Source organism: Ostrinia nubilalis, chromosome 3 (assembly GCF_963855985.1).
Source record: "Ostrinia nubilalis chromosome 3, ilOstNubi1.1, whole genome shotgun sequence".
NCBI lineage: Eukaryota > Metazoa > Arthropoda > Insecta > Lepidoptera > Crambidae > Ostrinia > Ostrinia nubilalis.
Genome location: NC_087090.1, coordinates 11,351,453 through 11,407,532, shown reverse-complemented (window position 1 = coordinate 11,407,532; position 56,080 = coordinate 11,351,453). Strand labels below are relative to the sequence as shown.

Genomic DNA, 56,080 nt, shown 5'->3' with positions numbered 1-56,080 from the left:
ATGTGCCACAAACCTAGCATTTAAAGTCTCGCATAACGCATAATATTGTATTTAATGCACGTTGAACTTTCTTCTCTCACTCTCTCTCATTTTAATTAAATTGTTATTTAATTTGAAATCTACCTAATCAATTTAATTTCAAAAACCACTTACAATAGTGTTAAAAATCTAGATTTATTATAGATTCAGTAAAATAATAATATTTTATGTAATAATATCAAATAAATGTAATTTTAAATATAGTTCCATATTTTACTGAATTTTACTAAATCAATATCAACTAAACACACTCTAGTCAAGTGTAAGTGGTGTAGTAGAAACTAATCGAGTATAGTTTGGAGATGACTTTTTTTACTAAGCTCCTCCAAACTATACACGATCAGCTACGCAAAAATCGTGTATAGTTTGGAGTCACAGATTTACAAACAGGCACTACAAAATATACACGAGCAGTTTCCTATGGGTGCGTTCTGGCCATGTATAGAACGGAAAGACGCGTCTTCGGCGAAGTATTGCGCGCGCAGATTTTGACAGCGCGAAATACCTACTTTAGCAGAAATACCAAGCCTTAAATGTCAATGGGAGACAGTCAAAAGTGTGCTTTCTATGATGGTACAGTGTTTCCAAATTAAGAAATCGATTTCTTACTCTTATTTTATTGAATCAAAAAATAAAGTGTCGGTCATTGGTTCTTGTCGGTCATTGGTGCCATTATACAATAATCTTTTTACTTTTATTTTGGGAAGTTAGGTATTGTTGGGTCATTCCACAAAAATATGTCAACTCTTAGTCCGCGCCACATTTCACATGAAATATTTGTTAATATTTTATTCCAAGATTGTTAAATAACAGCAATGTGCTTTATTCATCACCCATTTATATTTTTTTAAACTATTTTTAAAACATCCTAAATTCCTTTTGAATGACCCAAAACGTCATTCCCTAGCATAGAGTTAACTCTATGTTCCCTAGGCATGTCCGTACTCCAAAAGTTTGTGTTTTGGGACCCACATTTATAAAAACATCAACTTTATCCTTTGTTTTAATTAACGAATAATCTATTTAAATGTATATTACACCAAATTCTATTAATATTTTGCGGTTTCAATAAACAATAATTTGATTTTCTTTAGTTGAAAAAGAGTCTACAGTTTTTAGCGTCATTCCCTCGCCACGCACTGATTTTATAATTTTGCGCTTTAATATGTATTTAGAGTGAATGACATTTAGTTGAGTTTAAAGTACGATACGAAGTTATCCTCAGACCATACTGGCTTTGCGGTAGCCGTTTTTTTAATTAGTGCAAATGTGCCAGATGTTACCGAAACATGTGTTAATCCAGTCACTTCGTCAGTCCCTAGTTGAGTAGCTTTATTGATTATAATAGGAAATTGTATATAATTTAATAGTATTTACGTGTAGTTTTTTGGCTATTTTCGGCACATCGTATTAAGCATCTAATATAAAGTTAATCTGCATTTGTGTTAAATTTTACTCCAAATCGTCAGTCCCTAGAGCGTCAGGCCCTAGCTTTAAACGGCACTTGGGACTAAATTACTAGTTAGGGATGATGTTTTTTATATAGTGATAATAACAAAACAACTACATTATGTGTAAAGGCACGTCACCCTGATGTGAAGGATCAGTACCTCTATCATTATCGGGGGTCTCCATTGCCAATAGTGTCAAATAGTGGGTAGATTGGCGTGGGTAATCGGGCGAGGAAAATTAAACGAACTTTCACCATTAAGTCCAAGCTATTTTAATAATCACCGAGATATTACTTCTATTACATTGCCGATATTAGAATTAATCGAAAATCACAGACACTCCACCGAACACGTAGCGTAGTTGCGCGATGCAAATCGATGTAACCGCTATGAAGGCTGCGCTCGACTGCGGGCGCGCGCCAGCGCTCGGTGTTGCGTCAGAGCGGGACGACTACCCCGCTCTAAAATAATCGATGCGCCGTCACGGCCAGACTGACATTCGCACGTCCTCGTGCGATCTCATATGCCAGTCACTCTCCTCCTCCCGTTAATCTGCAGGGACAAAATGAATAACTGGTAAATCCCACCCACGCTCGTCCATCACTGACATAATTTATGAAGACGGTGAATTAAGCACACACACACACACACACCAACATAATGGACCGGACAACTGAGCGCAAGCGTCCCTTCGACCAGCCTCCATCTGATATGGCGACATGGACCGGACAACCCCTCAGCGTCCCTTCGACCATTTGCCAAACCATAAACTCCATAACGCCTCTCACAGGCCAACTCAGCCTCTCACAGGCCAACTCAGCCTCTCACAGGCCAACCCAGCCTCTCACAGGCTACAGCAGACTGATTAGGAACATCGACCAATATAAGCCAGTCCCCAAACCAATCCCTTGATCCCAATGTAGTCAGGCTTTTAGGACATCGACCATCATAAGCCAGTCCCTTAACCTATTACGACAAAGGTACTCCCAGTCTCTCACACACAATATTACACACACGGACAATGAAAAAATAACACTCACATAAAGTTAGGGCTCGTCTAATTCAGAGGCAGAGAGGGTTCCGGAAGTAGCGGAACAAGTACGCGAGCCATCAACAGACACGGTTTCACTATCATCATCGGACGAAACCCTCTCCATCTCATTTTGACCCTGGCCCGCCGTCTCGGCCACTTCGTCACAGTCAGTTAGAGAAGTAGCTATTTCAAGTAAGCCATCGTAGCCTCTGGGTACCGCACGTAGATTTTCGTGTGCATACTTATACGTTCTATTAGACCCGTCAATATTCCGCAGCTCATACCGGTCATGATCTAGCACGCGAGTAATTACAAACGGACCCCTAAATTTCCTATGCAGTTTCGTCTGGTTGCGTTCACTGGATTTTATGAAGACGTACTCACCAGTAGAAAATGGTTTTACCACTGCGCGGCCTCGGTTAAATCGTTCTATTTCAGAAGACGCGGCCTTACTAATGTTTTGCGCTGCAATGTTTCTAGCTTCCTCTAAATCTATACGCTGTTCTGGTTCTACTTGGTGGGCTATACGGGATATGCCTAAAGACTGCGCGCGTATACCGAACATCAATTCTGTTGGAGTGTAACCTGTGACTCGAGATCGCGTACTGTTTAATGCTAGCTGGACATCAGGAAGTTCGTCTCGCCATGTTTTGTTGGGGTCATTTTCTATAATAGTGAGAAGGCTCTTTAAAGTGCGCATCACTCGCTCCACTTGACCATTGGCCCTACTGGAACCCGTAGCGATAAAATGTAGTTCGATGTTGTGGTCAGAACAGAACTGCTTAAAGTCGGCGCTGATGTAACACCGACCCTGATCGGCAATTATCCGCTTGGGGGCTCCAAAAAGACAAACGGCTTTCTTTAGGGCTTTAACTGCACTAGCAGCATCGAGAGAGGAAGTATACTCTAAGAGAACGTACTTAGTGAAGGAATCGATTATAACAGAAGAGTATTCTTTCCTATCGCTTTTTCCACTTAGTTTGCCTGTGATATCTATATGGATGGTGTGCCAAGGCGTAGCAGCTTTAGGGATGGGATGCAGCCTGACCTGTTGGGCTCCTGAGCAACCTTTGGAAGCCTTACACACAATACATGAACTTACAAACATGCGAACTTGTTTCGCCATTTGTGGGAACCAATACTGTTCGTACAGTTTATCTAGGGTCTTTTCTGCGCCTAAGTGCATGATTTCTGTATGCACGTGGTTGATCAAAGTCCATGTAAGAGACCTGGGGACAATTGGAAGCCAAAAAGTGCTTTTGTTGCGTTCTACTTTCCTGTATAGTATACCCTGCCTAATGTCATATGTATGAGCTACTGCTTCGGGGAGTTCCCTATTAGTATGCTTTGAAATAAGGTCTTGGATTTCACTATCACGTTTCTGCTCTACTGCCAACCAGCCTTGGTGCAACTCAACGAAATGGACATCTTTAATTTTCTTTACCGTGTCATGTGTCTTATCTAACTCTGACTGTCCGGGTGGAGATTCTGATTGAGGAAGATTTCTAGACAAAAAGTCTGCGTGTTCCATGCTGGTACCCTGTTTGTGGACTATGTCAAAGTCATAGGCCTGCAGAAAGGCCCACCAACGATGGACACGCGGGGTAAGGTCTGTTTTGGACTTGGACGCTTTGAGAGAATTGCAGTCCGTAAAGACTGTGAAATGCTGTCCATATAAATAGTGGCGGAAGTTTTCTACCGCTCGAACGACCGCCAGGGTTTCTAGTTCGTACGAATGATATCTAGATTCCGTGTCGGTCGTTCGACGGCTGAAATACGACACAACATGAGGTACATTGTCTTTACGCTGTATAAGTATTGCCCCGTATCCTTCAGAACTCGCGTCTGTGTGGAGCTCGATAGGAGCATCACGGTCAAATATTGTGAGCACAGGCTCAGACGTCAGTATTTTAACAATTTTCTTATGGATGTCATCATGGGCTTCAGTCCATTTTATTGGAACCTTTAATTTTGTCAGCGGGTAAAGAGGTCCTACAACACGAGTATAGTTTGGTACAAACCGCCTAAAATAGGAGGCAAGGCCCAAAAATTGCCTAACCTGTGTGGCCGTCTTTGGGGTCGGTGCATTTGCCAAGGCTTGAATCTTCTTAGGGTTTGGAGCTACTTCACCAGATTTTATAACATAGCCAAGATAATCGATTTGACCCTTCATGAATTTACATTTCTTAATATTGAAAGAAAATCCGGCTTCCGATAACGCTAAGAGTGTTTTGTCAAGGCGTTCTAGGCCCTGGGTGACGTCACTTGAATAGCAGAGCACGTCATCCATATACGCTAAGGCTACTTTATCTTTTAGGGGACCTAGGGCCTTATTTATGCACCGCTGATATACAGAAGCTGAGTTACGTAACCCGAAGGGCATGGCCAGATACTCATACTGACCTTCAGGTGTCACGAAGGCTGTTCGGGCTATGCTATCGCTATCGCTGTCAACTAAAATTTGGTGGTACCCGGATGCCATGTCCAGGGAAGAAAAATAATGAGCACCATGAAGACGATCTATTTGTTCGTCAATCCTGGGCAGGGGAAAGTGTTCTGGACGTGTGTTTGCGTTAAGTTCTCTATAATCCACGCACATTCTGTCCGTTCCGTCCTTTTTTTTTACTAGGAGGATTGGGCTGGCGAACGGGGAGTTACTCTCGCGGATGACACCTGCTTTTAAAAGAGATTCTATTTTGTCCTTAACAATTTCCTTTTCCGTAGGTGCTAATCTGTAGGGGCGCCTTTGAACAATTTTATTAGGGTCAATGGGATCTATGCGCAAAGTACCAGTCGTCACACGTCGTGTAGGTATGCCATCGATAAAGAAGTCACTATATTTTTTTAATATGTTGATAAGAGCGGTTTTATCGTCGCCCTCTAAATCGGTGTCTATCATGGAAAAGTCAAAACTGTCAGATTTATCGGTCAAGTTAACTTTCTTGCTCAAGGAAAACTCTATTTTATCGCTATTGATTTGTACACGGACATCGTTTTCTAGCAAATCTCTGCCTATAATAACGGGTTCTGTTATACTACCATCGGGAACAATATGGAAAAGTAAAGGTACCGTAATTCCTTGAATAGTGACGGGGCTAAAGACCTGCGACACACATTTCACGTCCTCTTTACCGATACCGGTAAGACAAACCAAATTGTTATGCAAAGTACCCGGAAACTTCTCAGCAAAGCTACTAGTCACTAACGAGCAAGCGGAACCACTATCAAAAAGAAAGGAGACGGGCTCACCAGATGATGTAGTTAAGGTGCTCCTGGATGCTCTGCGCTCGCAGACGTGGACCTCCTTGGTTGGCGCTGGCGCTCCTCCTCCTCCTCTTCTGTCTGGACACGTCGATGCGAGGTGCCCTGGTTGGCCACACACGAAGCAGGTGAGTGAACGCGACGTTTCCGGTGTCTTCGATGATAGGTCCGAAGTCTTGGTCGCTGCCGGTATATTATCACGTCTTCTACGGCAGTCTAGCGCCTTATGTCCTTGAGCGCCACAACGGTGACACGTTCCGGTAAAGCGTGGTTCCATAAAACGAGCTCTCTTAGTTTCGATGTCTTGGGTCATGTCGTTGATGTCATGTCGACGTTTCAGTGAAATCCCATTAAGAATACGAAAAAGTTGGGCTCTCGTTGATACATTGTGCGAGTGCAGCTCTCTTCGAATGGCGGGATCCTTCTGGCTTAGTACGGCGGCTACAAACCCAGTCTGTATGTCTTCGGCCATTTCGGTACGTGGTATGCGTTCTATGAGACTCCAGAGCCGCATAGCTGCTTCACACGCTGTCTCCTTGGGTCCAACTTGAAATCGAAGTATATCATCGAAGTAGTCTTGAGCCAACATGGGTTTCGCAAATTTGGCTAGCAGCAATTCTTTTATCTGAGGCCATGATAGCTGCGAAGCCTGTAGCTTTGTTAAGCATGAAGCAGCTCGCCCCTTCAAAGCGTGTGTAAGTACCAGCAATAGCTCTGCGCCTTCTAATTTTCTATTGTCAATTATTATCTCGGTCACTCTGCACCAACCTTCTATATCCGCTTCACTGTCGTCAGGGTTGAACTGGATCAGCTGGGTACTGGCACTGGTTGAACGTTCCGGTTGCGGCGTCGACAATAATCTTGATAACAAGGTCTCCATATGAAGCACAAAGTTCGGTGTCGTTGTCTCTCGGCCACGGACATTTTCCTCAGATGTTTGCCCTTCGCATCCCACTTCTGATAAAGGCACGTCACCCTGATGTGAAGGATCAGTACCTCTATCATTATCGGGGGTCTCCATTGCCAATAGTGTCAAATAGTGGGTAGATTGGCGTGGGTAATCGGGCGAGGAAAATTAAACGAACTTTCACCATTAAGTCCAAGCTATTTTAATAATCACCGAGATATTACTTCTATTACATTGCCGATATTAGAATTAATCGAAAATCACAGACACTCCACCGAACACGTAGCGTAGTTGCGCGATGCAAATCGATGTAACCGCTATGAAGGCTGCGCTCGACTGCGGGCGCGCGCCAGCGCTCGGTGTTGCGTCAGAGCGGGACGACTACCCCGCTCTAAAATAATCGATGCGCCGTCATGTGTATTAACGTAAATGCGCCTATTACCGCCAGTTTAAGCTCACTTCGGATAAACGTTAGAAAATTAGATATAAGACGTGGTGATAGAAAAGACACTTTAAGTTATTTATGACAATGATGAATTAATCTTTGAATTTAAGTAGTAACAATGAGTATACAATCACACAATAATTAATAAATAGCAATTTAATCTGAAAAAGCAGTTGTTTCTATTACCGACCTATAGACGAGGTGTGTTTCTATTAACGTTTTTTCTGTTTCTATTACCGACCGCTAAGAATATTGCTCTTCAATTGGGTATATTCCAAGAGGCACGGGTTCGATTCCCACTCAAGAGGCTCGGGAACCACTTGATTTTTTAAAAGTTAAATTTGTTTTGCTTTTAGTTTTAGTTAAATTTGTTTTTGTTTTTTTCAAGTTCATTTTTTTATATTATTAAAAGAGAAAAGGCACGCTTCTCGAAAATAAATAAATAATCAAGCAGAAATAGTAGAATAATAAATTCCTCTATTATACTTGATTACGCGGTACCCGGTGTTCTAGTGAGTAGTGGGGGTCATTATTTAAAAAACTGTATTTGAGTTTTAATAAAATTTAATTTTCATCTAACATTTTATTTTTATTTTTAATTTGACTATAATTTTTAATTAGTTTTTGATTGATTTTAATTGTGTGTAATTGTGTATTTTAATTTAAACTATGAACAATTGGACACTGTATAATTATTTTAAATGATTTTTTTATTATTCAAAAGATCTTAAAAAGTTACATAGTAGTTGTGATAACGCATGATTGGTTTGGTGTCATGTCATAAATGTTAGTTATATACAAAATACAGGCTTATAAGTCTTCGCAGGTGGCGTTATAGTTATGAGGCGGTAATAGAATTAAGTATGAATATTACTTTATTCTATTACCGACCGTAAAAAAAAACAGTAACCAGCTAAAATATCTACTTTAATGAAGACGTGATCAGTGAAGTATCATTTTTATTAGGTTTTATTTTAAATCAAATAGGTACTAATTAGAATTTAACAGGCTTTTATAAAATCTATTGTCATACATTATTAGAGATATTCTTTAATTTTCATTGCAGTTTTATGCCAAACCTATGACAATTAACGTATGGCGTTAATTGATTTAATTATGTGAAATATTCTTATGAATCGATCAAGATAACTAAATGGAGGTTAAATGCGTAATTAAAGATATAAATACCAAAATAAAAAACGTTATCAAAATTCTAACAACGCCATGGGTCGTTATTAGGAACCAAATTATTAAAAGTGTTTCTATTACCGCCCTTATATAAAATTGTATTTAATCCACAAAAATACAGCGAGAGGGCTATATTGAGGGTTTACTAAGGAAACTAAAGTACGTATTAATATTGTTATGCAAAAACATGTTGGTATACTCATTTTAAATGTGTTAAAATCGCTAATTAATAACAAGGTGCACCTTAAGTAGCTGGGAGCGCGTCAGTATGAAAAGTGCGTCCGTTGCGGGCGCGTCCCATTTAATGTCAAATAACTCCGTTTACTGGTTATTTACGAACACAAACTTTAATCGTTTTGATAGTCAATAAACATATCTAGATATTTTTTAGGTAACGTGTTTTCTGGAACCTGTTATTATGTCTTTTATGAAAGAAAGAAAAATAGGGCGGTAATAGAATACAAATTTTGGGGGGTCGTTAATAGGCGCACTTACGTTAACTTATCTATAAATGTTAAGGTTAAAAGTTTTATACTTTATTAGAAGTCATATAGGAGTAATGTAGTATGAAAAAAATGAAAATTATAATTTCTCCTAAAATAAAGCATAAAGTGACTGGCCCTTTTAGACATAACATAATTAATTAATAAACAATAATTTACACTAATAAAGTATTCAAAAGCATCTTAAAAAAGTTACGGACAAAATGACGTCGAAAATATACAGATTTTTATGGAATGACCCTGTTATTTATACGTGTACCTACATGAAACATGAATTATTACATAATTTACAATTTATCACATTTACCGTAACATTACAATCGTATCCATTATGCTATGGTAGTTAGGTATAATACCTAAATAAATAATCTATTTTTATCCTTCATTTATTATTTATTTATTGACATCGGTATAATCATTATTTAGTGGTGATAATTAGGTACTTCACTAGAAGGAGTGTAGATACTCGCAGGTACCCATTAAAAATAGTAATATACGCCTACCTCACAAACGGACACATCTTACTTAATAATCAAATGTCGTACCTTCTAATCGGTGCCGTATCTATATTAAAATTATTGATTTTAATATAATTTCTTACATATTCTCTGTCACTTTCTGTTAGCAAAGTCCAACTTTCTAACTCAACCAAAATTTCTAGATTGATACAACTATGAATAATTCTATCAACAGATGTCATCGTTAAATAATCTGACTGCATTATGCGCAGTTCTTTTAAATACAAAAGTGGATTTATATTGAGGATTTTAAGTACGAAGTCATCTGTAAACTGTATAGCTGTCCCAATATGTATAAATTCAATGTTCAAACAATTCGTTAAAATAAATAATAAATGTTCTTCAGTACACGTAGCCACGCATGTAATGCGTTTTAAATTTCTGAATGGCAGGATGTCTAACTTTTTGGTATAGAGTGAGGTATGCTGAATCAAAGTGCAGTTGTAAAGCGTTAGAGTTTCAAGAAGGGGGCACATTTGACTAATGTACATTAATGCGTTAAGATCAATTTGATCTACATGTTCGAGGTGCAAATTGCTAATGTTGCATCCTTTCACTTGAAGAACTTGTTTTATTTGATCAGCATAAAAGTCGCATGATAGCAGTTTTAGTTCTCGTAGATCTTTTAAACCAATCAGAACCATGAGGTCGCTCTGTAACGTATTGTGGTAAACCGTCATACTCTTGATCTCTGGACACATTTGTACGGCTAATTGTAAATGACTTCCAGACGCATATCGACTGACGTACATTCTTAACTTAAATGTCTTGCTTGGGTCAATATAGCTTTGTATGTATTCGAGGACTTTACCAATGTTGTCACATCGGCCAATATCTTCTAAGTTGTGGCAATTCAAAAGCAAATTTGCAAACCCTTCTAATGACACTAATGTTCTATATAACTGAACACTCTTTAAAAGCTTAAGTTTAACAATGATGTCTATACTACTATTCGTTATACTGCCGGAACTAGACAAATCCAACTTTTCCATCAATTTGCAGTTGTCTACCACACATTTTAATATGTTATCTGTACAATCATAATTAATAACTAAATATTTGAGACAGTGTAATTCTTTCAGAGATTGAATGATAGATCCCTCCAAATCGGCTGTTTTCCATCCTCCAGATAATGATCCTAAGTTCAGATAAACAAGTCCTGTGAGTAAATGCAGTTTGGTATAGAACACAGAGCGCAACTTTATTGGTATTCTATCTATTGAGAGAAACGTTAAGTATTTTGTAAAAATAACTTCAGCCATTTTTACAACCATATTCATTTTACTTGCGAATTTCTCCATAGCACTACGAAATCCAAATGACTTTTTAATATTTTCCATGAGTTCCGACAGCGCCCTAATGGCTTCTTTTGCTAGGACGTCGTGAAGCATCCACGGTACATTGTATTCCAAAATAGATCGTAATCGGTCCACCGTTTTGCTTAATGCCTCGTAAGCTGCACCCGGGTCTCTGTGCGACAGTGCAAGAAATGGTTTCATTTGTAACTCAGCTTGACATGCCACCCAGTCGCCCAGGCTGTTTATAGCCAGATTTTCTAATGTTGGTGGCTGCTTGTATCGTGACATAATATTATAATAATCCTCCTGAAAATGAAAAAAAACTCGAAAAGTAAAATGAAATCCTACCTGAAGTCAAAATAATGAAAATTAATACGTTGTGGGTAGATAAATAGGTACGAGTTGTTATGTGATTAGTTATTTTAACAACAAACTTGGGAACAGAAAATCTAACTAACATATCTATTCTAAAAACAGATTTGTGAGAGGTACTTATTTGCTGCTGCAGATAACCTCATAAAAGCCCGTCGCATTGCACAAGCTTTCATTTAAGTACCTACGAGTATTGTTAAACCGTTAACAATAAAACTTACCTTGGTGTTCGTAATAATTTTGTCGTGTTTACCTAGGATAACACAAGTAATTTAAAACGCAAATATACTTTCTTCCTATTTACACCCATAGACACGAGTAGGTACACTAAGGAACAGACGTTTTTATTTTTAGAATATTTCTCACTACAGAGTGAGTGAGATGTGTATCATGACGTGTACTATTTTTATCATTGAGCATTCAATGCCACAACACAGGGTAGGTAGGTATATAAACAATTTCTAATGTTTTCTACTACTTACATAATTACAGTCATAATAAGAAATAGGTAGGTAGATTAGGTGTGTAGGTACTAATTCATTCGCGTTTCATCTCTAGTCCAAACTCCAGTAACGCTCCATTTTTATTTTAGCTGATGTGCAATTCGGTATCGGTTTATCGTTGAACTTTAGTTCACGCGCAAACCAAGGCGAAACAACGGATTTTAGCACTTTCCATTAAAAGTCCGAACACCTTATTTTTTACTAAAAACAGCAAAAAATGCTCGTGAGGCGTTTGACTTGCGTTTGAGAAAAAGTAGCTTTAGTTCTAACTTTCTATCAGAGCCCCGATTACGGTAACTTTTAACGTCAACAATCCAGACACGCTTCTCGATTCTGCGATACGATTGGTCAAAACAGCTGACGTACGCTGTTGAACGACCAATCGTATCGCAGAATCGAGAAGCGTGTCTGGATTGTTGACGTTAAAAATTACCGTAATCGGGGCTCAGTTTTTACACAAAGACGCAGAATTGCATTTCGTTTACGTTACAGTATCGTTGGAACTTTGAACTACATTTATAGCTGTCAAAGCGACACCGCGATACGGATATGACGTGCAGACAGCAGATTTTTGTTTGAAAAATCTGCTATAGATGACCCACGCTGAACTGTCCCGCCAAACTCAATGACAGGGGGGCGCTACCATCGTTCAACTTTATGGTTTCCAACATGGCAAAAATCGGAACCAGCGATTCGGTATTGACGGTGGCGCCCCGCTGTCAATGTCATCGATAGGACAGTTCAGTATTTTGGAACTATACTACTAATCGACTAGATCGTCGGTCCACCTAGTGGGAGGCCTGCCCACGCTACGTCTTCCAGCTCGTGGTCGCCACTCAAGAACTTTCCTGCCCCAGCGGCCATCAGCTCTTCGAGCTATGTGCCCCGCCCACTGACACTCGCGGGAAGTACCTGGATGCAAGCGGCGCAGGACCGGTCTTTGTGGAAATCCTTGGGGGAGGCCTTTGTCCAGCAGTGGACGTCTTTCGGCTGAAACGAACGAACGAACGAACTAATCGACTAGAGTCGAAAATATTTATTTAGCGCAATCGGGGCGCTGTCCCACAAGTAGTAGGTGCGGTGGACCCAGTATATAAAATCCTATGTATTTTTCAAAAACTTAAATAAAAGTGAAAACTACTTTATTAGAAGGATATTAATATGATATAAACAAAGATAAAATAATAAACCAAATAGTCATATTTATTGCCTTTTTCTAAAATAATAACTTATTTAAAAAATTGAAGGTTTTTTGGCAAAATGAAGGTTATTTTTGAAAATTTTTGTAATTAATTATTTAAAAAAATACCTTGTTTATTTTCGTAAACTACTATGATTTGCCTATTAGGGTCATTCCACAAAAATATGTCAACTCTTAGTCCGCGTCACATTTCACATGAAATATTTGTTAATATTTTATTCCAAAATTGTTAAATAATAGCTCGCAATGTGCTTTATTCATCACCCATTTATATTTTTTGAAACTATTTTTAAAACATCTTAAATTCCTTTTGAATGACCCAAAACGTCATTCCCTAGGCATGTCCGTACTCCAAAAGTTTGTGTTTTGGGACCCACATTTATAAAAACATCAACTTTATCCTTTGTTTTAATTAACGAATAATCTATTTAAATGTATATTACACCAAATTCTATTAATATTTTGCGGTTTCAATAAACAATAATTTGATTTTCTTTAGTTGAAAAAGAGTCTACAGTTTTTAGCGTCATTCCCTCGCCACGCACTGATTTTATAATTTTGCGCTTTAATATGTATTTAGAGTGAATGATATTTAGTTGAGTTTAAAGTACGATACGAAGTTATCCTCAGACCATACTGGCTTTGCGGTAGCCGTTTTTTGAATAAGTGCAAACGTGCCAGTTGTTGCGGAAACATGTGTTAATCCAGTCACTTCGTCAGTCCCTAGTTGAGTAGCTTTATTGATTATAATAGGAAATTGTATATAATTTAATAGTATTTACGTGTGGTTTTTTGGATATTTTCGGCACATCGTATTAAGCATCTTATAATATAAAGTTAATCTGCATTTGTGTTAAGTTTTACTCCAAATCGTCAGTCCCTAGAGCGTCAGGCCCTAGCTTTAAACGGCACTTGGGACTAAATTACTAGTTAGGGAATGATGTTTTTTATATAGTGATAATAACAAAACAACTACATTATGTGTATTAACTTATCTATAAATGTTAAGGTTATAAGTTTTATACTTTATTAGAAGTCATATTGGAGTAATGTAGTATGAAAAAATTTAAAATTATAATTTCTCCTAAAATAAAGCATAAAGTGACTGGCCCTTTTAGACATAACATAATTAATTAATAAACAATAATTTACACTAATAAAGTATTCAAAAGCATCTTAAAAAAGTTACGGACAAAATGACGTCGAAAATATACAGATTATTATGGAATGACCCATTAACAATTAATGAGAAATTTGTATAGAACATTTAAAAAATCACTTTGTTTACCGGGTCCAGTGGACTCAAAAACACATTTTTCGTCTGTAGCAATCACATGCAGTGGGCTATTTGACGATTATGACCGCTATTGGCTGTGCTACAATGTCGTGGAAAGGTACTAAGAGCGACAACATCGCAAACATCAAACTTTAAAAGTTATTACACAAATATTGAAGAACTGGGTCCTTTAGACCCATTAGCGAGTCCTTAAGTGTTAAAAAACTTGTTGGACAACAAAGCTATAGTTTAGGTTAGACTTGCGACTTTACACAGCGTGAAGGCGAGTGAGCGAGCGAGCGCAGCGAGCGAAGCGAACGTGCCGCGCCGCGGCAGCGGCCGCCGAGCGATAAGTCTAGAATCGCGTACATAAATAGTTGATTTCCAATAAAAACTACCCAAAAAACGCAACTTAACCTCAAAATTTCATTTTCAGTTTTTTCAGAAACTAAGTTTCTGATCTCCCCCATTCACAAGGGAGTTCCCTTACCCCCCTCTCTCCCTCCACCTCATCCCTACAACCCTTAATAATGCGATAGGAGAATAAACATTTTACCTTTAATAGTATGCCAAAAGACGATTCTGACTAAGAACTTTCTGCGATGTGATGGTTCTGCTATTTAATTATTCGGGATATTAAAGTTATGCCTAAAGATGATTCTGCCTTACAAAATTATTAGTTTTAAATGTATACCAAATGAGTGTATGCCTAACGAATTTCTGCGTAAAGAAGATTATGCCATCAGTTGTTATGCATAGTAAAATTATGATTAAAAAAGTTCTGCGAAAAAAGGTAGAACCGTATCGGCGCACTCACATATAAACCGCGCTCGGTGCGTTTCTATGAAGCTTGGATTAATAAAGCCTATGAAGATAACCTGCTCATTTGTATAAATACTTTGGTAAAACCAAAGTATTTATACAAATGAGCAGGTTATCTTCATAGGTAAGGTATGTAAGAATACTTAACAAAAACAAGTTTTCAAACTGTGTCCATTTATTTATTTCTCTCAATTACATGGGCAATGATAATATACATAAAAGTAGTAAACCGAGCTGATCAAAAGCTTTGAAATTGGTTCCGATTCAAAATTGTTAATTAATGACAAAATTTTAAATAAAATCAATTTATTTTCTTTTCATTCCCGATCTAAGTAGTAGACGTTTCCTATATTACTAACATACATAATTAACAATTTAGAAATCGAGCTCAATAAGTAGCTTATTAATATTATTATCCGGATAACCTTGATCACATTAAGTTATGCTTTTATCACAGCCATTTAAAAAAATGAATTTATTTTATCGATATAATGTAAAGCACCTTTATTGCATCAGTTTTTATATATTTTTAGCAGACGGTTTAAACACTGTCACTGAAGTTAAAATAAAATACCAGTCACCGAATATTTTCCCATTTACCAAGGTACCTACACAAAACTACGAATGGTAGGTACAACTTATTTTTGGGTCATTCCACAAAAATATGTCAACTCTTAGTCCGCGCCACATTTCACATGGAATATTTGTTAATATTTTATTCCAAAATGGTTAAATAACAGCTCGCAATGTGTTTTATTCATCACCTATTTATATTTTTTTAAACTATTTTTCAAACATCTTAAATTCCTTTTAAATGACCCAAATCGTCATTCCCTAGGCATGTCCGTACTCCAAAAGTTTGTATTTTGGAACCCATATTAACAGAAACATCAACTTCATCCTTTGTTTTAAGTAACGAATAACACCAAATTCTATTAATATTTTGCAGTTTCAATAAACAATAATTTGATTTTCTTTAGTTAAAAAAGAGTCCACAGTTTTTAGCGTCATTCCCTCGCCACGCACTGATTTTATATATTTGCGCTTTTATATGTATTTAGAGTGAATGACATTTAGTTGAGTTTAAAGTACGATACGAAGTTATACTCAGACCATACTGGCTTTGCGGCAGCCGTTTTTTGAATTAGTGCAAACGTGCCAGTTGTTGCGGAAACATGTGTTGATCCAGTCACTTCGTCAGTCCCTAGTTGAGTACCTTTATTGATTACAATAGGAAATTGTATATAATTTAATGGTATTTACGTGTGGTTTTTCGGCTATTTTCGGCACATCGTATTAAGCATCTTATATTATAAAGTTAATCTGCATTTGTGTTAAGTTTTACTCCAAATCGTCAGTCCCTAGACCGTCAGGCTCTAGCTTTAAACGGCGCTAGGGACTAAGTTACTAGTTAGGGAATGACATTTTTTATATAGCGATAATAACAAAACAACTATATGAAGTATTTAACTTATCTATAAATGTTAAGGTTATAAGTTTTATACTTTATTAAAAGTCATATAGTTAGGAGTAATGTAGTATGAAAAAATTAAAAATTATAATTTCTCCTAAAATAAAGCATAAAGTGACTGGCCCTTTTAGACATAACATAATTAATAAATAAACTATAATTTACACTAATAAAGTATTCAAAAGCATCTTAAAAAAGTTTGGGACAAAATGACGTCGAAAATATACAGATTTTCATGGAATGACCCTTTTATCTTTTAGTGTTCTTATAGACTTTTAATAAAGTATAAAACTTGTTAGCGACGTCGACCAAGGAAATACGCTAACTTATTAATTAGAATTGATTAGCAACGTTAACAGTCAGAAAATGTTGTAAAATAATCAATTAGAGTCGATTAGGTATAAATAACATTCCATCTCTTTCTCACATTATCTCTCATCTCGCTTGCACATCAAATACTCTTCCACACACTTCTGGAATATTCGAGAGAAAAAGAAACAGGACGGCAATATCGGACCTCTCGCTTCGAACATTCCAGAACTATGGTCCAGAACATGAGAGACAGAGACAGGAATATCGGGAGAGAAAGGGATGGATATAGCCCGGGGCCCTATAAATACGGAGCGAGGCGCTCCGGGAGACAAGTTTATTTTATGTTGTGTTCAGATGTTATGTTCAGTTCAGAGAACAAGTGCTCCAAGCAACAAGTGATCTGAAGAAGCAAGAACTGAGAAAAGGAAGCGAATAATAAACGCGAGAAGTCTCAGCAAGTGAAATAGTGGTTTTATTCCTGCAAGTAGCACCTACTACGCCTGACATAGTAAGGGCAAGCTCTCAACGGCAGTCATCATCGTCCGGTCAGCGCTCTCGAACACACACAAACGCATACAGTCCACTGCAGTCCACCACAAAACTTATAACCTTAACATTTATAGATAAGTTAATATACTTAATGTAGATGTTTTGTCATAATCACTATATAAAAAACGTCACTCCCTAACTAGTAACTTAGTCCCTAGCGCCGTTTAAAGCTAGGGCCTGACGGTCTAGGGACTGACGATTTGGAGTAAAACTTAACAAAAATGCAGATTAACTTTATATTATAAGATGCTTAATACGATGAGCCGAAAATAGCCGAAAAACCACACGTAAATACTATTAAATTATATACAATTTCCTATTGTAATCAATAAAGCTACTCAACTAGGAACTGACGAAGTGACTGAATCAACACATGTTTCCGCAACAACTGGCACGTTTGCACTAATTCAAAAAACGGCTACCGCAAAGCCAGTATGGTCTGAGGATAACTTCGTATCGTAGTTTAAACTCAACTAATAAAATGTCATTCACTCTAAATACATAATAAAGCGCAAAATTATAAAATCAGTGGGTGGCGAGGGAATGACGCTAAAAGCTGTGGACTCTTTTTCTGTAAATACGGGTTCCAAAACACAAACTTTTGGAGTACGGACACGCCTAGGGAATGACGTTTTGGGTCATTTAAAAGGAATTTAAGATGTTTTAAAAATAGTTTTAAAAATATAAAAATGGGTGATGAATAAAACACATTGCGAGCTGTTATTTTAACGATTTTGGAATAAAATATTAACAAATATTCCATGTGAAATGTGGCGCGGACTAAGAGTTGACATATTTTTGTGGAATGACCCATACACGAGAGGCTCATAGCCGACTGCAGTGGCAATGGCACTGAATGGCAGCTGTCAACTCGTCGACGGCAGCCGTCGCCACGTCGACGTCTGCCGACGCCAGGTGGCGTTAACTGCAGTTGTAGCTGTCTCTTTGTACAGGATGCGACAAGCTACAAGTGCAGTTAACGCCACCTGTCAGCGGCAGTCGTCGACGTGGCGACGGCTGCCATCGACAGCTGCCGCCAAAAGGTGGCAAAAGCTGCCGTTGCCACTGCCGGTCGGCTATGAGCCGCTCGTGTTTAAGAAGCCTTACTCGTTATAGAAGATTGTTTCGATCGTCGGAAAGAAACCTGAATGGTAGTAAATAAATGATATCTGGTAAATAAAGTTACCTAATGGTTAATCAACCATACACATTATTTAGTCGAATAAACACAAATTTTAGAAAAAATAAAAATTCTGAACATAACGCTTCCCTTTCCCATCGAGTGTCCCAAAATTAGCAAGTTACACTTACACCAAAGGTAAGCAGTGTTGCCACCTCGGATTTTATTAAATCGCTAGATTAAAAGCAAAATTCGACCAGATTCCAGATTTGGACCTAAAAAAACCACCATATTCCGCTAACATATTCAGTGCCGGATTATGACTAAGTGCTTCCTTGATGATGCCGTAAGCAAGACCTACCCCCGATTAAAAACTGGTTCCTACTGACCGTGAAAGTGCTTCACGAGCTCTATCAAACAGTATCAATAATATCTTGCTTGCAGATCTATCCGAAAATTAAATGTTTTCAGCTTCTTTATACATTTACTAGCTGTGCCCGCGACTTCGTACGCGTGAAAACCCGTTTTCGCAACATTTTTCATTATTGCTCGGCTCCTATTGATCGTAGCGTGATGTTGTATAGCCTATAGCCTTCCTCGATAAATGGGCTATCTAACACTGAAATAATTTTTCAAATCGGACCAGTAGTTCCGGAGATTTGCGCGTTCAAGTAAACAAACAAACTCTTCAGCTTTATAATATTAGTAGGTATAGATACAGGCCAGTGTGTGCCACCGGCAGTGTCAGTGTGACGTGCTAATTTTGGAACATCATTACATTTTGTGTGCTTACCATGAGTTTACGTTAGGTATGCTCGCTAGCGAGTACGTCAAAAAATTATTTGAATTTTAGTTCTTGAAATTAGCCGCTAGGGGCCTAGGCGCAGTATAGATGGCCGATAGTTGCACAGATGAGACTGGATAGTTGGGCCCGATTTTAATTTGTATGAAGAATCGGCCGATACCAAAATTACCAAATCGGTGTAAACAGGGTGTTGGCGGAAGGTTAGACAAACTTCGTAGGTGTATACGCGAGAAAAAATTGAAGCAGTTTTTAGGTCAAATTTCAGAAAAAAATAAATAAAAACAAAAATATCAATGAAAAAAATGTAGCCCACTTAGAGACAAATGGGCGAACTTGTATTCTTAAAATGACCTTACACCCACGAAGTTTGTCTAACCTTCCACCAAACACCCTGTATATTACCGAAAGTCATGTCTCGAAAGCTAGTGAAGAATTTTCTTCCAGATATTTATAAGTAATTTGTAAAACAAATATTAATCTAAATACCTAATTATTGCATTACTTGGTTATTTTTATTTTCCCATAGAAAGTGAGTGATCGTGTGAATTCACGTTGCATGACCTATAGTCCGATTTTTAATTCGACGGAATTCTGACAGCTGTCATTTTTTGACAATTCAGATGTAATAAGCCTTTTTTGCTTTGAATTATTAATAAATATAGCCTGACCAGGAACATAAAAACCCTGGCATAGAGGCGCGTCAATTGCATTTGATAGTGCAACACTGAGTACAGTCGTACCTGTGTTAAATTAATAGGCTAACTTTATGTATCAGGATTCAGGATTACGGGCTAATTTGATATTTTCATAAATTAACGAAAAAATATTATTATAGGTAACCTGGTTTAAATAAATTAAATGAAACCATCAATCGAGCTAGTAGGATTTATTTTATTATTCATCAATAATCAAATTCAGAACTTGAATATTCAACTGCAATGTTTGCTCATGAACGCTTCAAACTCGGTACTTCTTTCCCAATTCCATAAAATTCAACACTTAGAAAGTGACAAAAAACTTTAAAATAGGTAGTTGAAACAAACCACAGCTAATTTTCATAGTGGACTGTACTATACGGTAAACATGTCAGTCAATTTGACAACCTTTGTTGGAAACATTATTCAATGAAAATATTGTCCGAACCCTTGGTATTTCTCTTCGACAAATACTTTAACACATTGTGAACCAGTTTTCTTTCACGACTATAAAAAGATTTTAGCAATTTCATTCACAAAATTAATTGCGCACATTTAAAATAAAGTTTGTTTACACTTTGACAGCAATAGACTGACATGCAAGGTGACATGTCAATGAAGTTTTCAGTTACTGTTGCCATTAAAAGAAATTAGTACCATTAGTTTTCCGCAACATGGCGAGGGTTTTTATGTTCCTGGTCAGGCTATAATATGAAATGAAATTTCATCAAGTACAACTTACAAGAATGAACTATTGTTTGTTGTGTCAATTCAATGTACACTAATTATTATGTACATTTTAGAGTTTAAATAGAAAAAAACGTGTTTTTAACACAGTAAAACAACATATTATCATTTACGAAAATATGTATTGATCATCAATCATCATTATCGTCGTCATAATCAACTTGGATTATAAAATTGGCATCTTGTTAAATTGGTTATTTTATGAACCTAAGATTTTATTGACAAAAGGATTTTCATAAAAAAGGTTTGTAACCCATGGATTATTGGCCAGGGAGTCCAGTAATAGAAAAATAATTTCCCAATTTTTTTTGTAACTTCAAAAATATGATAATAAAAATTCAAATAACCATTTTGAAATGATCAGTACATTTTTAAGCCTTAGTTTTTCAAGTGAAACCTTAAATTTAACAAAGGATTATTTTTCAATTTGTGAAAATGCTCTCCATTCATAATGGGAATGTTTCAATGTTGACAACACTTCTGAAATGTCAAAATTCCGTCGAATTAAAAATCAGAGTTTAAGTAATTATTATTCTAACTTAGTCTGTCAGCAAAATAGAGAAGGTACGTATTTTTAGACTGAGTTGCACCACTTTAATCGTAACTAGGTATAACCTTAATCGGTGTTTTTGTATGGAATTTGTCAGTTTTGACGTTTGTAAAAGTAAGATGATAACAACCCAGCCAAAATTTGGTAATATGTATTACCATGTGGACAGGATGTTTCATAATTATTATGGTACAGCGTTGGTCTTATTTGAAGAACTTAAAGATTGATAACCTTTGACAGTCTTCTGATGTTACGAGTAAGGACCTATCCCCAGTAAGTATTATGTGCAAATTTTTAGAAAAGCAAACGCATTAACTTAAGGATTATTATCTAACTAGGTAGGTACCACCTTGAAATTGCAATGGAAATAACAAAAATAAATCAAGCCTGGTTATAGGCTGTTTAGTGATAATATCATACGTAATCTCAAATACTGACGTCAAGTAAGTTACCATATTATAAAACCTTGTATCCACTTGAGCAGACTCAAGCCAGGCAGATTGAAGGCAGACTGTAGCTGCTCAACGGGATACGAGGCATTAGAGCGCGCGCAAAAACCGACAACATCTGGCTCGGTCCGCGGTGACAGTCTCTGCCTCGCGCCTCGTGGCAAGTCGTGCCTCTGGTTGAGGCAGGGTCTCCGTTTGAGCGGCCGCTCTACTTAAAATAGAGATTCGTCATCCAACCGTATCCATGATTGCGTCTCTTACCCAATTGAATCTTATAGGTTTCTCAAAAAGCCAATCGCATACCTATAGATCTTTCTGCGATAACTTTAGTTTTATCCATCCTGTCTCCATCAGGTTGGCGGTCAACCCGGTTACCAGAGACCATTTATGTAAGACCTGCTACCTTGAACGTCATTAGCCTCGCCTACGCAACTAAAATTCAAATTTCAATCCCTGCTTATTTGCAGGTTCTAAGAGTTTCACGTCATAAAATCAATAAAGAACTAGAACTTGATCCCGTACAAAATAAAATAAAAGTTTCATCTGTTTTACAATTAATTGTAACTTCAAACTAAATTATCCAAATACCTGCTGTAGGACTTACTAGACATCAGATGTAAGACTCGCTATTATTAGGCCAGTAGAATTAGATTTTAAATCGGAAATAATTCCTACAAAAGATTTTATTGCTTTAATGGCTTTATTGGTTGCCCATTATGACTCTCCTAGGTTTTCGACTTCGACGGAGTTGTGCTTAAGTGGTGGGGGGGTATTTTCACGCGTACGAAGTTGATTTTGCGGCGTCGAACCTTGGACCAGGTATACGGCTAAGCAATGCAGTCTTAAAGGAGGGTACAAGGAAGAGGCAGCCATAGTAGATAACACATAGTCGTACAGGAGAGTGCAAGTAAGAGGTGCAGCAACCGTAGTTAAGGAACGGCTGGGCCGAACAAGGAGCCTATCCTTGTTCGGCCCAGCCGCATCCAGCTCGTAAGCCTTGATAGGGTTACACTGGTTGAAGCGGCCCCTTTCAAGACTTGGAAGCCTGCGGGTAACGAGCCATTGGACGTGGAGAGGGTCATTAATTATACTTACATTTTCTACTTTGTCGAAGATAAGCACGAGAACGGTTTGTCCGAGACATGAATTTCATCAAATCCTGCAGGATTTAAGTGCCCTTCAATCGTCATGAAGACTAGTTTTCGATAGGGTAAGTCCTTTACGCGGTATATATGTATAACCGGAAAACCCAAAAAACGCTCCTTTCGGGGCCCCCACCACTAAGCACAACTCCGTCGAAGTCGAAAACCTAGGAAAGTCTTAGCGGGCAACCAATGAAGCCATTAAAGCAATAAAATCTTTTGTTGGAATTATTTCCGATTTGATCAATTTTTGTGTTTAATTCTGGCCTATATTTCGTTCTAAAGATCTATAAAAGGTACAGTAATTTGTGTAAACCCTAAGAAATATAATATTATCATTATTATTGTAATATGCACCTGTAGATAATATGAAAATAACGTGTTATAACGGGTATATTAATTACACAATAATATTCACTTACTTACATATTAACTGTATAAAATCCATGTAGGTAGTAACTTAGATTCTACCTATTTCTAATAGTGACCATTAATTTTATTTATTTGTAAGTACAGTCAGCTCCATAGTCACTAAATAAAGGAGTATAAAACATGTCATGTAATAAGCGTCCATCTATACTATATGGTATTATTGCGCGGGGAGCTATCGGTTAACCCCAAATGTGCTCGGTGGTGAAGCATACGCGGCGTGGTGCGGTCGGCAACAAGCGCCGCACTATGGAGCGAAATTGCGATTTATGGACATAGCGATTTTTTTCACAATTTCTATTTGAAAAAAATACCTATCGATAGGTTACGTTATTCTGATGAATAAATGCTGCACAAGTTTTTCTCTAAAACCAATAGTTTGACTGGAAAAAAATATTTTCCATTTTCGTTGTATGGAATGAAACATAAAGTGGTCGATTTCGACTAAGCCTTGACAGATCTTGCTTTGAAACTACTTGAGCCTTGTTCTATGGCTTGTTGACTGTAATCCTACGCTATCAGCGCGTATCCAAAGTTGCCCGTTCACAAGTTATGAGGTTCTGAAAAATTAAAAAAAAGTAAGTAAAAGTGACTTTTTTTTGGAATATCTTTAAAGATTTAACAAAAATATAAAGATTTTATACGTTAATAATGTAAATTAACCTTAAATTACTGCTAAAAACACATTTTAATAAACTTAAAAGGAATTAAATCAGCGATTTTTTTTTCACAATTTCTGTTTAAAAAAAATACCTATCGATAGGGTATGTTATTCTGATGAATAAATATTATGAACGTTTTTCTCTAAAACCAATAGTTTGGCTGGAAAAAAATATTTTCCATTTTCGTTGTATGGAATGAAACATAAAGTGGTCGATTTCGACTAAGCCTTAACAGATTTTGCTTTGAAACTACTTGAGCCTTGTTCTATGGCTTGTTGACTATAATCCTGCAAAAACAGCGCGCGCCCAAAGTTGCCCGTTCAGAAGTTATGAGGTTCCAAAAAATGAAAATTTAAGTAAGTAAAAGTATCTTTTTTTGGGTATAAATCTTTAAAGATTCAACTAAAACATGAAAATTATTTACTTTAGTAATGTAATTAACCTTTCTCTTGTCGTCTTATCTAAAGAAAAGTCAATTTTACTTACTTTACTTTTCATTTTTCGGAACCTCATAACTTCTGAACGGGCAACTTTGTGCGCGCGCTGTTAGTCTAGGATTATAGTCAACAAGCCATAAAACAAGGCTCAAGTAGTTTCAAAGCAAAATCTGTCAAGGCTTAGTCGAAATCGACCACTTTATGTTTCATTCCATACAACGAAAATGGAAAATATTTTTTTCCAGCCAAACTATTGGTTTTAGAGAAAAACGTTCATAATATTTATTCATCAGAATAACATACCCTATCGACAGGTATTTTTTTTAAACAGAAATTGTAAAAAAAAAATCGCTGATTTAATTCCTTTTAAGTTTATTAAAATGTGTTTTTAGCAGTAATTTAAGGTTAATTTACATTATTAACGTATAAAATCTTTATATTTTTGTTAAATCTTTAAAGATATTCCAAAAAAAAGTCACTTTTACTTACTTTTTTTTAATTTTTCAGAACCTCATAACTTGTGAACGGGCAACTTTGGATGCGCGCTGATAGCGTAAGATTACAGTCAACAAGCCATAGAACAAGGCTCAAGTAGTTTCAAAGCAAGATCTGTCAAGGCTTAGTCGAAATCGACCACTTTATGTTTCATTCCATACAACGAAAATGGAAAATATTTTTTTCCAGTCAAACTATTGGTTTTAGAGAAAAACTTGTGCAGCATTTATTCATCAGAATAACGTAACCTATCGATAGGTATTTTTTTTCAAATAGAAATTGTGAAAAAAATCGCTATGTCCATAAATCTCAATTTCGCTCCATAGTGCGCCGTCTCGAAAGTTTTATACGTTTGAACAAGGTTTACTGATAAAGTAATAGTTAAATATTTATTTATATTTTTCTTCTACTTACTTTCATGTGTACTACCTCATTGATAATGAATTTTAGTTGCTGATAGGGGTAACCCCTAAGATGGGCGTTGTTTTACAAAACCACACCCTGTATAGCTTATTAAATTAGTATTAGTAAAACAGAGCTGTCTTAATAAATGCATGACATATCTCAGCGTTGCTAAAGTTCATTATCAATGAGTAATAATGATAAGTATTGATAATTGAAGCTAACTGTACTTACTTACAAGAAAACTTTGCAGCTTATTGTAAATTAGAATTGTGACAAGAATGCAATAATATGTTTCAAGAAATACCTAAGTAATAAAATATTATATTGCTTAGCAATAATTCGTAAATAAGCAATAGCAATATAAAATTCACAAATGCTAAAATTGACAGCTGGTATCAACCATTTTGTACCTTTTTTAAAGGTTATTTTGTACCAAAGTCAAAATACTATGGTTTTATTCGACCACGACTCTTAACTTACCGGCGGGCAGGAGCGATAAGCAGGCCACTGCTTTAGTTTTATCACGTCTTGTCTGCGTGGCGTTCGTCATGCATCATAAAAGGGCCAATTGTCATCCGTTTATAAAGCCCGCCACTATCTAGGTATAAGCTAAGATGCTCCTGATAGCCGTGGTCGAACGAATAGTAAGGCAGATTATGTTCTAGGATCGTTTCTGCGCCCACTTCATGTCATCAGCACGGGGTTTACATCCCGTTAGGGCCTCAATTATGAACTCTAATGTAGACCAAAAGTGGAGTTTCTCCAGTGGCCAGTTTAACCAGCCAGTGGTGATGCAGAAGTAAGTCTCGTGCGGCGCTACGTGGTGTATCCGGTGGTGGCGGCGAGGCAGCACCACGTGCCATTCTTGCAGACACACTACCCAAGTTGGTAACCCAAAATACGTGTGAGACCATTTGTGGATCTGAAATACAAATAATTAAAGTTATTGGGCATGATATTAAGTATTCATTTACAATGCAGAGCTGATGGGAGTGCGATCACCTTTACTTAATTGTTGCGAAGATAAATATGTACTACTATTAAACAAAATAAAAGTACCTATGTCTAGTTAATTTTGTAACCAAGCTTAAGTAGGTACTTCCAAAATTCACCAGTGGGCTGAGTGTGAGCGTTTAAAAATTGTATGAAAATTTTAGTTTTTGAACGTTTCCGCTAGGGGCGCTGTGCAATCCGTCATCAATTCAATTTATTGAGCCCTCAGCTCATTATAATCTCAAGAGAGACAATATTTGTACTAAATACAGCACAGACCATGAGAATCAATGATATTTATTTATTTTACATGATGTATAACCATACTTATTATTGTTCTGTGGTGTAACAAACAGGGCAAGTAACAGTATCAGTATTCGCAAGTCTTTATTATACAACGTGTCCCAAAATTCAAGGATAAGCCGACGCCACAGGACGGACATAGTCATGACTACTTTAGGAAAAATAAGGAAAAAATCTATCTCAATTATTTTTTTACTTACACAATAAATTATGAAATTACTTAAGTTGCCGATACAAACAAAAAAACAGAAATATTTGAAAAATGGTAGGTAGTCGTGGTAATGTAAAATATCATAAGGGGTGTCAATTTTCGAAGAATTTTATTGTGTAACTTAAAAAATAATTGAGATATATTTTTTTTCCTTATTTTTCCTAAAGTAGTCATGACTATGTCCATCCTGCGGCGCCGGCTTATCCTTGAATTTTGGGACACGTTGTATATTTTTTTCTCTTTCTTTCTTCACATAATTTAGTGTCGAGAAAATTTCCGGTCTTATGTCCGGTATTTTGAGTTTTGTCGAATAAGGACATCATGGCAGTTTACCTACTCACCTGGTTGGTCATTGCTACAAATATACAGCATAAGTACCAATAGGCTATCCAGTGAAATTGCTTGTTGATGTTTATGTCATCATAAGTTGTTAGTTGCCATACAATTCGAGCCAGCACGGGTATGGTAATAGCAAAGTTGTCGCCATTTGTTTCTATGAAGTCGTGACGAGTAATTGAAGTAGGATCAATATGGTGTTCACGAAACGGCCGAAGGAAATTCTGGAAAAACCAAGTTTTAATTATAAAATGTATTAAACGGCGAAATTTTACAGACACTTTAATAATATAGCCGTTAGAATAAAGCAATGGACACCTGAATGATATACTTTATTTAAATGATCAGATGTAATGCTAAAAATGTGTGTTTGTGTGTGTGCACTAAATCACACCAGCTAATTTGCGTGAAAGATTGAGGCTTTAGTTTATAAAGTGTAATAATAACAATATAATAAATCTAGAAGAGAAATAAAAAATACAGGCATTGCCCTTTCTTCAGCTCGGTTAATTTTCCAAATACAGGGGCATTATTTGGAGAAATTTATCAAATAACCAAAAAAACACGAATTAAAATGCAGATTTTTCTCAAATTGTATCATTTTTTATTATTTGTTGCCATTTTCTGAGTATTTTATGTATTTTTTTTAGTATTGCCTGTTATTTAGCACTATTATTGTTTTTATTTTATCAGGATATACCTCTTAGTTTAAAAGTTATTACGTTTTCTTTACAATAAGTAATTGGATAAAAAAAAATCTATAAAAAAAATAAAAAAATCTCAAAAAAAATTTGACCTCTTTTTGTCGATAAAAATAGGTCTAGTTTCATCTATTTTCATATGTACACTTTATCGTGACTCACACTGTATAAAAATTCCAAACTTAGTAGGTAGGTACCAAGATATCGATAAGCATTGAATAATAAAATTGTAATAAAATTGATAACTTTGTCAATAAATTATTTATATTCTTTATCAAACAATTCAAATGCCAGCATACATACTATGTTCCGCATATTATAGTATGTGTAATACATACTGTTAACCCAAAATTCAACGATAAGCCGGCGCCGTAGGGTGAACATGGTCATGACTATTTAATAGGAAAAATAAGTAAAAAAATAATTAAGATACATTTTTGAGAAAAAGTTTGGATGTCTGGAGGTTTGTTACTCTTTCACGCAAAAACTACTGAACGGATTTTAATGAAACTTTACAATATTATTGTTTAAAACCCAGAATAACATAAATAGGCTATAATTTATGAAAATCTGTGACAAACGAAAGTTCACGCGGGTGAAGCCGCGGGCAAAAGCTAGTTTTTTCTAAAGTTTAACTAGTAAGTTTTCCTAAACCGTAGGAAAAGTAAGAAAAAAATTGAGAAGCATTTTTTTCTTGCTTCTGACCTGCCCTTTCGTTGGGCTACTGATTTGAAGATGATATTTGATAGTACTAAACTAACTTTTTAAGGTTCCGTAGTCCTGACAAGGAACCCTTAATATGGTTTCGATATGTCTGTCTGTTTGTCCGAGGTTTTGCTTGGAAACTATTGGCAATAGAGAGTTGTAATTTGGTGGAGGTATGCCGAGGTGGCCGACAAAACGGTAAAGTAAAAATTTGAAAAAAAAAAAAAAAAACTTTTTTAGGGTAGCTCCCCTATATGTAAAGTGGGGATGATTTTTTTTTTCATCTTCTACCCCATCGGGTAGGGTTTCGTTGGATAGGTCTTTTAAAATAACTTGCAAATTATTAAAGTTTAAAGTGCCAATCCCCTTTCGTTGGGCTACTGATTTGAAGATGAATGAAGACGAACCATAGCCTGAGGCAGAGTTACGAATATAATTATAAAGAGGAAAGATTTGTATATTTGTATAGGTAGAATAAGCTCAGAAACTACTGGACCGATTTGAAAAAAAAAAGGCACAATTAGATTTAGAATCCTATTTTTTTCCTAACATAGGCATAAGACCTACTTATATTTTTTTATTTGTATTTTTTAAATTTATTGTTAAATACCTACATCTTCTATCTACCCTCAGTTGGACTTGTTGGTGTTTAAGATTGCCACAGCCTAAGCTTTCAAAATTTTGCTGTGATAAGACAGCTAATGGTGCAGGTGCAGGTGCAGGTCATAACAGATACATGTGAATAAATCAAAGTATAAATCCCATTGTAATCTGTCTAGATAGAGAATTGAATTGATAGAGAGGAATTAAAAAAATTCAACAGGACTTGTTTGTCGAGCTTTAAACAATGACATGATAAGTAAATACTTAAGTCTAAGGCTCTTGCTATATGCTCAATTACTGGATTTTAAGTAGAGATGAAACGGATAGTTGTTTGGCCGGATACCGGATACCGGATATCCGGCCAACTGCTAGGCCGGATAGCCGGATATCCGGCGGCCGGATAGTTGGCCCATTGTCTCGTTGCATGTCGTGACGAGTTTAGCTCCGCACAGGTGCCTCGAAAGCGATCAGTGGGTCTATTAGTAGACTTTTTAACCGACTTCAAAAAAGGAGGAGGTTATATGTTCGACTGTATGTATGTTTTTTTTTTTCTATGTATGTTCACCGATTACTCCGTCAATTGTGGACCGATTTTCAAAATTCTTTTTTTGTTCGATAGGGTACACTTCTGAGGTGGTCCCATTGTCACCAAGTCAGGATCTGATGATGGGATCCTAGGGAAATCAAGGGCAACCCTCAAATTTTATAGGCACGTATATCGTTTTTCAAACTTTTTCTTAAGTTATTCAAGTATTTGCTCCTGGAAATCATCATCTCATATTGATGAGCTGATGATAGAAGGTAATACTCCTTAATGCTTAGGAGTTGGAGGGTAATTCTTTTAATTTTATAGATAAGCATAGTTTCTAAAGTTATTCAAGTGTTTACATCAGATATTCATCATCTTATCACGATGAACTGGTCATGGTAGGTACAACTCCTTAATGCTTAGGAGTTGGAGGATAATTCTTTAAATATTATAAGTACAAATAGACCAACAGTTGTATTCTTTCATGTTTTTAAGGTGGGCTGATGGTTTAAGGTCTTTTTAGGTTTCCTATATGGTACCTGTATTTTGTAGGGAATATTATTTTACACTAGACATGAAGAATATGGTCTTAATGTACTGCCTACCTTCAGTGGTAACATCAAGGTAATAATTAGTTAACTAAAAAGCAAGAAATAAGTAAAATTTTATAAAAAAAAATAAAACCGACTCCAAAAAACCTACACTAAAAAGTAGAAAAATAATGACTAATTACCTACTTATTCATTAGGACGAATTATTATTTATGTAGGTATACCATGATTGATACTTTTGGAGTCGGTGCAGACAAACTTTACATGTTTCATAATCTTGGCACCGACTCCAGAAGTATCAATCATGGTATACCTACATAAATATTAATTCGTCCTAATGAATAAGTAGGTAATTATAGCCTGACCAGGAACATAAAAACCCTGGCATAGAGGCGCCTCAATTGCATTTGATAGTGCAACACTGAGTACAGTCGTACCAGTGTTAAATTAATAGGCTAACTTTATGTATCAGGATTCAGGATTACGGGCTAATTTGATATTTTCATAAATTAACGAAAAAATATTATTATAGGTAACCTGATTTAAATAAATTAAATGAAACCATCAATCGAGCTAGTAGATTTATTTTATTATTCATCAATAATCAAATTCAGAACTTGAATATTCAACTGCAATGTCTGCTCATGAACGCTTCAAACTCGGTACTTCTTTCCCAATCCCATAAAATTCAACACTTAGAAAGTGACAAAATTTTTAAAATAGGTAGTTGAAACAAACCACAGCTAATTTTCATAGTGGACTGTACTATACAATAAACATGACAGTCAATTTGACAACCTTTGTCGGAAACATTATTCAATGAAAATATTGTCCGAACCCTTAGTATTTCTCTTCGACAAATACTTTAACACATTGTGAACCACTTTTCTTTCACGACTATAAAAATATTTTAGCAATTTAATTCATAAAACCAATTGCGCACATTTAAAATAAAGTTTGTTTACACTTTGACAGCAATAGACTGACATGCAAGGTGACATGTCAATGAAGTATTCAGTTACTGTTGCCATTAAAAGAAATTAGTACCATTAGTTTTCCGCAACATGGCGAGGGTTTTTATGTTCCTGGTCAGGCTATAGTAATTATTTTTCTACTTTTTAGTGTAGGTTTTTTCGAAAATCGAATCAGTCCGAATAGAATGTCAGATTTTGCCACTTGTCTAGGGGCAGATCAATTCGGGCGATTTCGGTTGCCATCGTGAATGTGTGATTAAATAGCAAAAATTAAATTAGTTTACTTGCTGCGTAATCCGACTGAACTGCATCATAACATTCTGATGTTATGATGCAGTCAGTTAGTTAGACTGATGGTCTGCCATCAGTGAAAAAAAGATCGCCTATTTTATTTGGCAATATTTCGACTTATCAGATATTTTCTATTTATTTATTCGTCATTAGAGTGAATAGTCCAGAAAAAGAATATTTTTTTAAAGGCCTTAATATGACTTTTTGTAACTTTTTGGGCATTAAATAAAAGCCGTCATTATTATAAGCCATTTTATTGATGTTTACCTTAAATATTAATGTATTTCATTTTATTAATTAGGAAATTGTTGTAGTTTTTTAATATCCGGTATCCGGCCGGATAGTGAGTTACTATCCGGTATCCGGCCGGATAGTAAATTAAGGCCGGATATCCGGCCTACCGGATAGTTACCGGATATCCGTTTCATCTCTAATTTTAAGTTTAGTTGTCCACTTCAACCTAAGTAGATCAAAAATAAGTACTACCCGTTCGCGCTAAGTTTGCCGGTCCGTGGAATGCGCGTCCCCTTCCCCAACCGCAATTAATGTGTCTTATTTTACGCAAATACACATTTTTTATCAATAAAAAATATTTTAAATGTAGTTTGATAAAGTTATACATAGATGCTTCCTTTCGAGTGACGTCATATCGCCAGCGGCAAACTTACAGCGAAACGGATAGTACTGCTCATAGTTTTGACACTTTAAGGCTGAGTTGCACCACCTTACATTATCACCATCTGACATCATTCACACTATAGTGCCAAATGGAGAAGTTTACACATTTTTTTATTAATAAAACTTGAAAATACACTGGTCATCACAAAAATCGGCCCACCTACGTTTTACAGGAAAACTCGTTTCTACTGACACAATCATGGTGCCCCAACAATATTGGTGTTATTTGAAAGCCCAATAAATATCCTTAAAGAAAAACACATTTAATTACCTAATAAACGATTAACATATACAATAAATGTGACTTGAAAAACTTGAAAAAAGACCTTACTTTGGGCTCACCTCTGGGATCAATTAGACCAATTTTTATGGTTATAAAACCAAATAATGATCTCACGTGTCCTCTTTAACAGATGGATAGCGATTAATCCCAACTTAACAGTTTTATAGCCATAAAAGTTGGCTCAAGCGTAACTACCTATTTTTTGAAGAAGTGACTCTGGATTCTTCTACAGACACATTTTTGGGGTAAAAACCTTTCCTTTAATGAAATGAAGTTTAGAACTAGGCTTTTAAATGGTAATATAGTATAGTAATATTGGTAGGAAGTGGGGATGCATACGTTTGAAAGTGCTTGTCGCGGGTGGGTCGATTTTTGATGACCAGTGTATAAGTATAACCAATAATATTTAATTTTGTGGAAGAATCATCTCTACAAATAAAGAAGTTACAGGGCCCTAAAGATGCGCATAACAAATATTTCGCGCCATTTGAACGGTGACGTCACGCCACGAAAAAGAGCGATTTGCATAACTTTAATACAAGAAACAAAAATAAACTTGCCGTTCCAAATTTCAGACTGCATAAGATTGGGAATTCATTTATGGGGAAATGTATTAAATTATTTAATAAATTACCAGAAACTGTTGTAGAACTACCCATTCATAAATTCAAAGCACATATTAAAAGTACCTTAATGAAAAAGGGCTACTATAAAGTCGATGATTATTTAAAAGATAAAAATGTTTGGGATGCGTAACTGCCTAGCTCGCATAAATATTTATAACTATGTATTTTGAAAACCTGTAAACCTTTGAAAAAGAGGCTGACAATAGTGTCTGAGTTTCTTGCGCTGCTTCTTTTCAGCACTGGCCCATTTATTGTCCTGAAGCAGTGGTAGGGTACTGGGACGTGTAAAAGTGCTTTTTTAAAGCCTACTTACAGAAATAAATGAGTTTTACTGAGTTTTTTACTCATTCGGAGTACAAATAGTGAATTACCCCTGAGCCCCGATTACGGTAATTTTTAACGTCTCCAATCCAGACGCGCTTCATCGATTCTGCGATACGATTGGTCGAAACAGCTGACGTTGACTGACAGCTGACTGTTAAACTGTTTTGACCAATCGTATCGCAGAATCGAAGAAGCGCGTCTGTATTGTAGACGTTAAAAATTACCGTAATCGGGGCTCAGGTCCAGTACTGTTGACAGATCAAATTTTTAAAAATCTCAGTAGTTTTAAATTTTTCAGACAGGGTCACTCGAGATTGTTTCTTAGTATTTGGAACCTTTTTTTGACATATCCCTAACCTGGCCATATACAAAAAGAAGAAGAAGACTTTGACTTTTAGTCAGCGCGCCAGGGGTGGTCTGCGTGCCTAGACAAAACGCACTTTATGATCGAATCGAAAATCGAATCCGTCAAAACTCCATACAAAAAAGGGGCTTTTCGACCACTTTTCGACTGGTTTGCGATTATAATTTGCACTTTGTCTAGACCCACTGGTAAGTATTGTGGTTGAAACTTGAATAGGTGGCGTGACGTCACAGTACCGCCTATGTTTGAGTTCCACGCGAAAATAATTATGGAGGTAATTTAAATAATTAATCAGCCATTTCTTGATGGATTTAAAAAAGAACATCACTGTCTTTCTAGTTTTGGTCTATATTTTAATCCCATTCAGTGAAATATAATGTTTTCAACATCACAAAATGTCAAACACAGCACCAGTAGGTAAGCAACGATCGCGGCGTTCGACTGGTTAGCGATTTTTTTACTAAATTATTCTAATTATTTATTTTTTATTCATTCTTATTCAAGTTTATGTAATAGTAGCACGAAAGCCTCTTCAATTGAAACTATTATAAAATTAAAAGTGCTTATATTACAAGCAACCCAGCTATGCATGGTTGTAGAGTAAAGCTTTAGAAAAATTTCATTCAAACAACACATAAAACGTGCCTAGATGATTTGTGGAAGAAAGATCATTTAATTATATTATGCACAAGCACTTTATTATTATTATCGTTTCATTTTTGTCTGAATAATTTCTGCCACAGGACATTTTATTGCTAAACATAGACCTCCCCAATGTTTTCCAGATTGGCCAGTTGATAGAGGCCAAAATTGTGTGGAATTTTACAAAGACTAGCTCTAAAATACCAAACAACAAAAACAGTTATCAGTGTATCAGTCTTCAAGCCTAAACATAAAACAAAAATCTTGTGTTTTTAGTATAGAAGATTAATATGTTATCACAGCAATGAAACACTATTAATTTATCTTGAGAAGTTATAGAAAAATAAGATATACAGGATCATTGAAGAATAGAAGGCAAAGCAGACACGCATGTGGCATGATGACAACTTATGGATTGCATTATCAAAAATATTATGATTACTTTGCCTATGAGAGGTAAGTCAACAGTGCCCCAAGTGTCTGCAGCCCAGTGTACCACGCCTGAAGCAAAATCTGCTGTTAAAACACCGGCAACTGCTGCAAATAATAGCGACACATCGGCACATATGTGTCTGGCCATGAGGATTCCAGCACAAATACATAATGTGCAACAAACCACCACACACACCCATTCCTGGAGCCTTTTGCCTGTTGAAAAAAATTGTTATATACCAAACCGAAACCACTATGAATATTGCTATTTTTATCTTGAAATCATCTCATACAGATAGTTATGTACCTACTGAACATGTGTTATGCACACGTCAACATCATATTCAGTAGCTGTAGGTAGGAATCAGTATATCAACAACTTATATCAGTAACACAACACCCTTGGTATACATGTCTATATGTTTATTTAAGATTTCTGTTCAATAACTAATATGACATACTACAAAGTTAGTACTTAATAGGTACATTGTTATATAAGGTGTTATTTTTTGTACTGATCATACTTTACCAACGCATCTAATAAAATCATACAAATACAACCCAAGTGTTTTTAAAAAAAAATTCAGGCTAGTTTTTGTTTTTACTTTTCCTAACAAAAAAAAGATATTATTTTTACAACCATCCTGTCTTCACTCACTGCCTCTCTCTCTTTCTTTACTCGTTTCATTCATACGAGTACGAACAATGGCCGCGCGCATTCATTCAACGTTCACACACATAAAGGTTAGATTACACTAAACCTACGTTACCAAAAATTATCACTCGTGAGTATGTACGATGTTACGTCATGTTAATAGGTACTACGCGCTGGGAGAAACTAAATCTAGCTACATAAGTAGGTAAATAAGTGTATTTTCATTAGTGTAATAGCGGGGGACTTTTCCAACGAACCGAGGCGAATCATCCGCGTTAAACTAGAAATTTAAAAAAGGATAGAAATTGGAATTCAATATCTACGGTTTCGTAATGCCTACGCAATTTATTTAGAGACGTAATAAAAAATTGATAGGTACATACCTATTACTACTTCGCTTCGCTTCAGTGGAAATGCACCCTAATATTGAATATGAATAGGTGTTGTAAATAAAACTCACTGATCAATTTTCCTGGTTTTAATTCCTAAATTATGATTTGCCATCACACTTTAGATTCATTGATTTTACTTATTCACACATTTACCTATTTTGAATGTTGTTATTTAAAGTTCCTAGGTTATTATTACACTAATCACAATACATTTTGAACGTCAAGCCTTTGTTGAATGTTCACGTAAACACTGTCTTGCACTGTCTAATCTAGCCACGATCGAATTGAGGTAATGCTTTCGGGCTACACACTTGCTTGCTGTTCACTAGACACCACGTCGGATGTTGTATTCACAATTCGCGCACTAACTTTTTTACGGAAAAAGTCCCTTTCGCGTAAACAAGCACTCATCTGTCCAAATCACACTGTAGGTATGTACCTAGGTAGACTTCCGCAATAACCATCGATAGAACTAGGTCGCGGTCGTGGCCCTTTGGCAACAACTCCTTGATAAGGCATTCCGTATTTTTACGCAAAAGCCGCCGTCTGCGGCGCTCGCATCTGGGTACCGCCAGCACTGTGCCGGTGATTGAAATTGAAATCCAGAACTTCGTCCTCGAAGCGCACGGAATCTCGTCAAGTCAGGATACGGCTGCGCTCCCTGAAGCGCTGCGCGGCTCCAAACAAGCAATGAAGGTTTTCGACTCGTCAATGTTTCTCGTCGGCCAGTTAAGTGTGCCCGAAACATAATTTCACCTGCGTTTTGTTATTGATCAAGCGCGGCATTGTAATAAATCACACATACACTGCAATACGTTTGGGCGCATTGGACGGACTGGGACGATTATTTATGTTGTTGCGCTCCCGCATGCCGATCGGCGGCTCGGCGCGGGCTGTGGGCGCGGAGCGACTGGCATGGCAGCGAGCAGGGTTGCCAGATATCAGCTAACTCAATTCGCCTAATTTTTCCTACCGAGTAGCCTAAATCGCCTAATATATTTTTTTTCCTGAAGTAGCCTAATTCGCCTAACATTTTGAGGCAAGTATACAAAAATACATATCAAATCGACACATTAATGACAAACACTGTTTATCTCTTTCTAACTTACCCATGGTGACGTATGAAAAAAGAGATAGATAATAATGTTTGGTCAGCCTACTCATTCTGGCAACATTTTTATGTGACGTCACTAACTACCTGACTTGTGCCGAGTACATACAAGATTTAAGAAATCAACATGGCTGCAATATAGGTAATCAGCTGACAACTACACACACACACACACACACATACACACACACACAAAACCTGTCATTTCCTATATTGCGGCCATGTTGTTTTCTTAATTGTGTATTTATATTGCGTGTAAATGTGTGCGTAATGTATGTGTTAGCGGCAATTTGTATAACTTATGAATTCTATACAATCCCTAGTCAATGTGTAAAATCAATGCCTGGGGCGCGTAGGCAATGTATAAAATATTATTGTTCAATAAATACTTTACCTAGGCGTGTATGTAATTCCTAGGCATTGTATAGAATACCAGCTGGCCCACCGGTAATGTGTAAAGTAAACAGATTTTGATAATTATTATTTATGTACGGTTAGGGTATAGCAAAGAGGGTGCAGGACTTAGCCGAATAACCGAGTTTTCGAACGTAATTTGTATGGAACTGACACTTAGAAAAAAATTGACGGATTTAGTATGGAGTTTGGACTTTTTAGAGTAGTAAAAGGGGGTAGGGGTCATTTTAAAAAACTAACTGAATTACAGAATACTAGGTTAGTATTTATTTTTCCAAGGTAATCCTGAATAAGCCTAAATAGCCCGATCTTATTTTCTAGGTAGCCTAAATGGCTACCGGTAGCCGTTTGCATTTTTTGGTCGCCATTTGACCCCCAGAGTCTGGCACCACTGGCAGCGAGCGATATCAATATGGCCGACTCACGCGGCGCGGCACGTGGCAGGTCGTTGCCCTCGGCCGGCTACTACGATAGTGCGTACAAACGAATACTCACCGCGCTCAAAGGATGATTTATTTTTTATTTTTTTCGAAACATTCTTTGTCGTTTTACTCGAAAACTAGCCTGAATTTTTTTTTAAAAACACTTGGGTTGTATTTGTATGATTTTATTAGATGCGTTGGTAAAGTATGATCAGTACAAAAAATAACACCTTATATACAGTATGTTGTGCTTAAAAATTGCATTAAAACTGGCAAATGGATAGCTATAATATACCTAGTGTTTATAATCGGAAATTTTGCATGTACTGAAATGTTTTATACATTCAAATAAGTTTGACTTTGACGTGACATCAATACCTCCTAAAAAACTCTTTTTAATGTATCTAATTATTACTCACCTGGACTATAAAGTTCGGCCAATTCTTGTGCGCCACGGTGCCGTGGACCCCAGCGTGGCTGAGTGCCTACTTCACTTGATGATTGAGTATTCGCATTAGGATCATCCTCTGACATGGAATGCTCAAGAATTTGTCTTTCCGTTTTTACTGGCGCAAGTAATGTTGTTGCCATGGTGCTGGCGTATTCAAAACGTTCACAACCAAGTCCAGTAAGGCCATCCCTTTTAGAACAAGGGGGAATAGGCAAAGGTAAAGCCATTATTCAATAATAACCTTTAACAACACTTCAAATGGCTTATCTGTTCTTATCTTATTGACGATGATTTTTGGTAGAAATTACATATCAATCAATCAAAAGATTAACTCGTAAAACACGGTTCGCAAACACTGACCAAACAATGAATGAAAGAGGAGGGAATGAGGGATCGCTAACGTATGATCGTAATCAATACAAAAAAAAATATCTGTGAAAAAATACCGTATATTGAATGACATTTATTAAACGTTCCGAAACCCAAAAATCCTTTTCTTCAATGACATAATAACTTTTGGAATATTTTTTCCGCAATTTTTTCCAGCCGCTAGAAAGCTCAATAAATAAAAATAATTCATGGTTATAACAAATAGCAAACTAAGAGACAAAATTTCTTGTCCTAAAACGATAAAAAAGGCAATAATGATGTAAAGAAAACAAAAATGAAATCTAAAAAATCTAAATAAATAATAAGATAGAAGGCGAAACTACGCAAATCGGAACGTAGTTTATTTGTCAAAAGGACGGTACCACGCTCTCAGTGTCAGCGGTTTTTTGAAACTGTCACCAAACGTCAATGCCACAATTGGCCATTATTCTTATTAATGAACACTTAGACGTTTTCCATTGGCCAAAAGAGCGATATTTGTTCGATAATTTCAATAGAATCGTTTGCAATAGAAGCGTAGTACCTACTTGTAGTAATAAAAAAAAATAATATGAATTTGATGTGATGATGTGTAATGTGTGTGAAATCCGTCATTTTCGCAGATAATTATTTATATATAAATTTTTAATACGAATTATCGTCAACTGTAGATGTTAAATAATTTATATTTGATAAAAGATGGACATGAGAGCAGCAAAACTAGAATTAGCCAGAAAAAAGGTAAGGAATTTTTGATTACCTACACTTCGGCAGAATGGATTTTGATGTTGTCTCATCCTTTGCCCCACTAAAGCTAACACAAGTATCCGTCACTGTACGACTGGATATTTAAAGATAAGTCTGTAGTAGGTACCTAGTTTGAATTATAAAAAAACATAATAGATATTTCTGATCATCCCATCTTCAAGTAGATACGGTAGGTAACCTTCCAATTGTAGGTGCCACAAAAGAAATCCACATACAAACTCCCACTGAATTCTATTAGGCTCAGCAGGTTGTGAGTTGACAACTGATAAATAAATATAATTATTCTTACTGGTTATCAAAGAATTTTATTTATTATACTAGTTATGATGTACAGTTACCGTAAAATTTTGAATTTCGTCAAATTATAATCTGCCGTACTTAGATTACAATCTAACCTAACCTAAACTGTTAGTTTACAATCTCATGCATTATTTATAAACTGACGGGAGTTCACAATTTCATGTTGACAACATTGACATCGTATAAATAAGTGTCTAGTTTATTACATCGCTTTTCATTTTGAGATTAACATACCTTTTGGTCAATGCTATTTTGAAATGATTGACTTTAGAACAGCGTTACCAGTTTTTTTTTTCGCCAAGTCAGGACTTTGGTACTTTTTGAGTGAAAATAGCGGGATTCTTCCGTCAAAAGCGGGACATAGTAAAAAAAACGTATATAATCAAAGGTTTTCAAATATGTATCTTTTTATTGACTTAAAATTACGTTTACGTGACAATAGATAGCAAAAGTAGCCATAGAAAATGTATTTTAACAAAAAAATTATATTTTAAATCAGATTTACTCTATAGTTAAATTCGTCTTTAGAATAAAAAATTAAAAAAGTTTTATTCTTTATAATAATATGGCGTTTCAAACAATAGTCTGGTGAAGTGAGTGTCTCTCTCCGAAAAGCGGGACAGAGCCTGTCCCGCGCGGGACATTTAAATTTGATTTAAAAATCGGGACGTCCCGCCAAAATCGGGACGTCTGGCAACGCTGCTTTAGAATGTATTAATTGTGGCTTAAAACTTAATTTAATTAAGTACTTTTTATTTTCTGCATTATTTTAGCTCAGGGATCATCAAGAAAAAAAATTAATTACTACACATAAATCCGAAGTGGATACCATTGATAGTACTAGTTTGTCACAGAACCCTAGTGCTCTTGATAACAGTGAACTTACTGAAGGCAATAAAAATGTTGATAATAATGCTGCTAAGATATTTGATCAATCTGAACCTTTAGATTTGAATGTAAATGTTACGCAAATACTTGTTGCCAATAAAAGGAACTTAGAAGAACAGGTAGCAGAATTACAATTAAAATGTGACCAACTAGATTCAGATTATAAGGCTGAAATCAACAATCATAATAATGCTAGACAACAAGTGTTATTTTTGCAAAACGAATTAAAAGATTTGATGGATAAGTATGGGGCTGCCACGGAAAACAGTTTATTAATGAGTGAACATATTAAAGAGTTAAATAATTTAAAAACATCCCTGTCTGATGATAATAACAATTTGACTGAACAACTAGAATTCACCAAATCAATTTTGACTTCAAAAGAGACAGAAAACACCAGTCTACTTAATCAACTCCATTTTCTTCAAAATGAATTAGATTGTACAAAATTACAATTGCAGCAACTTACAAGTGGATCAAATGTTTTAATTGCTCATAATGATGCTAAAGTTGATAATCAAGAATTGATACAAAAAATAAAGAATTTGGAGGAACTTTTAAAAGGAACACAAAAAGAGAAAGACCAAATTAATACTCATTATGAGCACTATGTTGCAGAATTAAATCAGCAGTTAAAGACTACTATGTTAAAAAATGAAGAATTTTCAAAAGAAATTTGTAATCTTTCTAACAGGGAAAGTAGTCTCATTGATCAAATTAGTGAGATGGAAATAAGGTTACAAAGTGTTCAAGGAAATCATGATAAAACTGTTGAAATCACTACTATAGACAATGGAGAATTAAAAGAACTTCATGATAAATGTACAAAAGCTCAGGTAAGTTCTCCTTCTGCTTGTCACAACCATGGTAATGATTTCAGTTTAGATTATGCATCCAAGATTTTGGGTAGCTACCTCCCCCCTCCATCATACCCCTTCGCCCTTTCAGCATCATCATCATTTCAGCCATAGGACGTCTACTGCTGACAGGGTTCGAAATTATCAAGATAATTCCGCTTCATAATAATTATCGGATAATTATCAGATAATTATCGGATAATTATCAACAGTATAAGATACATTTGTTTCATAAGAAATTCTGATTGCGAATGTTGCTTTATGTTTTTGGTTGCTGATTGTTGTCAAGTTACCTATTGCTAGTCGCATAAAGCTTGGAAAATAGATAAACATTTTGACGCTAGATAACTTAGTGATCATTCTGATCATTGTGGAGCTAAATAGATACGTTTTGTAACTATCTATGTTGATTAACACCCACCACTAGACGCAAGTGCGGAATACACGTTCGAAAACTTCGAATACAGTTCATTTTCATGAGCGCATTTTTTTGTTATAATCAACCGATAATTATCCATCTGTTATTATCACGATAATTATCCTTTCGAACCCTGACTGCGGAACATAGGCCTCCCGAGGAGGCCCTCCCCCAATGATTTCCATAATTACTGGTAATAACCGCTACTAAGCGGCCTGCATCCAGCGCCCTCCTGTAGTTTGTCGGTCCACCTTGTGGGTGGACGTCCCACGCTGCACTTTCCGGTACGTGGCATCTTCTCCACAACCTTGCTAGGAAATGTTTGATTTAGGGGATATCAAATTCTGTCTCTGTTTCTCTGTGTCGCTTTCACGCCTAGACCGATTTTGATTTGGCATAGAGATCATTTGAGTCCCAGGAAAGGACAGGATAGTTTTTATCTAGGGTTATTTTAAAGGGGGGGGGGGGGGGGGGGGGGGGGGTTAGTATCATATAGCTCATGACTGCCGCCCCGACGCACACTGGATCGAGCCCATACAAAGCGTTGGACATCGCTTCCTTACTCAGTGTTTTTAAAATAAAATGAGATTGCTTCAACGTAGTAACTTCAAATTTTTACAGTGTAAGGTTGACAAGTTTATCTTTCTAATGTGATAGATTTTACTTATTAGATGGCAATTAATATAAGTGAAAAAAAATCTTAAAATATAGTGATGAAAAACTTGTATTTATTGTTCAATTAAAAGCAAATACTCACTCATTTTGGTCTGTTTCCATATTTAAAGAGTAACATAGTCTAACAATACTCTAAATTTATTCTCATTAAGTGTTAAAATTATTAAAGAAATATTTTTGTAAACGCCTGATTTTTCATTGCACACAATCACTTTGTTCGATTTTGTCGAGCTTGTTTTCATATTCTGTTAACTGTTAGATACATAATCTAACAATACTCTAAATTTATTCTCATTAAGTGTTAAACTTATGAAAGAAATGTTTTTGCAAACGCCTGATTTTTCATTGCACACAATCACTTTGTTCGATTTTGTCGAGCTTGATTTTATATTCTGTTAGCTGTTAGATACATACTAATGCAATTTTATAGGGACTTAGCGGACTACAAAACTGACTCCAATCAACAGATTGCCTAAGCCAATCTACGTTTGTAGCTAAAAACTGGTGCTCATTATAATGACACTACTTCTTCTTGCGACAAACAATGTCAATGAAATTATTGTTTTTTTTTATAGTTATCTGATAAATAAAATGTGTAACTCAGTACCTACCTAACACAATCATAAATGAAGAAAAAAATACATACAAAATGTATGTATGGTATGTACTAAATTCAACGACAATCTTTTGAGATGATGACAATATGATTTTTTTACTATATCTGTTTTATAGTATTTCTTTATGTTCATAAAGTATTAACTACGTTAGTACTTACCTCTGTTTATCTGAAGAGAGTGTATGCGAAAACAGCTCTAGTATCCTAGCTAAAGAACTAGCGCGATCTTTCATCGTGGTTTTTAATAATGCATACAAATCTCTATTTGACTTGAGGTTTTTCATTTTAATGAGTATTTTTACTGAATTGCACACGATAAACAACTCATAAACCAAAATAAACATCTTTGGTTTACCTGACATTATTTTAGTGTAACGAATTTTACCTAAGTTAATTTTGCTATGCGGAAAAATGAGGCGCTTTTATTTAGTTTTTTGTGATTTTCTCGAAAATAGGGATGAATAAGGGTCTAAAAACTGAGTAATAATATCGCCCACGTTGTCATCTATCATCTCTCATTCATGGTTTGTTAAAGATCGCCCAAGATGTCAACTAAAACACGCAGTTTTCATTAAAAAAAATACCTTTTAAAAATACGTCAAAATAGCCAAGCTAGAAGTTTTTTAGGCACTCATTTTAACACACAGATTAAGATAAAGGTATAAGATAATACATTAATAAGTAATAACATAAAACCAGTGAACGAAATTGGATAAATTGACAATACAAACAGAAGTCAGAAAATCCATGATTTTGACTTTGTTCACTTTACGGTCGCACCACATAACTATGATAGTAGATCATGACTTGATATTAGTGATATTTGATAGAATGAAGTCTCATCTTTCAATTTATATGCAAATCAATCTTGTTTTAAGTAGTTGCATTTAAAGCACCATGTCCAACACCTTGTATGGGCTCGATCCACCGTGCGACGTGCCACCCCGGCCCCCCCGCTATGCCCTGCGATAAAGTTTTTCTGTGTCAGACAAACTAAGAAAGAAATATGAATAAAGTAAATAATAATAATAAATCTTTAATCTAGGTAATAACTTAACTAATAGTAGTAATTTTTCTACTGTTTAGTGCACTTTTTTTGGAGTCGGTTTAATTTCACTCAGCATTACCGAGAGGGGGAGGACTATTAGGGGCAGTGTTGGCAAAAAGTTAATCTGATTAATGATTAAAATAATTAATTAATCATTAATCAAAAATTTTGATTAAGATTAATTAATCATAATCATTACTCGTTAATTTGATTATTTGATTAACTATCTACTATTTTCATAAGAAAAGGGTTGGGGGTGTATGAAAAGGTACCCGCGACTTATAAAATGTCTAGCAAAGGGGGGATCTGGAGTTGTACTGTCGTTTTCCCAAAAAACTGCGTCAATTTTCACTACTCAAAACCATCAAAACACATCGCACTAGTTTTGTTTCTCACAATTCCTTCTATTCTTCCGGTATCCTCCAGCAAAATTGGGTCAGGAAAGAAGTTAAGCGGGCTGGCTGACTATAGGGGAGAAGTCCCCTATCGTCAGCCAGCCCCTAAGAAGTGCTAAACTAGGAGGTTTTGCGTGTTGGGGAGGTGCAGGAGACTTCGTACCAGAAGTTTTAGGGGAGGCTAGGGGTGGGGGGCAGGTGGTGGGAGTGTGGGGTTGCAAGTAAGTGCTGGAACGGTAGGGGAAGTGGACTGATATCCTCCTACGGGAGGTCGGAAGACTGCACCGGAAGTTTCAGCGAGGGAAGGGGGCGGGGGGCAGTCTAGGTTACCTTATATTTATCTAGGTATGACCTGTCATAGAATTGTAGCCTAAAACCAAACATCTAATATTAGAATTTAATATTTTATTTAACATTGCTTTCGATTTTAAGAAGTTAATCAAGTTAATCAAATTAATGATTATTGATTAATGATTAACAAATTAATCATGATTATGATTACTTTTTTAATCATGATTATTTTAATCAGGATTAATTTAATCATGATTAAAATTAATCAAATTAATTAATTGATTAAAAAATTAATTGATTAGTGCCAACACTGATTAGGGGGTAGCTTCTATCCTCCCAACCCCTACCCTTCCCTAAAATCGTGGACGCTAAAGCTGAGGGAAATAATAAGTAAACCTACTTTTGAATTTATACTTTTAGTAAAGCCCGGTTTCCACTAAAGCGAGCGGTTGAAGTGTTTGCGATCATTTGCATTTTTGTTACTATGTAAGACGCGCAATACCTAAGGTTCTATCTATAAGTATTTAATTAACCGTTCTTTTTTTTTCAGAATGAACTGCAAGATTGTATGAGAAAATACGAAGAACTTTCTGACTTATACAAAAAAAGTGAACTCAGAGTTCAGGAGCTACAAGAGGAAATCAACTCCAACAAGGCCCACGATAATATAAGCTTGACGAAATTAACAGCTGATATTGCCAGTGATAAAATTGCTGCGCAGAGAGCTACTGAACAAAACAAAAAATTAAAAACCAGTATACAAGAACTTGAGGAATCATTTGTTAAAATGGTTAGTAATTTTAAAACTGAACCTGAATAAATTCGCCTATCGGTCGTTTGGCCGAGTGGTTCGTGTATTATGCAAAGGTTTTAGATTAATATAATAATACTCTTGTAATACCTACACATAAACGTGTGTCATTTTGTATGCACGAACTTATTGCTCTGGGTGTGTCCTATGCATATTTATTTTATTTAAAAACTGTTGCACACAACAAAATTTGGAGCACCTACAATTAAATATTACCTACATTTTTATAAGGTGATATAATTAAATGATCAGCCGTAATAACATTTCGTTAGCCACTAAAAACAGCATTAAAATCATTTGGTTACCGTTAGCCAACAAATATTTGATTTGTAAAAAAAAGATCGTTCAGAAATCCTTGTGTCGCAAATAATCTTGATATTGTTCAGCAATTTAATCGTAAAATAGGCAGCATAAAATAATATGGGTTTGCGTAATAAATAGTCAATCCGTAAAATACTTTGTCAGAAGAATTAATAAATTGGTCAGCAGCATAATTAATTGAATTGCATTTTCCATGCATGTGCGGGCGCACCGCACGCTGTGGGTGTCCGCCACGTGTCCGCAATGGGCAGATTTTTATACCAATTAAAACAATGTGTATTATCGTTTTAACTTGAATACTTGATTATAACGGTTTTTAGGAATGTTATAAAAGTATAACAAATAACAATATTATCAATTTTAATTTTCAAAAAGTTTACTTATTATAAATGTATTCACATGAACATTTTTACAGAGTCAAGATAAATTGGAGTTGACTGAAAAGCTAGCTGCCGAGAAATTTTTAAATAGAGAATTAACGATTAAGTTGGCTGACATTGAGGAAAGGAGTAAAGACCTTCATGTGAAACTAAGAGCTAAGGATGAAGAAATGATTCGATTGCAAATGAACTATCGGGAAATGGAGAAAGAATTAGAAAACAAGTTTAACGATGTTAAGAAAACTTATGAAACAACTACGCATTGCGATTCTCATGAACAAAAAGAAAGCTTAAAAGAGGCAAATTCCTTATTAGAAGCTAATTTCGACAACTCTATATCGGACACAGCTAATAACAATGCAAGTTTAGATGAGATAATAAAAAAAACTGAAAAACTAAACATTCCTAAAGAAGATGCCATGATAAAATTACAAGAACGTTTTTTGAAAATAATGGGAGAAGTAGCCGACCTATCAGACGAAAAGCATAATTTGGAACATATTATTCTTCAGTTACAGAATGAAACAGATACTATATGTGAATATGTTGCTTTGTATCAACAGCAAAGAAGTTTATTAAAAAAACGCGATGAAGAAAGAAACGCTCAAATTAAATTGTTTCAAATCGAATGTGATAGACTGAAAACACAATTAGAAGAGTTGAGCAGAATCATATTGAAATTTGCAGAAGACAAAGAATTGTTTGCATACTTTCAAGTGGAACATAGAAAAAATGACATGGAAAAAATTAGGAACTTACTTGTTAACTTAAAAAATAACACATTAATCAATCCGAAAAGCAGTTTAGAATTAAGTAATGTATATCCATGTAATTGTTGCTCTGGTAATCTAATTGATGTGTAACTCTAATTTATCGTTGGAACACGTTCTTGAGACCGGAGCTGTGTTCACTTAATGTTATGGATGTACCTACACGTTTTCTTACGATTTGTGGTCATGGAAATGTACATGGGCGATGAAACGATAAAAGTAATGAAAATCATTCAATTGAAAATACTAAACTAAATATGCTAGTGTTACGATTTGGTTCACCACAACAGGCGAGTGGCGGGACTTAAACCAGCATTCCTCGGATCTCGAATCGGCCTGACCGACACTATTGTGTCAGTGCTCACAAATAGCTTTAGACGCATGTTACTTTACGCAAACGTACCATCCCCATGACACAACAACACTCTACTTCCCTTAATTAAGATGTGACATTTTAATGAGACTTCCATCTCGCCTTGCTTCTTATGAAAATGAGATGTTGATTGAACTTGCATACGTACCTTTTATTTATTCGTATAGTATTATTTATCTATCGCGACAGAGTAAGTCCGGCACGTGCTCGAAAATAATTCACAAAGCAATATAAAATATGTGCAATATTATTGCAATTAACTTGGAACTAATTTATTTATTTAAGGACAACCAACAAAACATACACCATACATTCACAGTTTCCTTATAAATAAATTAAGCTAAGGTGTTGCCTTAATTAAAGGTTGCCACGACATGCACAGAATGTTGGATAACAATAACGTTGCCAAAGTGACAGAAAACAATGAATTATATTAACTAACTGTCGGAGTATACAATTCAGAAATAATCTGGGTAAACCCACCCTACAGCCCCTACAAATATACGGCCCATACTTAGTAGTTAAAATAAGTTACTTTAACTTTAACAAACGTCAAAAATCTATCAAAATCTTTACAAAATACACTGGTTATCGTAAAGGTGCGTACGGATTGCGCGTACTCTGGTACTCGTACTCTCCATGTATGTATGGACTAGGCGTTCCGGATACGCGTAAACTGAGTACGAGTACCACCCAGTAAGGGTTAATAGTTACTGTTAAAGTTGGGTGGTGCGGTGCAACGTGCCTAAGAATTAAACACGTAACGCTGCTACCAGTACTACTACTAGAAGCACAGATATGGATTAGAGACTAGAAGTGAAGTGAGACAGATGCGCGGCGGACTTACGCCTCAGAGGATTGTCAATAAAACTGTCACACCTACACTCGAGTTGTACGAGTTACATAATTATTAATTGTATAAATAAATGCTGTTATTTTCTATTCATATTTTTATTGCTAACTTACCTCTCAGGCAACAGTGGCGTTTCCATGGTCAAGCAGCGACATTTGTGCCCCCCGTACTTTTTGAGAAATTGTTAATGTCGCTGCGGTGACGTTTCACAGATTTCCATATCTTCGGAACGACTTGATGGACAGATACGATTTTGTTAGCAGATGGTATGTGATTAGTGCCATAGTCATTATTAAAAAAAAACGCAAGGCATATGAATTAGATGGGTTTCTGTGAAAATCGAAAATAGCTCTTTAACCGCTTAAGAAAGGCGCTCTGTGATTGCAGTGGCAGATGTCTGTTAGAAATATGTATCGTCTGTGAAAATTTTGAAACCCTATGTCTAATTTAGATTAAATAAATCAATTTTAGAACTGTAAATGGCTCACTTATTTCGAGCCTCAAATAAGGCAATATTTAAGAAGATAACTGCTTTTCATGGTAATCAATCTGCAGTGCTTACATGCAAATAAATGCATACCGAATTTCAGCCTTATGGCCTTCCGTATTTGGTCGTATAATAGTCGAAAAGCTCTCGTTGCGTTGTTTTATTAATTATATTATCGGTTAATTACAAACCGTAGAAGGCTGAAATTCGGTATGCATTTATTTGAATATAAGCACTGCAGATTGATTACCATGAAAAGCATCTTCTTAAATATTGCCTTTTTTGAGGCTTGAAATAAGTGAGCCATTTTTAGTTGTAATATTGATTTATTTCATCGAAAATTAGACATAGGGTTTCAAAATTTTCACAGAAGGTAGTCGCGGAATGAAAAGGTTCGTCACCTTAGTGTCGGTTTTCGCTTGCACTATACTCTGATTTTTAATTCGACGGAATTTTGACATTTCAGAAGTGTTGCTAACATTGAAACATTCCCACTAAGAATGGAGAGCATTTTCTCAAATTAAAAAATAATCCTTTCTTGAATTTAAGGTTTCACTTGAAAAACTAAGGCTTAAAAATGTACTGATCATTTCAAAATGGTTATTTGAATTTTTATTATCATATTTTTGAAGTTTTTTTTTTTTTTTCTTCTTTATGGCTCTCGCGGATTGCGTTTAGCCACGACAGGGTTCTTGATTTTTGCGTTCAGTTTTGCCATAAGTTTTGCGGACATTGCGTTTAGACAGGGTGGGATTGGGTTTAAGTTAAAAGGTAGGGAAACGAATCAATTACGGTAGGAAACGGAACAAAGGATGGTTTTCATAGGATCAATTTAGGTGTGATTTAAGTACAAAATAATAAAAATAAAATAATATTTACATAAGTACAATATACATTACTATTTACAATTTTATATTATTAAGGGTAATAAATTCGGCTAGGATATTATAAACATCAATGTTATTGGTATATAATAGGCAAGTGATGGATGTAGGAAAAGGAATTTTAATGGCTAAAAGAGAACTAATAAAAGAGGAACGATCATATAGGCAACAGTAAAAAAATATGTGATTTAAGTCTCCGACGCCAGAACCACAAGTGCACGAATCATTATCAAGTACATGAATTTTAGCCAAGTGTGCTGGAGTGCACACGTGACCAAGTCGCATTCTAGTTAAAATGGTAGTAACTGTTTTGGAAAGATTCATTTTAACAAACCATGGTTTAGAAAGGATGGATGGTTGAATGAGCTTGTAATGTTTCCCCTTAGATTGGCTAGTGAACTCCCAATTCTCATCCCAGGCAGATTTGAGATAAGCTTTGGGAAGGGCTGCCGTTAAGTCATGGCAATAATTTGTGTATGGATGTATATCTCCACATTCAACCGCTTCATTGGCCAGCTTATCAGCTTTATCATTTCCTGGAATATTGGTATGACTAGGAATCCACGCAAAATTAATTAAATGACTGTTAAGACTACATTTGTGAAGTAATTTCCTACATTCTGTAATAATAGGATAATTAGTATTGTTCTTAAATGGAAATTTATGTAATGCCTGCAAAGCACTTTTAGAGTCACAAAATATTACAGTTTTGTTTAATTTCATAAGGAGAGCATACTCTAAAGCCTTAAACAGTCCAAAACATTCTCCTGTAAAGACTGATGATTCTGGAGGGAGTTTTATTTTCTGGACAATATGATATTGTTTATGGTATACACCAACGCCAACATGACCCGTTGGAGAGTGCTTAGATGCATCGCAATAGATATGATGCAAATCGCCCCAGTGTTCGTCTACGATCTGATTGAACTTAATGTTAGCATTATTGTCATCCTTATGTATGTCTAGGTTGAAATGAATTGTCGGAGTAAGAATAAGGGATTCAAAATTTACAGAAAATATCGGAAGAAAGGAGGATCTGTGGACTGGGGCTTGGATTGATACAAATTTACGAAAACTAATAATCACACAAGGAGGAGATTTGCGTGACCAATAAGAGGAAGTATCAATTAAATCATTAAGTCTGTTGAGTTTGCTATATATAGGATGGTCAGCAAATTGAAGTACACGGAAAAGATACTTGTCACATAAATATTGGCGACGTAATTTCAATGGGGGCTCAACACATTCAGCTTGCAAGGCATTTATTGGACTCGATTTCATAGCACCAGCTATAATCCTTAGCGCTTTAGATTGAATCGCATCCAATTTACTTAAACCAACTAAATTACAAGGCTCTAGATAGAAACTGCCATAGTCAAGTACACTTCTTATAATAGCATTGTATAAAAGTCTTAATGACGCTGGGTGAGCACCCCACCAGACACCAGAAACGCATCTTAAAATATTTAAAAGCTTTTCAGATTTTGCAGCAATGCTATAACAATGAGGAAGACCGGTTAATTTTGTGTCTAGAGTTATACCTAAAAATTTTGCTTCAGTTTTAATAGGGATAGCAAAACCATCATAATAGACTGAGATTATTGGAGGTAGTCTCAGTCTAGTAAACAGTAATATGGAACTTTTGGATACTGAAATACTCAGTCCATTATTATCTAGATAGTGTTTAAGTATTTGTAAGCCATTTGTGAGTGAAAGTGCTAAATTCTGGACAGAAGTACCTGAGACATACAGAAGAAGATCATCAGCATACTGTAACATACTGACGTGATTATTAAGAGTGGGCTCTAAATCAAATGTGTATATGTTGAATAATATAGGGCTTAAAACAGAACCTTGCGGCAGACCATTCCATACAGTCCTTTTGTAAATAGAGTCATTATGAAAAACTTTGATAGATCGTTCTGAAAGGATATTAGTAATAAATTTAACTAGCATTAGGGGAACATTTAGTTGATAAAGCTTATCAATAAGGATATTGATTATCACGTTGTCGTATGCGGCTTTTATATCTAGAAAGGCGGCGAGAAGTGACTCATTGGTGGAAAAGGCCAACCGAATATCAGTAGTGAATATTCCAATGCTATCCATAGTGCCTTTACCTTTCCTAAAGCCGTATTGATTTTTACCTAATAGTCCAGAACTCTCGATAAACCATTCTAAACGGTTCTTCACAAGGTGTTCAGCTAATTTAAAGATAACTAAAGAAAGAGCGATCGGTCTATATGAGTTAGCGTCAGATCTTGGTTTACCGGGTTTTAAAATTGGTATTACTTCTTGCGATTTCCATGTAGAAGGAATATTACCGTATTGCATAACAGAGTTAATCAATGACAAGTAATAACACAGGCTAGAATCACTAAGATGGCGAAAAAATGAGTATGGGATTCCGTCCTCGCCTGGAGATGAGTCTTTAGTGTATGAAATAATACCTTTTAATTCACATAAAGTGAAAGGTGCATTCAGTCCACAACTGTCTTCAAGGGAACGGTTCACAGACGGATATAGAGAAGTATTACATAAAGGAGCAGAAGGAGGAGCTAGTTTGTCTAAGAACTGATCATTTACACTATCGTCCATACTAAAAGGTTGGGGTTCTTTAAATATTGATCTGTATCTACGTATATTGGACCAAACTAATGACGGAGGAACATCAGGAGATATTGATGAACAGAACTTCTTCCAGCCATCGAATTTTTTTTGTTTAAGTAATTTTCGAGTGGCTGTCATTACCTCCACGAGGTAATCAAAATTCTCAGAGGTAGATTCGGACCGATATCGCTTTTCTGCTTCTTTCCTATTTTTGACAGCTGTCAAACAGTCTTTGTCCCACCAGGGCGGGGAGGGAATTTTGTGATTATTATGATTTTTGATAACAAACAGTTCATCAGCTGTTTCAATTAATAGCTGAGATATTGCATATGCACACTCTGTATGATTAACACTGGTAACAGCAGGTAATGATGGGACCTTGCGTTCAACTTCTTTTTGGAACGCGTACCAATTGGCATCAGCTAACTTATATTTCAGACGGGGAGGGCGCCTACTGTGTGACTTACCTATTTCATTAGGGAACGTTATTGTAATAGGAAAGTGGTCACTTCCAAATGAAGAACTAAGTGTAGCCCAGGTTAAGGAGGAAGCTAAATTAGGTGAGCAGATTGATAGGTCTGGTACACTTACACCTTCATTAGGTAGGGTGCGGCGAGTAGGTTCTCCAGTATTCAATAAACAAAGGTTTATACGGTCTAATAACTCCAAAACTCTGGATCCATAAAAGTTTGAGTTAGAACTACCCCAGGACTGATGTTGGGCATTGAAGTCTCCCATAATTAAAACTGGTTGAGGAATATTTCTTAAAGTATTTTCTACTTCATCAAATACTGTTGAGGATGGATGGGGAATATAGAGTGACACAAGTGAAACATTACATATACTAATAGCTATTATGGAGAATTCACTGCTATGCTGGGTAATAGGTATGTGAGTGAAGGGGACAGAGTTTTTAACAAGAAGCGCTACACCACCGTAGCCGTCAGTTCTGTCTTCTCTTACACAAGAGAAGCCAGGTATCCTAAAATTAAAGTGAGGACGAAGCCATGTCTCTTGAAGAGACACAGCAAATGGTTTAAACTTATTTATAATAAATAATAAGTCAGATTTCTTGTTACTAATGCTGCGACAGTTCCACTGCAGCACTAGGGAGCTTTGATCCATTATGAGAAACTATTTCATGTGTACTAATGTTAGGGATGGCAGCGTTGGACGGTAAAGATACTAAATTTGAGCTAGACAAAGAATTTATCAATGCAATAATCAGGTCTTTAATGGGCATATTACTGAGAGAATCAGAATTGTTCCTAATTAATGCACATCCATTCTCAGGATTAGGGCCATTATAATCTTTAATTAATTCATTATGAGCTATTTGATCATAACCTTTTCCATGCTTAGGAGGAGCTCTGGGTTTCATGAAAATTGTTTTGTTATATGATTTATTGCCATTATTAGGTATATTAGAATTGTAACCTATTGATTGAGTTGGAGAAGGGGAAGACATTAAGACATTGGCATAAGTTTTAGTAATAGGAGGATGTAATTTTAAAGCCTCGCCATAAGATAAACAATTTTTAGCCATTGTTTCTTTGATACCCTTTTGTCTATTAAATTCTGGGCATTTTCTATCAGTGGCGCAATGAGGGCCAGAACAAAGGCAACAAGTAACATCTTCAACTGAACAACTGTGTCCTGAATGCCCATCTCCACATTTAAAACACCTCGGGGTGGCTCGACATTGGCTTTTGACATGTCCATACCTACAACAGTTAAAGCACTGAATTGTCGGATAAATATATAGGTCAACCGGTAGTGAGTTGTAACAAAGGAATACACGTTTCGGTAAAATTTGGCCATCAAAAGTAAGAACGACTGTCTCTGTAGGTACAAATTCAGTATTGCCGTTAATGGTAAGCTTTCGCTTAAATCGCCTTATTTTTAAGATATCCCCACATCCAATAGGTACAGATATATTACTTTTAACATCATCATCAGTCCAATCCGTTGGTACTCCTCTAACAACTCCCATACGGGTCACATTGGCTGCAGGTATAAATGCTTTGTAATTAAATTGTTTGAGCAAAGCACTTGCAACAAAACTGTTTGCATCCTCATAATTAGTAAAAGAGATAACAATGCGGTTTCTCCCAATTTTTTTCAAACTACCATTGACAATATTCCTGAACTTGTTCTTTTTCAAGAAATGGCCGAATGAAATCGGGTGGATGTTAACCGGGCGATCGTTTGACGACTCTTGATCTTTCTGTACGTGAATTATATAAGGGGCTGCATCAGTAGCTTCATAACAAGATCTACCAACGATTGTCGGTGGACGAGTATCGGAACTTTTATTATCATTAACATGCATTGCATTGGGCTCTGATGTAGGAGGGTTTGGAGCTAAAAAGTTACTTGGTGGCTTAATGAAAATATTAGGTTGACTACTTTCAATATCACACAAACAGGTATTTACATCATTTGACGAGTTTGAAGTTGACCTATTATGATGCTTCCTCTTTTTGTTACAATGCTTGCAGTATTTGCGGCTTATCGATCGTTTCCTATTAGAACTCGATTTACTACTTTCAGAGCAATCCGTATCTCTTTGTGAACCTTCAGTTTCTGAGCATTGCGAGATTGTTACAAAGTTTGATACCTGGGGGACGCCGGTCCCGCCAGGATCGTCCGACTCATCCATCAATTGAAAAAAGTTAAAAACTTACCAATATACAGGAATTTTTACACTACTTAAATAAAATATATACAAACAATTATTATGTACACACTTTAAACAACTGATCCTATTATTTACAGTATTAAACAAATTAAAATCTCAAAGAGCAAAAAAAAAGTCGACCGAACAACCCGACGTTTCCCGCGCTTTTTTGTATTTTTGAAGTTACAAAAACAAATTGGGAAATTATTTTTCTATTACTGGACTCCCTGGCCAATAATCCATGGGTTACAAACCTTTTTTATGAAAATCCTTTTGTTAATAAAATCTTAGCTTCATAAAATAACCAATTTAACAAGATGCCAATTTTATAATCCAAGTTGATTATGATGACGATAATGATGGTTGATGATCAATACATATTTTCGTTTATGATAATATGTTGTTTTACTGTGTTAAAAACACGTTTTTTTCTATTTAATCTCTAAAATTTACATAATAATTAGTGTACATTGATTTCACAAAACAAACAATAGTTCATTCTTGTAAGTTGTACTTGATGAAATTTCATTTCATATTATTTATTAATAATTCAAAGCAAAAAAGGCTTATTACCTCTGAATTGTCAAAAAATGACAGCTGTCAGAATTCCGTCGAATTAAAAATCGGACTCTAGGCAGGCCTGGCTCACTCCGCGCGGTACATCCGATAATTACCTACAGCGAAGCGCCCCGCCGGCGGGTATTATATCAGTCGAGTGCAGAGAGCAGAAATAACAGGAGTGGAACTGACAGGCAATCCCCTCTAGCAATGTAAGTAGACCAGTGGTTCACTCAGTTTATAAAAACTAGTTGCAGCGCCACCAATGACATATTCCAAATGTCACTATTGAAGAGTAACGTGCTGCGATAAAAATGGTGAATTGCAGTGTTTTTAATTGTAAGAAGGGATCTGAAACATCAAATCTTGAAAAGGACAACATTACATTCCATCGGTCAATATTATTTTATTTATTTCACATTAATTAATACACTAAATTTGCAAAAAACTAAATTTCTAGAAGTGTTGCCACTGGAATGACTGGAAAGCAAAAATTCCTAATTGTGTAATATTTTAAGGATAGTGTACTTGTTACGGTTAATGTGATAAATTGAAATATTAATAATAACCGGTTATTATGAATAATTACCGACAGTCGCGGTAAAAGTGATAAATTAGTCACATTTAACAGTGATTATTTAATAATTCAACC

General features: G+C 35.9%; 3 protein-coding genes and 1 long non-coding RNA gene across 5 annotated transcripts; 1 reads left to right on the top strand and 3 right to left on the bottom strand.

The window, feature by feature from the left end:
* Positions 1-9,085: 9,085 nt before the first annotated feature.
* Positions 9,086-11,742, bottom strand: LOC135088329 (uncharacterized). Its single transcript, XM_063983181.1, has 2 exons — positions 11,237-11,742; positions 9,086-10,949 (listed from the first exon to the last, which is right to left on the bottom strand). Exon 2 carries the CDS (start codon positions 10,929-10,931, stop codon positions 9,360-9,362), a length of 1,572 nt encoding a protein of 523 aa, XP_063839251.1. The 5' UTR covers positions 10,932-10,949; positions 11,237-11,742; the 3' UTR covers positions 9,086-9,359.
* A 3,240-nt stretch (positions 11,743-14,982) lies between these two features.
* On the bottom strand, positions 14,983-19,728 carry LOC135087944 (uncharacterized). The gene is made up of 2 exons (XR_010260933.1): positions 19,636-19,728; positions 14,983-16,454 (listed from the first exon to the last, which is right to left on the bottom strand). It is a non-coding gene; the product is annotated as an uncharacterized LOC135087944 (long non-coding RNA).
* Positions 19,729-22,052: 2,324 nt separating this feature from the next.
* On the bottom strand, positions 22,053-38,455 carry LOC135087936 (plasmanylethanolamine desaturase 1). Of its 2 annotated transcripts, none has more exons than XM_063982795.1 (4): positions 38,045-38,455; positions 34,642-34,847; positions 26,934-27,152; positions 22,053-26,007 (listed from the first exon to the last, which is right to left on the bottom strand). In XM_063982795.1, the coding sequence occupies exons 1-4, from the start codon at positions 38,301-38,303 to the stop codon at positions 25,747-25,749; spliced, it is 945 nt and encodes a 314-aa protein (XP_063838865.1). In that variant the 5' UTR covers positions 38,304-38,455; the 3' UTR covers positions 22,053-25,746. The 2 variants fall into 2 exon arrangements, with proteins under 2 accessions (XP_063838865.1, XP_063838866.1); XM_063982796.1 differs by having other exon boundaries at positions 34,642-34,700.
* A 554-nt stretch (positions 38,456-39,009) lies between these two features.
* LOC135087920 (golgin subfamily A member 2-like) lies at positions 39,010-48,298 on the top strand. Its single transcript, XM_063982776.1, has 4 exons — positions 39,010-39,186; positions 40,287-41,237; positions 45,252-45,491; positions 46,249-48,298. Exons 1-4 carry the CDS (start codon positions 39,145-39,147, stop codon positions 47,074-47,076), a joined length of 2,061 nt encoding a protein of 686 aa, XP_063838846.1. The 5' UTR covers positions 39,010-39,144; the 3' UTR covers positions 47,077-48,298.
* The last annotated feature ends 7,782 nt before the right edge of the window (positions 48,299-56,080 follow it).

What these genes read in the sequence shown, in the direction of transcription:
- LOC135087920 (XM_063982776.1), top strand. Translation starts at nt 39,145, where the DNA reads ATGGACATGAGAGCAGCAAAACTAGAATTAGCCAGAAAAAAG. An exon ending in TAGAATTAGCCAGAAAAAAG is followed by an intron (nt 39,187 to 40,286) that starts GTAAGGAATTTT and finishes GCATTATTTTAG; the next exon opens with CTCAGGGATCATCAAGAAAA. An exon ending in ATAAATGTACAAAAGCTCAG is followed by an intron (nt 41,238 to 45,251) that starts GTAAGTTCTCCT and finishes TTTTTTTTTCAG; the next exon opens with AATGAACTGCAAGATTGTAT.
- LOC135088329 (XM_063983181.1), bottom strand. Translation starts at nt 10,931, where the DNA reads ATGTCACGATACAAGCAGCCACCAACATTAGAAAATCTGGCTATAAAC.
- LOC135087936 (XM_063982795.1), bottom strand. Translation starts at nt 38,303, where the DNA reads ATGGCTTTACCTTTGCCTATTCCCCCTTGTTCTAAAAGGGATGGCCTT. An exon ending in ACTTACCTCTCATAGGCAAA is followed by an intron (nt 27,153 to 34,641) that starts GTAATCATAATA and finishes TGGTTTTTCCAG; the next exon opens with AATTTCCTTCGGCCGTTTCG. An exon ending in TTGTAGCAATGACCAACCAG is followed by an intron (nt 26,008 to 26,933) that starts GTGAGTAGGTAA and finishes TTTGTATTTCAG; the next exon opens with ATCCACAAATGGTCTCACAC.